At 38.8% G+C, this 72,089-nt stretch overlaps 1 protein-coding gene across 2 annotated transcripts; it reads left to right on the top strand.

The window, feature by feature from the left end:
* Positions 1 to 31,379: 31,379 nt before the first annotated feature.
* GRAMD2B (GRAM domain containing 2B) lies at positions 31,380 to 62,663 on the top strand. 2 transcript variants are annotated; one of them, XM_041398430.1, is made up of 14 exons: positions 31,380 to 31,512; positions 45,247 to 45,369; positions 47,347 to 47,428; positions 47,745 to 47,811; positions 48,739 to 48,842; positions 52,272 to 52,367; positions 53,074 to 53,145; positions 53,263 to 53,343; positions 53,962 to 54,073; positions 55,760 to 55,882; positions 56,072 to 56,159; positions 56,685 to 56,786; positions 58,292 to 58,385; positions 61,401 to 62,663. In XM_041398430.1, the coding sequence occupies exons 1-14, from the start codon at positions 31,421 to 31,423 to the stop codon at positions 61,434 to 61,436; spliced, it is 1,272 nt and encodes a 423-aa protein (XP_041254364.1). In that variant the 5' UTR covers positions 31,380 to 31,420; the 3' UTR covers positions 61,437 to 62,663. The 2 variants fall into 2 exon arrangements, with proteins under 2 accessions (XP_041254364.1, XP_041254362.1); XM_041398428.1 differs by having other exon boundaries at positions 61,395 to 62,663.
* Positions 62,664 to 72,089: the final 9,426 nt, after the last annotated feature.

Genomic DNA, 72,089 nt, shown 5'->3' with positions numbered 1-72,089 from the left:
AATGAAAGCATGGAAGCCAAAGTTAACATTATGATTAAAAATTTTTCAAGTCAGGACAATGTAATCTTTTCAAGTCTTTGGGACAAAATTTCCATTTACTAAAGTTTAATTGTGAAGTCTCAACATGGGATGCTCAGGGTTAGAAGTAACATGCAAATAATTAATTAGGGTTTTGGCTTAGGGCTCTGGTTTTTGGGCCATTCTGTTTGGTTTGTATGCAGGATTTTGAGTGACCCACAAAATTTCAGTAAGGCTTTGTGCAAAGAAAATTAAATTCTCAAGGACAAGTTTCATCTGTCTTAGTTTTAAGACCTTTCTTTTCTACATCAGTCATCAAATATTCCTGTCTACATATCATTCAGTCTCCACAAGCCTTTGAAATCTTTGATGTCCAAATGTTTATTAGAATTTTCTTGTTAACATCACTGCTGGTCAGTATACTGTGCAAGTGTACTGACTGTTCAAAATACAGTAGGAAAAGCACCCTCTGAGAGACTGTCCATTTACTTACACATGAAGATATGCTATATCTTGCTGGAAACTGCAGTATTCCCAAATTATCTTTTAAGAGTGCTTGGGAATAATTCACCTACACCCTTATGCTACTTTACAGCATAAGCCTCTATGTTGCATGTTAGAAACTATGAAATGAACAGTTCCCCTGCATTTGTCTCCCAGCCTCAAACTATTTCAAATGCATATATGAAAACAGACTAAATTCTTTAATTATACTCGAACACTTGAGGGCATGATCACAGTGAACAGCACTACTGTTGCCAGAGGAAAATATTTCAATGTGGCATGATTGCAAAGGACCCCAGACCTTGCAGATTCTATTCTTATGCTCAAGTCAAATTAAGTGTCACCTTTCAAGAATCCAGTTGTTTTTTAAACAAAACAACCTGCTTTGGAAAAAATGTTTTACAACAGAAATGTGTTGTGTGAGTGTTTCTGTCCTTTGTCCTCTACCCCTGTAGTTTATCTTGGAAGTTGAAAGACTTTTCCTAAATTAACAAAAAAATATTCATAATTAAGCTCTCTTCTCACAATTACTTCTCCTTTACAGGAAATGGAAACTGGACAAGTTTTATTCCACACATAATGAGGAGTCTGTGGCCTTCTCTCTTACTCTCGCAGTAATTTTTCTTGGACAATCCATTCCAGTTAACTGGGATTTTCTGCTGGTTTTTTGGGAGCTTGGTTTGGTTTGTGTTTTTGTTTTGTTTTGTTTTGTTTTGTTTTCTGTTTTGTTTTGTTTCGTTTTGTTTTTAAGAACTGAAGCCACCTAGCTTTTAGCTTTTCTACTTTGATTTCTTCTACTGCCTTGAGTTCTTCTTTACTACAGGCAGATGTTCTCAGGCTGTGTCTTACCAGTGTTCTCTGAAAGTTGTCAGGAACATTTACATATTTATCTAGTAACAGGTGTTATCTTGCCTAGGGTTTTTTCATGTAACATCTGTCCCAATTCCCTGCTTGATCATAAGAGTTAAGTCCTGCTTGCCTCACAGGATATAAAGTTGTTCTCTGGAAACAAATAAACTTTTCTTTTGTGTCAGTGGATTTCCATGGTATTCCTAAAACTGCTGTTCTGTCAGGACACTGGACAATGCACAGCTGATATTAAAACAAAACCCAACCAACTAAAACCCCAAACAAACAAACAAAAATGTTAAAAACTCAGTACACTACACACTACATTAAGCCTGAGGAATTCTTGTTACATTTAAGAATAACTTTATGACAATTGTATCAGAGTCCCTGATTTTTTTCCATACTAGGAAAACTCTGCTAAGGTTTGCAGATGTATGTACTGATGTAAACTTTTTCCACCCTATGGGTAAATGTGTGTCTCTCTTTGGCTTATTGTAAGGCCCAATAAATTTTTTTGCTGGACAAGAGCTTACATCTCCACAGATTTATACACTACAGTTTCATGGACTGTAGTATTCCACATCCTCAAATCATCTCTACAGTTTCAGGTACTATCTACCTTCAGAAATGGACCAAGCCCACTATCTGGTAAGTTGTAGCTGTTTTATGAAGCGTACATGGCTCTTCAGTGTTTTTATTCAGTATCTTTTCTTTTCTTGAATATATGTTGTGAATGATACCAGCTGCTTAAGTCTCACTGCAGCTCCGTCTGATCAGTAAAATCATATCCTCCAAGTTTAAGTTTTAAAAACAACGCCAAATTCTTCAAGTTCCTATGTTTACATATAAAGCTCACTCTACAGAGCAGATCCTTTCATGTAACTGAAAGCCACTGTAGAATACAAAGCCCCTCAGATATACCATGTCACTACAGCAAATGCTTCCTGAAAGCCTGCAGTACCACTTATTACATATATTTGCAGGGTCAAAATGAGTTAATTTTTCTAATAAATTATTATTATTGTTGTTGTTGTTGTTATTATTGTTATTATTACATGTCTACCGGATGTGGTATGCAGTAATTATTCAGAAATAAGATGGTTTGTGCAGTTCTGATTTCTGACACTTCTCAGGTACAAAAAGCAAGCTTTCACACATCAGTTGTCTATGATCTGCAGCTCTACTGGAGCAGCAGTCAAGGAATCAGCCTGCAAACACTCAAGAAGGAATACAAACTGCTCCTGAGGAGAGGACTGCCTCCCCAGAAAGCAAGACAGTGGAGGTACTACTATTCATGTCTTTCATTTTTCAGTAGCTTCTAATTGAGTTTTGTGCTACTCAATAAAGAGATACAACACATGCTGTGAACATGACAGGCCTTTTTCTGTCTCAGGTTTTATGTCACCTGCAGTTTAAAAGCACTTGAATATCATGATCAAGATTAATTCAACTGGTGCTTCATAAATGCAAGGGAACAACTCCTTCATATTTTTGCAACAAACTGTAGCTCTCCCATTTTGGAACCCAACTTTTCATCTTCACTTTCTTGTGATACCTTTAGACTCCATTCCAAAAGACTAGAATAAAAATTAAGTTTTAAAGTCACTTTCTTCAATGAAGAATCTGTTGTTACAGTACTAATTTGAAAATACTCCATAGCAAAACAGGCACTGCACAGAATAATGAAATAATATAATACAGACACAATATCATTGGCAGATCAGTTCAGAGCTACTGAGGCTTAATATGGTTATTAAAATTATATTATCATTATGAAGTAATAAGTTTTAATACAGCATTAGGACCTGTTCATAAAGTAGCAGCTGTCAGAAAAAAATTTCAAGATTATGGCAAAGAGTGTACAGGTGTGTTTCTGCATGTGTGAATAGTCCAAAATGATAACATTCACAAATTGAGTTCTCCTGTAGGGAGTGCTTAATTTAGAATGTTTATAAGACATAACAGATTTTGTCAACTTGCTTTCTGAATTTTAAATATAAAATGAAAGCATAGGATTGATCCCATGCAAAGAAATTGGAAGCAGACATTGCATTCCTCCCATTTGGATTGTTTGCAAAATGCACATAATGGTTTAATTCCACTTGCTCCTACAGAGCAGACATGGGGAAGCTGCTGAAATCTGGGAGCATCACAGGACTAAAGGAATGCTACTGAAATCTCAGAACTCTTGTAAGGCTCAAAGGAGAAGGAACTGGAGACATTGCACATCATAGCTGAATCTTCACAACTTTCTACGCCTGCAGTCAGGCACAGCAGCTCTGCATGCCTCTGGGGCTCTCCTGCCTCCCTTCAGGCACACATTGTTTGCCATGGTTGTCCATTCTGGCAGCAGCCCTGGCTCAGGCCATGCCAGGGACACTGCATGCCCAAATCTCAGATGCTCCTCCTAGCCTGACTTGCTCACACAGGATATATTCCCATGTCCAGGCTGAGTCACCCCACAGCTCCAGCAGGCTGGGCACTGGCTGAAGACCTGTCCATCACAACTCTGGCTCAGGAGGCTCTCAAGAAGGACCTTCAAAGCCACCACTTCAGCAAAAATGACAAGGACACTTCTGCAAGGGGAAAAGGTGCCCAACTGGCTAACTTTCACAGTGGGGCACTTGAGACCTAATGCTGCAGTCCTCCTTCTTCATCCCTGGCAGGCATCTCTAACAGACAACAGGATTCTGCACTGCCCTGATATGGCCTACAGCATTTCACAGAAGTTGGATTTACTGCTTGACTCCTCAGTCCAAACACCTGCAGCTCTGGAAATGAAAAGTGATAACTGCTATTTGTCATCTTCCCTCTTGCTGCTGCAGCATGCCAGGGCACAAGCTCCAGGCTGCAATGTCACCACCATGGAGCATCACAGTGACATTTGAGAACTTTCCCTTGGAATCTGCAGCCAGCCAGTGCCAGTTCCTTGGCATTTGCTGTCTGGCAGAACCAAGCCCAGCTGTCCAGGGAAATGCCTATGGCTAGGAATCACTCTGCTTTAACCCTGACAAGAGAGTTTGAACGGGAGCCATCTCCAGGAAAAACATAATCTGCTTCTGCCAAGGATGAGTCCCTTCAGCTGAAAGACTCAGCTTTTCCTGTCGCTCCAGAATGAGACAAGAAAGCAGCTTGCAAAGCTGGTCTAGCATCCCTCGAGGAAGAAGAGCATTTCCAAACATGCACTGATAACCAAAGTACCAACAGAATCCATCCCCTTTATTAAAGAGGACTGCTCTGGTGAAGCTGATGACTTTACTTTTCCAAACAGAGACATACACAGACCCCCACTTTCCAGATTTATATGCATACACGCATTTGTGGATTCCCCAGGAACTAGCACGGACCCTCTTATCTCACATACAGACTCACAGAATGTTCTGTGTTGAAAGGGACCTTGCAAGGATCATCAAGTCCAGCTCATAAGTAAATATACAGGGATTGCACCCACAAACCTTGATGTTATTAACACCATGTTCTGACCAAATGAGCTATCTCTCAATATCCCTTCATGGATGTCAGCCTTCTTTTAATCCTGCATCACCTGAGGTACAAGGTGAAGTGTCTGGAAGTTGCAGTATTGATGTTGCACAAGTGCAGTCCTGTAACTGGTGCCCAAGGTGGCCCAACCTCTTGCCCTCATACTTTCCCAAGAGTGCAGCAAGACATGGAGCCTAATAGACTTTTAGGATCTCAGCATCTTTTTGCAACAGTCATTTCCTCTGCATGTTTACAAGCACAGCCCCCACCCTGTGACCTTACCTAAAGCAACATGCTCAAAGTTACAGCACTTAGCCATCTGATTAGGTCAACCTGGACATTTTCAGATTGTTCCTGTGGATTAGGTGTGCAGCTATTTATGTGTTCTCTTTCTGTCTTCTTTTGTTTTGTTGAAATCATATCCTAGAAATATGAAGACAAAAGAATGAGAAGGTAGCTACTTTCCTAGCAAGCCTTTGCTGTTTGCACCCTTATTTCTAATAAAATTAAATCCCATTCCTGATCATCCAAGGTATAGAGCTATTTGATCGGGAAAATAAATGTATTTCAGTTACACAATCCATACATTTTGGTAGACTATTGAAAAACCTTCTTTCAAATTCTTTACCTTTTCTTTGTCAGTATTAGCTGTATTTTCAGATACAGAAACATTTTACAGGTGTATCCAGCCATTAGTTCAGTTTAGAATGGCATTTCTAACTCTATATGTGAAATTGAAGAGACCATTGCTCTGTTAGGTACAGCAAGAGCAAAGAACCAAAACAACCATACAGAGACTGAATGAGATATCGAGAAAAAAAGCTGAAGTAGTTTTGATACTGCATAGGCCAAAATCAAAAAGCAACACAGGACTCAGTGCAGCCTTTGCTGTGTATTCTCAGTATAAGCAACACAGGCCAGGACATCTTTGCTTTCTTCACTACATTCCTTGCACATTTCACCAACATACTCTTTAACCTTTTAAAGACTAGGTATTCTGGGCCCTGGAATAACAGCAAGGCATCATGAATTTCACATACCAGCCAAAGCTCCTCTGAGGATAAGTGAACACAGGCATGTTCAGCTAGCAGTTTTATCTAGCTTTATAACAGGCCTTGGAGATTACACATCATCATCTGCACATTTTGGATTTAATTTCCATGGTTTGGGATGAGCTGAAAGACCAATTTGTCAACAGCACACAATTGTCTGCATTTTGACTGACTGGCAGATGAGGGAAGAGTTTTGTATTTACTACAATGAAGTACATTTATTACAATAAGTAACATTGGTAGCATTACCAAAATTAATAGTTCCATCCTGCCAATGGTGTTCTTGCTGAAAGGAGTGTGCTGACACCCTTCTGCCTTCCTGCACACAAAAGCTTCATACAATAAAATCAAACATAATAGGAAATCAAAACACCTCCAAGTCCTTCTTAGCACACACTAGCTCATCCAGTTGTTACCATAACAACAACAACAAAAGATACAGTGGATGAGACTTTACTTTTAACACTGAAATAGCTGAAGAACTACTTTCCACAGGAAAAAATCAAGTGGATACTAGATATTCTCTTCCTCGGCGGCAAAAGGACTGCAACCTCTCACAAGCCAAAAAGCTGCTTGAAGAAGGAAACCTACAAAAATAATATACTAATATTCAGATTTGGAAAAATTGAAGCAAACTTTCTTCCAGCCTCAACACTAGTGTGTCAAAGTAAAAGGAACAGTGACAGAACACATAAAGTCCACTAAAAAGATACTTAGTCCTGCCTTTATTTAACTAAATCAGGAAATTTAGCATATGATGAAACAGAGCTTAAGCACACTCAATCCTTGTTTTAATTTCTGCAACACTGTTTATCAAGGCCACAAAGCTTGTTCATACAAGCAAAAGCACCAAATGTCTAGTTTAAATATGATGTAAATGTAGGCAATCAGCTATTCTAGCTACCCAGAACCCTGACTGTGGACCTTGTGATTATCTGAAGGGAAGAGGCACAACTACTCACTCTGTAGAGAAATTGGGCAGAAAAATTCAGTCTCCAGATTAGAAAATAAAGTCAAACACTGCAGAAGCCTTCAAAAGTCACGAGTTCAGAAACAGATAGATGTAGGTGAAAAGAGGGTAAAGTAGAACACATCAGCACATTTCATGGAAAAATTTATATTTCTATGTCTTCTACCTCTTTTATCCATCTCCTTCAAAAAAGTGTAATTTATAAATTTTTTTTCAGATTATTTTTGTCCTAAAGAATCTAAAAGTGAGTTTGGGGGTCTTTTTAGCCAAGGGGTGAGGAGTTCTTTTGAAAATGCAAAAGCCAAACAAGAAAATCACACAAACATTTTTTCCTCCCATAAAGAATTCTAATGAAGAGCTTGCGATAAATTTTCAGAATTTTTAGATATAGTCACGTCCACATATAATTTCAAATACCCAGTGAGTAGCACTTCTCTTTAATACCAACCAGCACTGTATGTACTTCTATGTCAGCTTTAGGACTGTGCTGTTTTCAGATGGGTTAATTTCCTTTCCTTCACAGTGGCTGGTGTGAGGCTGCGTTTTGAATTTGGTCTGAAAACAGGGTTGATGATACAGAAATATTTTTGTTATTGCTGAGCAGGGCTTACACAAAAAGCCAAGGCCTTTTCTCCTGTTTGTACTTCCACAGTGGAAGATGGGGGTGCATGGGAAGTTAGAAGGAGACACAGCTGGGGCAAGTGACCCTGTCTAAAGGAACCAAAGGGATTTCCAGGCCATGTGACATCATGCTCATTACATAAGGCTGGAGGGAAGAAACAGAAAAGGGGGAACATTTTTCTTCCCAAGCAAGTGTTACACATGAAAGGGCCCTGCTCTCCCAGAGACGGCTGAACACCTGCCTGCCATAGGAAGCAGTGAAATAACTTCTTTTTTTGCTTTGTTTTTGTACATGGATTTTGTTTTCTCTATTAAACCATTTTTATCTCAACTCACAAGTTTTCTCACCTTTGTCTTTCTGATTCTCTTTCTGCTGGTGGGGGATGAGCAAGTGCCAGGCTGGGGTGAAACTACAACACTCTGACACTTCTCTTTCTCCAGCTTCAAGTGAGGTTTCACTTAGTTATGCAGGCTCTCTGTTTCCAGCTGAATATTGCCACAAGATTTTTACGAAGGTTTACATCCAGAGGTTCAGTCTGTCAACATGTTCTTCCACTATCATACTCCTTCATCTTTAGTACTAAGGGGAGCTACAAAGGAAGAACGCAATATCAAAACTAAGTGCATCTGTGCATATGAAGAAACCTGAGACATTTAATGGGAAACAGGTTAAGAGCTTCACACTATTAAGTATATCATTCTTAAGTAAGAAATTCTTTACTATGAGGGTGGGGTGGCACTGGAACAGATTACCTAGAGAAATGTGAATGTCCCATCCCCAGAAGTGTTCAAGACCAGGTTGGAATGAGGCCCTGAGCAACCTGATCTAGTGGAAGATAGCCCCACCTGTGATGTTGGAAATAGATGGTCTTTAAGGGCCCTTCCAACTCTTCTATGATTCTGATTCTATGAATTCTTCATCTTAACTTTTATAACCTCCCTCATAAATAACAAATGACAAACATCCCAATCACAAAATAAGACACAGGTTATGTATCAGGATCTCACAAATACTCATAACTGGTGGACACATATTATCTGCTATCCAATAATCTCAAATGTAGAAAATGCAATATTGACACATAATGTAGACGATATTGAGTAAAAAGCCACACAATAAACATACATTTTATAGAGAAGAACAATTTATGAAACTTCTTTCTCTTTATATAAGTTTCTTGGTTTTGCAAACAAATGACACACAAAAAGTAAATTACTAAGCATCAGTTTTGACATCCGCCTGTTTTGGATATCAGCCTTCTTGTTTGTTTCATCATTCTTGGCTCAATCACTTAAAGTAGCTTTAACTTAAATTCTTGCTAAAATAATCTACATTTAAGGCACTTTATGAGAGTGAGAAGGGTGAATTACTCACAGTGGAAAAAGTTTTCTTTGAAAGAAAGACCATTGGTGAAGAGTCCTGTTAATATTTATAAATGAACTGCAATGATAATCAAGAGCATTCTCAAACGGGGAACATTTGAAAAGGATGTTTTTAACTGATATGTTATCAGAATAGTTTTTAGAAAAATTAAATTAATCAATGAATCCTTAAAGATCCTGAACTCACGCCAAGCTATAGAAAAGTCACGCACTAAATTTCTGCACAATGCTTTCCAAACGGACTGCGGGATCTGCAGCCTATCATTTGCATCAGGCCCCATCCCAGGCAAATGGGAACTGATAGCTGCAGCACCAGCCAGAGAGGTGCGCGTTTGGGTCCAGGACTGAAGTTCTGCGCCAAGAAAAACGCAAATGCCCCCTGGCCCAGGCCACCGGGGTGGCAGGACCCGCTAGATGGTGCTGTTCGCCCACACATTTAGTACTTTTGTCTTTGAAAAATAAAAATTTAAAAAAAAAAAAAATAGCAGGACAAGAAAATAACCACTGAAGGGCACAAGTTTTGTAAAAAAAAAAAAAAAAAAAAGCATAAAGTTTCAGAAAAAAATTTTTATCAGCTTTGTCCTCATCATTCATGTGAATGGTACTGGTCTACATCAAATCTCTTTCTCTAGGCAACATTATATCAGAAAGCTAAACTTTGGCCTAGTGGGTTTAGAGATATGTTCTCTCTTTTTTAACTGTTGTTGTCTAAAATAATCGAATTATCAAATTCTTAGGCTGCTCTAGTGATAATGTGTATTATTAATGTGTATTATTATATATTAAATTATAGCCTGGAAAAGACCTCTCATTTTATTAATTCAAAGAAATAGTCAAATTTGAAAATAATTTGTATTGTAGATAAAATAAAAAGCAAAACCTAGACTGCAGGAAACAGAACATGACCTTTTGTTTCCTGAACCTTTTCCAGTTTATTCACTGACAAATATCATAAGTTCACTGCACACAAAGTTTAGTTTTTCCAAATGGCTTATTCCACTTTGTCTACATTTCAAAATAACAGTCTATAACAGTCTAACAGTTCCTTGAGTGCATGCCAGGAACGGGGCAGGGGCGGATTATGTAATATCTTCAGGAAATGTTGGTGTAAAAATGGCAGCTAACACACAAAGGATGCTAATTTTCCTTTGGAAAAAGAAAGTTACACACACACACGCACAAATGTTAGACATGTAGGATTAGGAGGCAAAAATAACGGGTCAAGCCAAAAGGAAATTTTACTGAAGGGGGCAGGGACAAAGTATGAAAAGCACTAAGCCATTAATATACAGCACACTGTAAAAGTAGAATAAGAGTGATAACGGGAGACAGTTACAGAGAAGGTGTAATCAGTAGCAGATTTAATAGAATTTAGAAAATAGGTTGCTTATTGCTAGAGGCCTAAATAAAGTTCACAGAGAAGCATTCAAGGATCACATTACAATTTACTTTTCCTGTTTCTCATGAAAAGCTCAGAAACAAGGTTGAACCCAAAAGTTAGCTTCAACATCTTAGATAAATAACAAAAAAAAATCCAGTGCTTGCCTGAGTAACAATGCACAAGAAGCAAATATGCCAGTGAAAACTGCTTATATATGCGAAGTCACCATCATGCCTTTAGAACCTAATATAAAACAGTGACTTTTAGAGCATTTTTAAAGACAATGTTTTAGAGAAAAGACAGTAGGATGCAGCCCCAAGCTGCACCAGGGGAGGTTCAGGATGGACATCAGGAAGAAGTTTTTCACTGAAAGGGTTTTTAAGCATTGGAACGGACTGAGCAGGGAGGCAGTGGAATCACTGTCCCGGGAGGCGTTCAAGAAGAAACTGACATGGCACTCAGTGCCACGGTTTATTTGTCATGGTGATGTTCAGGCACAGGTTGGACCTGATGGCCTTGGAGGTCTTTTCCACTGTCACGATTCTATGATTCTATCACATAGGATTGACACAGCCTTAGAATGGTGGGCACAAAATTCAAACTTCTTAAACTACGCAACATTTGGTTTATAATTCTGATTATAAACCAAAATTGATTCAAAGTACGACTGCAGAGGTTTAATTTAGTCTTTCAGATATAAAGCTGACAATACTGTTAAAGGTTACCCAGAAAACTAGAAACTGAGAAAATAAAATATTTCTGATATTTTCTGTCTTTCATTAGCACAAATAACTTACTACCAGATTAGATTATTCAGTAATTTAATAGGCAATATTTATTATAATTTTTAATTGTTAGTAATTAAAAACAGCATCAGTGAAGTTAAAGATGTTAAAAGACTTGAAGCATTGTTTCCAGTTTTACTGGAACACTGGGCTATGTCTTCTGTTTAGACATAAACAGCCTTTGTTCACTGCTATACTACCAATAACAAATTGATAGCTAGGCATAGCAAACTGACCTACAAAACAGAGGTTTCAACATAAAAGATTTTTTTGCACAAATCAACTTCTTATGCTATTAGCTTATCAGGTAGCCTACCACATATCTTATTGTTCACTGTGGGATACAGTGAGTACAGAGAGTAATGAGCTGATGAAAATTTCAATTCCTCTAATTTTTAATAATAAATTATGTTAGCATTGAAAAGTAAAAGTGGATTGCTATATAATGATAGGTCTAGTAAAGATTTTAAAAGTGTTTCCTTATATTTTCAAACATGTATCTGGATATACTAATTACTGATAAAAATTTCTAGGTGTACTAATACTGACACAAAGTTGTCGACTTTGCTGCACTAATCTGTTTTGTTCACCCTCATTCAGGGGTTAGGAAAATTTGCTGTAATATTAAAACAGATTTGTAAAACAGGTTTCTAAAAACCTAAACCCAGTTACCATCGTCTGCGGAATGCATGCAGGCATGCATAGACTAAAATTACCATGGTTCAGCTCCTTTAAGTGATACTATCTACTGCAAACTGATCCAAAGCATAGCTTTATGTAATTCATCTAAAGTGGAATGGTTTTCAAGGACACAGTCCTGTATTGCTGATCAAATTGAAGAGCTGAAGTTTTGAAGGCTCTCCCTACCCCACTTATTTGAATGGCATGGGCTGCTTGAATAGGCTTTTTAAACACTCAGTATCAATTGGTAACAGCGACTAGATTGAAATCAGTCGAGTTCTTTTAACCTTTCCCAAATACCCTCACATCTTCAAGTTTCACTTAATGTAATTGTAAAAACAGGTCTACTGTTACTCAACTCTCAAGGGTGGCATTAACTTCATTAGGTGCTGTTTGTACAATGTGTTAAGTTCCTCATTAGAACATGCACAGAGGTATTTTAGACTAATGAGGCTCTATTGTTATAACCTATCCCTGCTTAACTGCAATTTCTTTATAAGTAGCTGATGTGGTGCAAACTCTCTTAAATGGCAAATACTGGTACAACAATCAGTTTTAATTGAAGTGTACATTAAAATAAATCTTTCCATTAGGCTGCAGGCTGTATGCCTATCAGCCTCAGAGAATAAAAAAAAATATTTTTTAAAGAGAAAAGAAAAGAAGAGGTGTTCCAACCATGGACCTCACCCATTTGCAGAAGGGTGCTGCAGACTCCTTCCTTCTCTACAGCCCTACACTGCACCACCAGACGGGCCCTACAGCTACCAGTGAGATAGAAACATGGAATCATTTAGACTGGAAAAGACCTCTAAGACCACTGAGGCCAGCACTGCCAAGTCCACCACTAAACCATGTTCTCAAATGCCACATCTATGACTCTTTTAAATACCTCCAGGAATGACAGATTTCAGCTCACCACATCTCTATTTTACAGCAGCAGCCTTCATCATCACCCTCAGTTCAGTTAATTCCCTGCCTTCTCTCACAGGATAGACATTCTCTCACAGGTCCTAAACTGTGGTATTGGAACTGTGCTTGTGGTGATAAAAGGGACAGATGAAATCACTCAGCTTGCAAATGCCTCAAAAAGTGCTCTACACAGGAGAAGTATATACAACAAATCACTTGGAATTGAATAAACTAAGCAATTCAAGGCAAAAACAAAAGCAATATGAAATAAAGCAATATGTAGGCTGCAAGTATGAGTTTTGTATCTGAACAATGTCAGTTCTGTGGTCTTCTGTGCTTTTCATGCAGGAAGGATGTTAGGCCTATGTAAATTTAAATCATGACAAATATAAAACCTCCAACGGAAAGAAATGTACCTAAGCTTTTTGCACTGGCAAGGCTCCTTCAAATTATAATTCCTAGGCAAAAAAGTCTTTTGATCTTAACACAGAGAAAGACAGTAGATAAAGCCATGTCTGTGTATACAGGGATAGAAATTAACCTCTGAAAAGACATTCAAAAGGAAAAAGTGTCTTTTAAAACAAAACATCTTTTTGTTTCACTTTCAGGAAGCACTCTACTGCATAATCACATAAGATTAACCTTGCATCTCTAACCCTTCCTCCTATTGTTTGTGTTAAATAAAAATATATGGTAAGAGGTAGGAAGGGGCCATACAAACAAGTGAGGACAAATTCTCCTTGGGACTACATGAAGGCAGTAAACAGCTTTGAAGTGCTTAAATTTCATGGATCTCTTTACTTTCCTCCTGGTCTAGTCTAATCGCTTCCTGAGAAAATCAAAGCAACCAAATTCATGAGCTGTTCAGATTGTCTTTATGATTACTGTAGGCAAGTTTCTATCCAGTGAGAGTTTTCCATGCTTCCTACCTGCAAATTAAGTTTAGTGTTGCAGCACAGGGTTGTCTGACAGTGATTGGATCAGAATTCTGATGAAGATTCCATTCACCTAGGTGGCGTTTTGCATAATATCTATAACCATGTTGTTGTTGCTTTGCTGACAGCTGTATTACCAGGTGCTATCTCTTTAATGTTGTTATAGTCTTATGCATCTTCTTGGTGCTGCACCTCTATCAGAACATTACTGGAATTTCCTATTTTATTCACTAATGTCTTTGCCCATGCACCACTTGAGAGGGGGTGTCCCTATACAGTCAGCAATGATATTTTACATGGTACATACCAATACCTCATTTACCAAATGAAATGTTTAATAAAGCAAAAGTCTAGCCAGGAGGCAGCTAGCTCACCACAAAGACGACAATAATACGGATAAGCAGAAATTTCCAACACTTCACAATGGTATTCACCAAACTGATTTCTTCCTTTGATGTCAGTGGACACCAGCTTAGTAAAATAGTTACTTCTCACTCCTAGAAACATTTTACTCTAGGTCTGTCAGTAATCTTCAACATTATTACAGAAAATTTGAAAACATGACCTGGACAAACTCATCAGATTCAGCTGTGTAAATAAAGATATTAAAATTAGTATTACAGTACTGAAGAGAATAGATAAATTCACTTTTTTTTAGTGGACTGATAACACAGCAAGAGTCTAGATATCATTTAGAGAATGGAAAACACAGCCATTTACAAAGCTGAATCTATTTAACTTTTTAAAGCATATCCTACAAACAGCCAGTCTTTATTAATAGCAATGGTATTTCAGTTAATCAGATTAAGTGTTTTTTTTCCTTCTTAATAACAAACCCAAGTCTCTCACACAGGGCAACCAACTCAGGATTTTTGTCTCAGACACTTCTTGTCTTACTTTTCTTTATCAGCCTCAAGAATTAAGGCTTGAATTTTTAGACTTCAGTGTTTCCTTTTGTTAAAAGAAAATATTGCAAAGTCACATGTTCTAAGGTAAAGTTGCCTTAGATAACCCCATCAGACATCAGACTGTCTCCTCCACCCCAGTGGCTTTCTCCCAGATTGATTGGGTGAGGGTTTGTTTCTTTAAAAAGCTTTTGCTGTGTGGAAGTAGAGGCTTCCAAACACAAATATGGACCTCCAAAAGTTGAGCATATGGGAGTTCCAGGATGAGGAAGGGAACTGGCTGTTCATACAGTGGAGTAACTGAAACAGCATCTCCTAAGGTGACCACCAAGAGAGGGACCAGAAAACACATATAGTTTAAAGAGCATGTTCTAACAACAAGATTACTGAAGAGTAAAAACAGTCACTGGCTTCCACAAATATGGACACCACACCATTGATTTAACTCCTGTGTACTTCTAGGAGTAATTATTCTACGCTACATGTTCATCTATCACTCTCACTCCTCCTAACCAGTTTTCTGTCCTCTTGCTCCACAAACTTGTCTGTGATTCTACCCATGAGTTCTGGTCCCATGCAGCATTCAGAGCAGCACAGGAGGAGGCACAGCAATTCTACATATCTGCCTGTAGCATCCCACATACTCAACACAGCATTTGTGTAAGTCCAAGCAGGAACAGGCACAACTGAAAACGCACTACATACAAACTGAGTGTATCTCACTATTACAAATAAAGCCCAGATTAGAACAGATTAAACCCTCCAGTTCAAGAGGGAAACCTTGAAGAAAGAAGAAAAAGAAAGAAGAAGAAATCTAAGATCAAGATTTCTGATCTTAGAAATCTAAGATCAGAAAAAGGAATGGAATGTTGGAAACTAGATATAAAACTTACCTGAAAATGTCCAAACTGATTTTAGAGTAACCAACGTGGGACCCATATTTCTTTCTGGAATTATTTGTGGAAAGGTGCACTTTTCACATGTCCAGTTAAGAGGAAAAAAAATATTAATTTTTGAATAGATGTGGTCCAAGCAGGGAAAAGAAATGAGACAATCCTAACCATGAAAGACAATGTTGGCTCCAAATCAGAGCAGCTGCTTCTGTATGCATCCCAGAAAAAAAAAATTACGAGAGCTAAACCCATAAAGCAAGAACTCAACTCCCCATTATTCTAGGGATCATAACAGACTAATTATGCAGTCCAATTTAAGGGCCAGTAAATTCTGAGACTCAGAACAAACTGATAAAATGATCACTCATTGATTCCTCTACTCCTTACGAAAAAATCTATAAGCTCTTATAGAGCTCTTATAGAGCTTATACGTCAGCCAAGACGTAAGCTCTTATATGATCGCACATAATAACGTTCACTACCAACTCAAGTCACTAGTATGACCTTCAGCCACAAGTTCAGCAGCTGGTTTGTTGCTCATTTGTTTCATTCCTGATGGTAATAAAATTGAATGTTTTTTTAGAAACATACTTCCTGACATCTCCTTACAAACTCTGTCTAACAGCATCTCCCTGTATGATCACTTCAACTTGCAATATTTAGGCAGTCTCTTAGCAGTCACCTATCACGAGGCACAAAGTCCTTCCTAGCATAAATGAAATCTCTCACTCTGAATACCCAGATTTCACCACTTTCTTCGTCCTATCCCATAACAGAAGATTAAAGACAAAAGGACTTAAAATGTGTGTAACACAATTGGAAATGTTAATATATTTCTGAATATCTCTGTCTTGAGAAGAAATACTCCAGGTACTGAGAAAGCAAGAATAATCTAACATTTCTTTTCCTGAAGTAATTCACTTTATTTTGATGAAAAAAAAAATAGGAAAAAAAAAAGTGCACATTTTTCCAGACAATTTCTAACCTTTTAGTGAAAACTGCTGCAGACTGAAAATAAAATTGTATGAGGTTCAAGGACACCAGCCACATTTTTTCCCTCTCTGCCTGCCTATCAGAAATAATTGCAACAGTCCTAGACTCCACAAGATATAGTCTAGCAGATAAGCGACAAGAGAGTGTCAGTGACAAAGGTCAGAATTAAAGGGCATTGTTTGATAATTGAGAAAAATAGGGATACACTTGGCCAAATATGAATATGGACTTCAAGAAAAGTAGATCAAAGGAAGAGGAACTCAAGAAATAAAGGGGAAAAGTTGTTTTCATTGTATGACACAGAAGGAGATAGAGCAAAAAAAATTTACTCAGGCTTACAAGCTACTGAGCTACCAGTTTCTTCAGAACATGAAGAACAATTCTCTGGGGAGAAGTCCATGTACAGCAGATAGCCACACCATCAGGAGTATCAACTTCTTCCCACACCTGATCCATCGCATCAGAAAGAGAAAAGATACTGATGTCTATTAACTACTGCTAAGAGATCTGAAGTGAGCAGCTACAAAAAAGTAAGTTCTGTATCTGCCCCACATCTCTATCAGTGACATTTCTGTAGGTATCTAGACCTCCCCGAAAATATTTATGAATATCAGAAAGACATGGAGTGATCAACTGCTTTTAAATTTTCCTAGTGGTTATAAACTACACGGTTTTCATATCTTTGCATCAAAATAAGACAATCCCAAAGATTATAATACAGTGTAGATCCATATGGAATAAAAATTGCATTAATCCAAGTCTTATCATTTATACAGACACCATCAGGTCAGCCCTTCTGGCCTCCTAACTACAACCAACCATGTATTATTTTTCAGCCCTAAAACAATCTCCAAAACAGCTCAAGATTACAGTTGTGCAACACACTAGAAATCAATAGTAAACTCAGTTTGTGTGGGCCTGATAATAAGGAGAGAAAATAATCTCTTGAGCATATGGTGACAGCAGTACCACCACTGTACCTTTCTGTTCCTACTAAAAATTCATCTCATAGGCCTGCTCCTTTTCTTTTCATCAATCCAGGGAGTTACTGCTGCAATATGCAAGGCAGAAGACCTCTCAAGAAGCAAGAGCCATGAGAGCGTCAGGGCACTGTCACACAAACCTGTTTTTCTTCACATGTGCGTACATAACACTGATTGTCACTGCAACAAAGCTCCTGAGGTGGAATTGGCAGTGTTAGGCTTATGGATGGACGTGATTTACATGATTCTGTGATTCTGTGTAGTCAGGCTTATCTGACCTAAACTAGCTCAGTAACACCAGCAGTGTAGGCAGGAGCATTTAACTCCCCAGCCTAGTCCTTGACCTGGTTAGCATTGCACTAGCATGCCAAACCTAGAAGCCCTTCAGCACAGGCATATGCAAGTAGGCATATAATTGCAGGCTGGAAAACTTACCACTTACTACTGTGGTATAGGAAGGAAACCAGTAGTTTAGAAGCAGGCACGGTACCCTGTATGAAACTGCAAAACTTGACTGTTTTGTAGAACAGCAAAGATGCATAAAATTGGAGGAAGGAATCATGTCATAGTTTTTCCTTGCTAAGAATGGTCCTGCAATTACTCATTTAGTGAAAAACTCAACTGCCCTCTCACTGTACTTGCTCTTTAACATAAAGAACGAACACAGTTGCCATTCTGACTCTTAATGAAGGGGTTTCATTACATTTTACTGTACAAATAGATTGCTTTCAAAGATAAATATGTCATATTAATGATTTACAAGCTTACTATGTCACTTAAGTTTTCTAAGCAGTTTTAAGAAAGTTTCTTTCTTTGAAAAAAATAAAGGGAATTGATATCCTAAGTAAATAGATATGAACAACACAACAGAGCCAAAGCAAATTCTTCTTGTGATTAGAGAAGGAAAAAGCTGTTGTATTTGTTGAAGGTTATATCACTTGTTTTATGGAAGAGTAATAAAGCACAGAGACTTTGCCTAGTTAGGCAGCCCTGTGTTTGTAGCCTATGATCACACAGGATCAAGTACAGGTCTAGATACCAGGATCAAGGCCTAGATAGCAGGAAACCAAACATGTACAGCATAGTGACCCAAGGAGGCATTAATTCAGAATCCAAGTAGCCTAAATACAGCTCCTTAAGTACAGGTTTCATGGGGAATACTTAAAGATGATGAAAAGCATATTTTTTTTCTTTTCTGCTTTTTTTTGTTAAAAGTCTTCTCACATTTATTTGGAATTTTTGCTTCCAAGGAAGTAGCTGTTTCATCTTTCCCTTTCTTAGCTATTATGCTAATCCTGTATTTAAATAGTTACTGTTTCACAGATTTATAGATTTCATTACAATTTGCTTAATACTGATCACAAGCAAATTTTATATTAAAAAAAAAAAAAGTCTAGGTATTTAGTTATGCAAAGAACCCAGAAACAAAAGAAATTTAAAAAGAGAAAAAGATGTCAGTTTACTTAGATGTCTTTGCATTTACAAATAAAACCTGTGAATAGTCCAAATGGATTTGTATTGTTCCACAAGCTGTTTATAAATGCTGAAAACAGAAAGAGTGTATTACATTAAACATCTTTGGTCAGTCTCATAGATAAATCTTCATTACCACGCAGGTCCAAGATGAAGTTTAACATAATTTCTAAATGCTTTGGATGTTAAATCAGTACCATAAAAGGATCTGCAACATAAAGACAGATTTGTGATTATTTCACTCACTAACCTAATCATTATAGTAATCTTCAACAAACAGAAAACCATCTAAGTTTGTAGTTAATGTTTGCCAATTTATGGAAAACTGGTTAGACAAACTGGTTTTGTCCAGTTGGATTCCTGTGCATTGAGAATGAAATGACTACCTGTATTTAAATTGAACTGCAAAGATTTGACATTTATAGCAGCTACATGCACACATGTGGACCAACTTGTCACTGGAGAAGTGCAATATAGTAATTTTGGCATGTTCACAACAGGTGGATGTAGTCACTTCTTAAACATATACAAATTTGTTATTCAAACTTGGACACTTAGAGATAGGTAGATAGATCACAAAGCAGAATTTATGACAGAACATGTTTCAGTTTTAGGTTCGAACCTGAAAACAAAACATAATTTGAAACGGGTTCATGTTTTACAATCCCCAATTCATCCAAATAAGTTATTTTTATCTATAATGAAATTTCAAAGACACAGTTCACCTAGATTTGATTTTGCTCTCAAGTAAACTTCTGAAGTGCTGCAAATAAAAAAGAAAACTCCCCTATGATGTCACAGGACTACGTTACTCATTAACTGATTTTTAAACCTAGCTTGAGCTGGAGTCACACCAAGACAGCACTTCCTACAGCAGAGAAAGGCTGTGTGTTTCACAGATCAGTCTAGAATTGAACTTACCTAAGTCTGCAGTTAGCTCCATTAAAATGCTGAAAAAAGGAAGCTCCTTGGAGGACTCAGTTTTTCTTCCTGAAAGTCAGAACAGCTTCCGAAAATCAAGTAATGACACCCCGGCCAGTCCTACGGAGAGTGTTGGATCAGTATTTATAAGGTAAGTCCCAATATATTGGAGTGTTTTGCCTGTGCTCAGTGAGGGGGGAACAGGGCAGCAACACAGGAGGGCACTGGGACAAGTGCACTAACAAAAATATCTAGATAAGGAAGCCTAATATGAAAAGGAAATGCACACAGAGATGGTAATTTCATGTATGCTACTGATTGCACTGGGAAGGGAAGCACTACTGTAAAGGAGAATCTTGTGACAGAAGGGTATTTTTTTCTCCTTCCTTATCTATTGACACTGAAATAGGGCTATGAATGTGTATAACACTATATACTAATAGAACTCAAGACTTAAAGTGATCTCTATAGGGTCACCCAAATATCTGTAATATGTGATCTCTGTACAAAACAAATGTAAACTTTGTTAGATCAGGGAGTTTAAAAATATTTTCATGTGTGCTTTGGCCTAAAGGAATCTCATAATATTTATTAAACTAATTTTCACATGCCACCTTATTCACAAAAAATATTCAAGGAAGAAAAAACTTGCTAAATGAATACTGGTAAAGTGTTTCCTGATAGAATATTGTAAAAAAAATTAGGAGAACATCTGTTTTCTTACTTTGGAAGGGTGAACTTGTTGAATTGCAAATTCCCTCTATGGTAGAATTCATTGCAATGCAGAGTTCTGGATAAATCATGCACATTTTAGACAGCACAAAAAAATGAGAGAAGGCAATGTCAGAGGGCTACTGGCACTTAGTGCTTATCCTTCCTCATCTACTTCAGGAGCAAGACAAGTAAATACCCACGGTACTTATGTCAACCCATCATGAATAAAATAGCTTAAAAAGCTATTCAAAATACCATTAGACATTTATTGGTTCTTAATCTGCTTGAAAATTCTTTGCCAAGGGCTGGTCCTTAATTGTTGCATGGTGCCAAACAACCCTGAAGAGTGATTTGGAACCTCTACATAGTCTTTGTGTGGCTGAATTACATTTCTTTGTGGCCGTGCACAAATTCTTTATATGGAGTGATAGATCTTACCACTAATTAGGTCACTACTATAAAAGAGTCTGTTGGCCTAATTTTTCTCTTTTGAAATATTATTAGGGCTTTTCAATATTATATCTGTATATCATCCTTTCTTCCAACTCAAATGTCAGAGTTAATGTCCAACAGTTTGAACAGATAATAATCAGAAATTTTAATTAGAGATTTCAAAGCCTTATCCAGAACTAATCACTTTGAGCTTGTTTGTTTAAAAAAAATTCACATGACTTTTCATATGCCTCTCAATCTCATTTTGCAATTAGGCATGGGACAGAAGTAACATACAGAGGTATTCAGAGGGTGACAACACAAATTGGTGATTTTCACCCACTTCCTAATTTGGACAATATAAATTTTGTCCTCCTTTGTGTGTCCTGTTCAGAACACAGGTCAGACAGATCTACGTACTTTTTTATTTACCACTAAATAACAAGTACACAAAAAGCTGCCATATATGCTCTGGCAGCAATGTGACCAGGCCTTACAAAGAACAAGTCCTTTACCCCAGATTTCGCAATAATCAACCTGCCTGCCAAGTACTGAGTGGTAGGAGCAGGCCTTCTAGAAAACCAGTTTACTCAGTTGCTGGTTCAGTAGGGATAATATGATTAGAAAACCCTGCTGTGAAACCATACCTCTATGAATAGCAAAGATGGAGTAGCAGGCTGCAAATACAGACAATCTTATAAGGAGGATGCACAATAGCATGCAATGAGCTAGATGAAACGAGCTCTCACCAAACTTGCTTTTCATGTGTTTGTCACAGTCATGAAAAATTATTGAAAATGAGCCACATGGAAAATGCTTTTGGAAAAAGTAAATGCAGGCTCTGCATTTTTAGGTACTATTTTCATACAGTCTTATTTATTTGGAGCATATTTTCTATATATGAAGATTCACCCACAGAGAAAATTTACTATATTAATGATCCTTCTTGTTCATTCTAATTATTCATGCCTGAGGAGAAAAACTGACTATACGCCTAAGTTTTTATATACATCTGTTTTCACCTCACTGTAACTGGCATATGGATGAGCAGGAATTTGGCAGAAACTAGGAGTTATTAACATTTCATAAAGGGGAGCACACAGTTTCTCGCCATGGCAGCATGTTGTTCCTGACATAGAGCAAAACTGATTTCAGAAGGAAATTATGACTCTGGAGCTAAAGCTGAGGTGTCAGCCACACATTATCGATCAGAAATTTGTATTGATAAAAGTAGTGGCCATATGTCTTTGCAGCATTTTATCAGCATGAATGTATAGAGTTGTTCTGACATCAGAACAAAATACAGGCTAAAAAAGCAGGGATCTCAAGCTCCCATTTGAGCCCATCCCTATAATATGAGTCAATGCCCTGTATCCGGTTCTCCTAAAATTTAGGAAAATCTTAAGGCTTTTGGTTTCGAATAATCAAAAAGTGACTGAGTGACTCTAGGAGGAAAAAAAAAAAAAAAATTGAACAAAAGTAAATTAGTTTTTTCAGCAATTTAGACCACCAGTTATGTGACTATCATAATGCTATATTATGCCAATCTTAGCAACAATCACATTGCAGGTTATATAATAAATGCTTTAAAAAAAATTCAGCATTTTTCAGTAAAATTGATATTAGGTGAGAATTATAAACAATTTTTTTAAATTACAGAACAATGTTTTTAAAATTACAGAACATGGAGAGGTTAGTTTTCTAAACATCTCATCAAAATGGAAATCAAAAGGGTTCTCGACTCCAGTACTGACCCGGCAGCTTATTAGGTGCACTATAATACACAAATACAGTAAATACAGCACTCACTTTGCATCTGGGATCTAGCCTTAATATTTACCTACCTTTTGCTTACAACAAAATAACAGAAAAACCCTGTAACAACCAATAACATAAACTTTAAAAATGGTTCTGTTATAGACAGGTTTTTGTTTGGAACAAACAAAAAGGAACCCAACATCCAGATTTCCTCCATGAAGATTTTCTGACAGAAAGCTTTTTTAAAGGAAATTCTGCATTGAAATTACACCCCTCATAATCTTACAGTGTACCACTGTAAGACTGAGGCTTAGCTTAGACTAATTTAAGAAGTCATGTTAAAAACATAGGCACACAACACCTTCTAAAAGTTGTGTTGTTTATATAGCTCAGTTATGAGCACCTGAAACACTGGCAACCGCCTTACAGCTCAATAGCATGCATCTGGGCTTTGGCATTCACCCTTACTGGCCTGAATATGAAGACATACTTACACTTGTTTTGGTTTCTTTTCCTCTCAGAGTAATATAACTCCTAGTTCCAAATGAGACAGAACAGTAACTGTATAAGCACAGTCAAACAGCTTGTTATTCACAACCCCATCTGATGTAACGACTGTGAGAAAGCTGATAGTATAATTAATTCTTTCACATTATTTTGTGTTCTTCACTTTAACCTTCCTCTTCTAAAGGTAAGAACAAACCATTCCTAAGCTTCTGTAAAGTCTGGGCACTTTATTTTCCTGTGGAAGATTCAATTTATTCTCAAACAAGACAGTTTTCATTTTTTTACATATTTAATGTACCATACTGCTGCACTTCAGAGACTGCCAGACAACTAAAGGTTGTTTTCAACAAAATGATCACCATATTTACACATATCATGAATGTTTGCATTCACTCGGGCATATGCAGTTCCAAAAAGGACCCACATGTATTCATTTATGATACACAGATTGAGTAATTATATACATGCACCTTTTTCATTAGAAACATCATCAGTGTGTATGTTATTAATAATAACATACAGCTGTAGCTGGATTGAAATTTTTATCCAAGTCATCCGTATACAGAGATGTCACACTTGGATATTGTCCGGGATTTACTTGGACATTTATAATCAGAGGATGACAAACCAAGCTAATGTGACCCACCAGAGCAGAACAAGCAATACTTACATTTCTCTTTTTTAGCACAACTGGACACCTCTTTTATTAAAGATAGAAATATCTTTTTTAAATTATAAATTGAGAAAGCAGATTTTGCTGCCACGAGATTTCATACAATAGTTTTAAATTACAAAATCTAGGAATCACAGTATTCTAATATGTTAGGATTGACATTCATGAGGCATCCAGGCCAATATACTGCATGAAAATATGCCATAACTCCTCCTTTTTTTTTTTTATCGTGAGCTAAGAGGAGACAGTGACGTGTGTTTTTCAGCAAAATGCCAACTGGCTGAGTGCTTTCTCACAGCTGGCAGAACTGTTAACATGTCACAAGGCTGCGTTTTTCCAGCATGTAAGAGAGTTGTCATGAACAATTTGGAGTGAGATGAACATTCCTTTATTTCAACGGTTGTACTGTGTTTTTCCATTAACCCTCCATCCCATACTGTTCTTGTGATCACCACGGCACAGTAAGACACAACGATGAGGCTCACAGCATGTAGTGTGTCTTCTGTGACTCTACATGGGTCATTTTAAAGGTCATTCATCCTAAAATGTCAGTAAATGTGCTGACAAGTACCTGTGCAATGTGTTACATGCTCACAGAGAGGTGGGCTGACATATTACTGATACCTCAGAAGTTTTGGGGGCAGTCTCTCTCCTTTGTCCTGCTGGGTGTTACAAGACGAGTGTTGCATGGTCTCCTTCACCCAGCTGTTTCAGCATGGAGCCACAAGGAACAGCCCCGGCATGCTCCACCATTTATGATAAGCTCTCCAACTAGCTTTCAGCCCAGCTTACTTCATTTGCCTCATGCACTGCCCTGTCCAAAGCGGGGCTCAACCAATACAGTAATCCAGGCCACTTTAAAAAAAAAAAAAACTAGGAAGAGCTAGTCAGATAGTCAGATAAGACTTCCAGTAAACAGCTCGGAAGAAAAATATTATCTGATAAGGGTATCTATGAAGTAATCTCAAACTTCTAAAAGCAAATAAATTATTAATTCTTCATCCAGGCAAGGAACAAGACTCAACTGGCCAAAACTGCTTTTCACTCGTTACAAAATTGCACCATTCACAGTGTTCTGGCCCCAGTTATCTTCCACAGACTATTTTGGACCTTTTGAGCATAATTCTGGTATGCTGAGTAACTTGAACGCTGTTTTTAAACATTCCTGCTTGAGTCAGGAGTCATCATCAACACCAGCTAAGATCAGGTATGGCTTTGTCGAGCTGGGTCTTGTACCCTCCGAAGACAGAGTCTGTAGCCTTTCTGGGAAACTTCTTCCAATGCTGCACCACCTTTTTAGTCCAGTTCTTTTGCACTTTTTTGTAGTGTGCGTCTCACAAGCTGGCTTCACTCTGATTTGTGGATGACTTGTGCATATTCTAGAAATTAGAATTTTTTCCCTGTTTCAGTATCTTTCCAAATGTCTATTCTTTTGTGTCTCACACTACCAGAGCTCCTTTTTCTATAGTACCTAACATAAGACTGCTTTACTATCACATTTCAACTATAAGGACTTAGCAGATCTTTCATCACTTAATGGCTTCCAAGACATTTGCATAGCTTTCACAGAATCCTACCAAAGCAGAATATCATAAAGAAAACTGAAGACAAGACATATGCAATGACCTATTAGGCAAACGTACTTGTATTCAAGCACTGTTGAGGCTGTAGTTCTTAATACATTTTCACACCTGCAAAGACATACAGAAGAACTTTCTACTGAAAAGAAATGTACTCAAAGCACACAGAATGCTTGTAACCACCTTACTCATTTTCTGCTTTGTTTCTTTCCAAGGAAGTTTCCTCATATTCAGGCATGCTGATACTTGCCAGATAAACTGAAAAATACTTTATGAACAGCCAGAACAACTGCACTGAAATAAACCTTGTTGATTAAGACAACCTCTAACGCTGTCTATTTCCAGCTAGATTGTCTTTTTCATCATGCAACAGCAATGGCCTAAGCATGAATCTCTAAGCATGGGTAGCAGTTCCACTGCTTTTTATACTGACTTCTCCAGTGCGTCTCATTAGGATCTTTTTACTGTTTCTTGCTTCATTTCCTTCAAGATATGATTCATAACTATTCTGAGAAATTTAGAAAACAGATTGGAAAGAAAAACAAAAGAGCAAAATGCACAGCAGATATGTAGATGGTCATACTTAATCAAGTTTTACAATTTTCTGCTGATTTACTAGAGGACAGAATCTCAGCTGACATTTACAAAAGCTTCATTAGGCCATAGTGCTTGAATACTAAACCTGAGCCAGCCTCACCTGTTGTGAAACACAAACACTTTACCACAAAATATGAACAGTGTGTATAGGAAAGATGAAGTAATCTTTTAAACTCCTCTTTGCACAACTTTCATAAAACTATTGGTGTTGAGTCTGGGGAATCAGGCTTCAGAAAATATGTAAACCTACAAGAGGCAGTTCATAGAAAAAAAAAAAAAGAAGTCTTAATCCACAATTTATATGTTTTATCTGAGACTAAAGATAAAATAAAAATGAAGAGAAACAAGAGGCAGGTTTTCACTGTTCTTCATATTTAATAAATTAAGAAGTAATGGCTTTAGATTTCAGCAACAAGGATTCAAGACCGTATTTTGGATTGAGGACATCCCCTGGATGATAGCAAACACTGGAATTGATGGCCTGGAAACACTGATGACTTTTAAGAACAACTTAGACAGGAGTCTTGCCAGGAGTGACAAAAGAATAGCAGGTCTTAACTCAGGACAGGAAAATAATAACTCAGTGAGTCTATCCTCGTTCTGCTTTTCTGTGATTTCACATGTGTCTTAAATCTTTTTATTTTGCAATGAAAGTTCTTACTACTGTTCCATCCCTAATTTTTTATCCTTTGTTGTGTTACACATAATGCTGAAGGTACTAATTACTGAAAGCCCTGAATCCTCTCTAAGGTTTAATATACTCTTCAGAGCAGGAACATGTGAATTTTAGTTTATACAGCATCACCAGTACTGCAGGCATTAAAAAGTAATCAGTAACTTTATAGTACACTACTTTCTCTTTCTCTCCCCAATCTGCCCTTCAGCAGTTAGAGAAAAACACAGCCCAGATTTTCTCATAAGTCTGTTGGTAACAGCTTGATCTTCAAATACTTGCTTTACTGTATCTGTATATATGAGCAATTATCACATTACACTAAAAGGACCTTTGTGCTTTTTTTTTTTTTTTTTAATGTAAGACTTGATCATAATAAAAACATATGGTTTTGAAGTATATTCCACTCACATGAGCAGTAGCACATTTGCTTGTTTAATATAAGACACTCCTCCCTGAATACTCCTGAGAATCCTGGTATTCAGAGCTTTTATCACTCAGAAGAGTCCCCTCTCACTCTGCAGTTGCTGCACCATGTACAGTTTGACAGAGCTTGGTCACAGAGTTTCTTTTTCAAATCCTTAAAAAAAACCCCACAAGCTATAGTCCTGGTTCATTGCTTATTACTTCCACACTCATTATCAGCTAAGAGCAAACTGGACTAAAGACATGTGTATCGCCAATCTGCCAGAACCAAGTCTCTGACAAGAGTTAAGACATCATGATATGGAAGAAATAACTAAGCAAGGATTCCTTTTTTAGTGTCGAGGCTTTAGGCATCAATTTATTTGAATGTAAGTTTCTTCTGCACTAAATGACTAGACAGATGGATTTAAATCAGAGAGCTGTGCACACCTTGAGAACGGAGCCAGATGAAATTAAAAGAGACTGAGCTCCAGGACCAAGAAACTCCTTTCTAGTTCTTGCACCATTGAGGTGAAGACAGGAACCTCTGGCAATGAATGAACAGAACAGTCAGTGGCAGTGTTCATCTCCTAAAGAGGTGGTTACACCTGACAGACAGAAAATCTAAGCACTCAAAAGAAAACAAATTTTAACTATCCAAATATCTAGAAGTCACATTCTCACCTACTAAAACCAGCACTTCTGCTGAGCTGCATATAGTTACACAGGAATTATTCAACCACAAGTCTGCCTCAAAAATAGGACTAAATTATCAAATACATTTTTAGTGCAATGAAAAGCCTCCAAAAACAAGATGAGGGGTAGGCAGTCACTTTTCCTACTGATTCCAATCCTTCTGTGCATGCCTTGTTAGTGCACACTTACACAAGAACAATCTCCAGGGTACCTAAAACCTCACACAGGTTTCTGCACCCAAAAAAAGGGCCTGAACAGACACACGATGCCTTGCCCAGCCCTTTCAGTTCCAGCTCTAGTCATAGTCTATTCTTCTATGGTTGGATAAACAAGATGCTGTTATACTGCCACAGGTTGTGTCTGATGTTAGGAGGTGGGAGAAGCTCCACAAAGCAGTGCCAAGTGCACTCAGGGGCTCCACAAGGAGCTCCACCAGCAGCAATCAGTGTTTCACAGGAACAGGGCCTAACAGGCTGAATAATCTCCCTTGTAAATTAGATCTCATTTCTTTTCCACATGTGCCTTGACATTTATGTTAAATACTACATGAATATTAGTTAATGGTGTCTCCCATTTTAAATGTCTTCTGTTCTATGCATCTTAGCACATACTCTTTAAATTTTCCTGTACTGGAGCAAATTAAACCCACACAGTCTAGCAAAAATCATACAGCAATCTCACATTTTTTGTAGGATCTGTGTGCTCAAGCACCTATGGCAGTCTTGAGGTATTTCACCATGAAGACCTCTTTATTATCACTGGTTTCCTGAAAGTATTGCAACAATACCTAAAACTTATTTGTTGCATCTCCTAAAGAATAAATATTCAAAGGTGATTAATTTGCTTCATACGCTTTTCAATCTGAAATGCACATTACTGTCTATCTCCTACAGAGAAATTCACTAAAAGAAACAACTCTACCATACAAATTCTCCCTTTAGCTCATGTGAATACTCAGCTGTTAGGAAGTTATTCTATTAATAATTTTATTAATACATGAAAATAGACTTTGCCTAGACATGTTATTTGAATTCTCATCCCAAGATTTTCTCTCCTTTGATTGTGTACTTACAACCACAGAGTCCATTTAAGCTTTATTAAAACATAATTTCACCTAACTGGGGTATTAACCAAGTAGTAAAAACATTTTTCATGTGTATGTTCAGAGTTAGTGCCTGCCATGCAAGACGTAAGATGACTTGTGCCAAGTGCTGCCTTAAATCTAACCTTCCTGAGGGCACTCAACTTACCCCACAGCTCTACCAGCACAGGTCCAAGGAAGGCCAGGGTAAGCCAGCTTGCCGGTTTTTACACTGTATTCGATCATTTTGTCAGAGTTAGTAGAAATGAGACAAGGGCAAGGCCCACCTGGAATTAAATTTGGACACAGATGTCAAAAACAAGAAGAAGAATGTCTTTAAATACATCAGTAACAAAAGGAAAAGTAAGAAGATGCAGAGAAGGCAAAGCTACTGAACACCATCTTTCCATTGGTCTTCACTGGCAAGACCAGCCCTCAGGAATCTCTAACTCAGGAGACCAGGCTAAAGGAATGCTGGAACCAAGACTTCTCCTTGGTCAGGAAGGACTGGGTTAGAGAATACCTAGGCAAATTCAACACACACAAGTCCTTGGGTTTGACGTACCCAAAAGTGCTGAGAGAGCTGATGGACATCATAGCTATGGTCCTTATGTTCATCTTTGAAAGGTCGTGGAGGTCAGGACTAGTACCTGAGGACTGAAGAAAGCAAATGTCACTCCAGTTTTCAAACAGGGCAAGAAGGAGGATGCAGGGAACAATCAGCCAGTCAGCCTCACCTCATGGTGATGGAGCACCTCATTCTGGAGGCCACCTCTATCCACAGGGAGGACAAGAAGGTGATCAGTAGTCAGCATGGATTCATTAAAGGCCAGTCATGCTTGGCCAACCTGATTGCCTTTCATGATGAAACAACTACCTGGATGGATGAGGGGAGAGCAGCAGATTTGGTCTACCTCAACTTCAAGGCTTTTGGCACTGTCTCTAACAGGCAAACTCAGGAAGAGTGGACTGAATAGGAGGACAGGGAGGTGGATTGAGAACTGGCTGAACAGATCCTAGAGTCTTAATCAGTGTCACAGGCTCTAGTTGGAGGCCTGTCTGTGGTGGTGTCTCCCAAGGTTCAATATCGGGCCCAATCTTGTTTCAATCAATGACTTGGATGAAGGGTCAGGGGCCTCCTCAGCAATTTCAGTGACAACACAAAGCTGGGAGGAGTGGCCGATAGCCCAGAGGGCTGAGCAGCCCTTCAGAAGGACCTCAGCAGCCTGGAGAGATGGGCACAGAGGAACCTTCTGAAATTCGGCAAAGGCAAGTGCAGGATCCTGCACCTGGGGAAAAATAATCCAGTGCAGCAGCAGAGGCTGGAGGATGACCTGCTGGAAAGTAGCTCTGAGATGAAGGATCTGGGAGTCCTTGTGGACAGCAAGCTCTTCAGAGCCAGTAGTGAGTCCTTGCAGCCAAGCAGGTTGATGGTATCTTGGGCTGCATTAAAAGGAGCAGTGCCAGCAGGCTGGAGGATGTGATCCTCCTCCTCCATTTGGCCCTGGTGAGGCATCACCTGGAGTGCTCTGTCCAGTAAAGGCCTCCTCAACGCAAGACTAGGAACTCCTGAAGATGCCCAGGAGGAAGGACTAAATTGATCAAAAGTCTGGAGCATGTCTCGTCTGAGGTAAGGCTGAGGAAGCTAGGCACCTTCAGCCTCAAGAAGGGACAACTGAGTGAGGACCTCATCAATGCCAAGGGGACAGGAGCTAGGCTCTTTTCAGTGGTGCTCAGCAACAACAAAGGTTCCACCTGAGAAAGAATTTTTTCACTCTGCAGGTGACCACACACTGGAACAGGCTGTCCAAAGAGGTTGTGGAATCTTCCTTGCTGGAAATATTCAAGAACCATCTAGACACAATCCTGTGCCATAAACTCTCGGATAGTCCTGCCTGAGCCAGAATGCTGGACCCACTGGTCCCTTCCAACATTACCTATTCTGTGGTTTTGTGATTTTTCTGTGAAAGCAGCACGGGGTACTGCTGTTGAGAAAGGAAGCATAACCGCCTGTCTGCTCAAGATGTAAAGCCGCAGATGGAAATATCAGCTAATCATTTCAGAATTTCACCTTAGTAGAGCAGTCCTGAGGCCAGTATCAGTATTTGGACTACTGCCTGCTTCCACGAGTCACCAGGAAAGCGCACTGACAGAAAGCAGGGCCCCGGCCACCGTCACCTTCCCCCCGGGACTGCGTCTGTGTCGAACCGCCTATCTCCTGTACCCCCGTATAAAACATTAAGGATGGCTTTTGTTAGAGCCGGCGGGAGCCGGCGTCTCACGCGACAGCGTCCCGACTGAATAATTTAAAGCTCGTAAGGGATCGGCCTCACGGGGAGCGAGGCGCCGTATCCCTCACAAGTTCCGCGGCGCGGGCGGCGCCGAGCCCGGCCGGGCGGGCTCAACCGGTTTGTGGCGGCTCCGGCTCCTGCCGGCCCGAACGGCGGCGGCGGCGGCGGGTCCGCCCCGGGGCGGGGCTGCGAGGGCGGAGCGGACGGCACGGCCCGGCCCGGCCCGCCGGCGGAGGAGTGCCTTGCGGCGGCGGGGTGAGTCGTGCTGCTCGTGCCGATGGTGCTCATGACGGAGCCGCGGTGCGATGCGGAGGAGCCGAGGGCAGCGCGGGCCGCCGGCCGGCGGGAGAACAGGGGCGCTCCGCGGCTGTGAGTAGTGCCGCGCCGGGAGAGGGGCTGTGCCCGGGCCGCCCGCCGGGCAGCGCCGGGCCGCGGGGAGCTGCGGGCGGGGGAGCCCCGAGCGCCGGGGCCGCGCTGTTGGGGTCGTCGGCCTGGAAGTTCCCGGAGAAGAGTCACCGAGGGGGCTCCGCCTCCAGGCTTAAATCGAGCGCGAACACCCCCGCTCGAGTTCAGTGTTGAACTCCCAAGTTACAGTTTTAGGAACAAGGCGTATAAATACTGCTTCTAGTAGTTTCACCCAACGGCCTGAAAATCATTCTGAGCCGTGGCACTTAAATGTAGTAATTGTGCTTTATCGCTTGTGTTAAAGTGCACGGGCTCCTATGGGAAACTGTGATCCTTTCCTCTGGGTGCCAGGAAAACCCAGAACTTTGTCGAAAGTTCACAAAGTCTTCAAGAGGCATTAAAGTGGGAGTTCATTCTGATGTCCCAGAAAGCGGAGAATGTCCCTTCTCAGGAGAAGGATGGTGGTCACTTGCCGGTCCTGGCATGGTTCCCCACTGGGCGAACCCAGCGTGGCCATACCCGTGCTACACTTCTCCTTTTTTAACCTGAGAAGTGTCGTAAAAATTGAGCAGGTGAGGAGGTCGGAAATATTCTTCATGGGGAAGAGGAGGCCCTGCTGGCTGGTAGAGGCTGTCTACTTGGACTAACTGATGGAAGGTAGGAAAGTCAGAGTGCTCAGAAGGGTGGGAGAACTCCCCTGAGGCTGCTGACCTTCCCAGCCTCGGATCATGACTGGGAACGTCCAGAGTTAAAGGTTCACTCCTGCATTGGTCTCTTGCTTCTGCAGAGATCTCAGGTTGTTTAGGTGCTTGTGAGCCATGGCAATGACCATCATGTGAAAACATTGCTGAAATCAAACAGCTGTCTGTTTCCATATCAGGCTCCCAATTCACATGGATCTTGGCAGTCCCAAGGACAGTTTTTGAGAAGTGAAGCATCTGTGAAACAAGAAACTAAAACATGTGGGGTTTTCTTCTCAAAAGAAATTAAGAAGAGTTAACTTTCTCCTAAACTGGGATGATTCCTCTTCCCAAAGAACTTTTTTTCACAAATATTTAATCTTAAACAGCTTTGAGGAGAAAGGGGAATAAGTTACTGTTATAAATGAAAATTGCGAGTCAGCCAATTTTAATTTTATTTTTAATATGAAAAATAAAATTTATTTTGCGACCGTAATAACAGTCCGATAGCCACCACCAAAAACGGACAGCGTATCACCCCCGGTGGATGATACGGGTGAACGAGAGGAAAGCACCCCCTCACTGGTGCCTTGACCTCCCCGTCCACACCAACTGCTTCGAGGTAGCAGTTCTTATACAGTTTATTTCGCCCGCGGCAGAAAGTCTTTGTTTCTTTCGGAGTTCTTCATATTCATGTTGGTATCTTTCTCTGGCTTGGGCTGCACAAAGTCTTCGTCTGGGAATAGAACGATGCACTTCCCTGGTTCCCGGAATCTGGCATTCGGATTCAGGGTGATGATGATCCTGCCCCCCCCCTCAGATAGGAATCTCGTCTGGGCCATCAGCACCTGGCGTCTTTGGGCGTAGGTGCTGTTGAATGCTCATCTTTGGTGCAGCTGGAGTCCTCTTTGGATGCAAATGCCGCGATATCCATCTGCCGTGGGTCATCTGGCCAAGAATTCCCAACCTGAAGGAAAAAGGGATTCTTCCCCCCCTTCCACAGTTTATTTTATACACTTATATTTTGTACAGCGTTTATTTCCACGAATTACTAATTACATTCCTAACAGTTACCAGCAGCTAACTCTTTCTCTTGAAAAAAATTCTGAGAAAGTCTGTGTTGGATTGTGGGTTTTTCCCACAGCTGTTGCATGCATGATGTCTAAGCAGGTGTATTCCTAAGGTATGTATCGCAGTGAAATCTGTTACCAGAAATAACTTGCTTGTTAGAGAGCACTGGGAATCAAAGTGTCTTCTAAGTGTCCTTTATCCTGTATGGTGTAATCACATCAGCGACTTCACACTACAAATGAAACATAATTCCCAGACCTTCTCTGGAGTCTTCTGACTTCAAGCCTTGGATCCTGATCCCTGCACAGAATTATGCCAGTGAACCTAATGAAATTATTCAGGTATGCAAGGTCGGTATCAGATTTTTCTCTTGAAAGCAGAAATAGGAGTCCAAGATAGTATATGGAGGCATTGAACATGCCCAGGTAACTGACCATCTGTTTTGCCCCCAGGTGTTTAGTCTTTCAGTCCTTCGTCAGTTAACAGTTTTAGAAGCAAGGTCAGTCTTAACCAATGTGATAAACAGAGAAGTTTACTCACTATGACTCTCTAGCTTTTTTTAGCTATCAATTTTTGCTGTTCAGTAGGTGTCATGCAGGGAAGAGCTAGGCGGTCTGTTACACTTTAAGATACAGTGTTCAGAAATAGTAGCCTGACAGCAGGAGGGTGAAAAGACTGGGAGAGGGAAAAAAAAAAACAACTTGAAAAAGTTTGTCTTAAACTAGAAAGTTGTTGAAGCATTTGCTCTTTGAAAACAAATTTGGAATTTCTTTTCCAGCCCCATTTTACCGAGAAACTTGTCTGAGAAGTTCTTGTGTTCATTTGTTTGGAACCTCACAAGCCACGTATCTTTGGTTGACTAACATGAAGTTACAGGGGAGATTGTTCAGCTCAAGAACAGAAGCATGGCTTTAATTCAGCTAGAAATGAGATTATTAGAAGTTGAATTGTTGAAGATTTGGTGTTAGAAGATGTTGTACATAAGTGTGGAGTTTCATTGCCCTCATGCACTTCCAGGGAACAACATGCAATTAACAAAGCTCATGATGACCTCTATTTGAAAAAAAATATTAGCAGGGTCATAGAGGTTTATGGAACCTTTAGTGTTTTCCAAAGCTCAGCGGGGAGAGAGATTCATGTATGTAAAGAGATTTATGTGTATACCGTAACCTGTACTTCCTGGAGGTATGCTTACAATGTTGTTCAGTTTAGAGATGAACTTCATGGCTTAATATGCTGCTAGTTCCATAAAGGCTCCCTGGGGGATAGGTGCATCTGAAGGACTGTAAAGGTATTTTGGGTTGTTTTGGGGTTTTCTTAAGTGTTTCAAGATGAGAGACTTCTAAGTTCCTATTTATCCAACAGTGATTCAGAAGAGTTAAGTACTTTCATACTGAAAATAGGCTCCTCTGGCATGTTTAGTGATACTTATATATTTGCAAAGTTTCCAGTAGAGCTCTGTGAGTTGTAACCCCAGAGATAACACTTTATGGAAGATGGGTGCTGCTATTATACAGACCCAAAATAGCGATGTGCCAAAAGTTTGTCATTATGTGGAGCTCTTTCCAAGCAAATAAAAAATTTGTGACAGAAAAAACCTTCCAAGTGGAGCTCTCTAACTATTACCTCCTGATGTGGCCTTGGACCAAAAAGGAGTTAACCCTTGCACTGTATTTAGAGAATATTTATTTTTTTGACTGGGAAGTGGGATGTGGTTTATTTGTGGTGGCACTGGACCTCTCCTAGAAGCAGTCAGCCTTACTTCAGGGACAGCAGGTGGAACAGATAGTTGAAAATTGAACATTGAAAATAAGAGTGTGGCACATTAAGGAGAAATGGCAGAGGAGTAATATAATAGCAAGTAGTTCACATGCTTTGTCATGCATCCTTCTGCTTTTACCCATGCTTACTTCTGATGAAGTCTATGTAGCACTTTCTGGTGCCACTGGTAATATTTTTTCAAAAAAATTTGCATGATTCAATCTGTCTGTATAAGTGTAATGTGATGGGTTACAGTATGGCAAGATTCTGCTAACATTAAGTGGCACGTTCTGGCCCCTTACGGTTTACAGAATCAGGTAATGTCCAATTACCGAGTATAACTTAAAGAAATGAAGGGACTGGGACTTAAAAATCTGAAATATGTAGAAGGTTTTAAATATTTATCTTTTTTTTTTTTTTTTTAGCAAAAATGCATTGCAGGTATTGGGGAAAATATGCTACTACAAGCAGTGGAAAATGCTTGCAAGCAAATTGGGTACTTCTGGGCAGGGAGAATGTGATTTTTATGGTTTGTTTGTCTGCATATTATTCTGCCGTAACAGATGTTTCTTAATAACTGTTTATCAGTTGATAAATTAAAACAGAATTAATCGAGTGACTTGTGCTTCATCAAAATTCACAATTTTTTTAAAAGTCTCTTACTTGAGAAAAACACAAAAGTGCTGAGAAAAAAGGGGAAGTCATTTATTACCAACTTAAAGTTTTATTTCAACTGTGATCTAGAATAACTCCTTTCCAGCAGCCAAACTTCTACTGTGTTTTTTGGTGGTGTTTTTTGGTTTTTTTGGTTTTGTTTTTTTTTTTTTTTTTTTTTTTTTTTTTTTTTTTTTGGGTTTTTTTTTAAGAGAAAAAGTATAAGTATGTACTTTCAGGGGATGCAAATACTAACGCATACAAAGTATCATATTTTTTAATTCTTCCCTGGTAGTACTTCCTTACTTTTGTAGCAAAAGTTGTAACACATGATCACCAAAGAAGGAGAGGCTTGCAAATGAAGCATTTAAAGTTATGTGTGTGACAAGAGTTTTCCAGTTCAGTTTTGAACCTTCATTTGTTCATTATGATGTTTTTTGATCACTTCTGTTTTTTCCATTTTTTGTCCCTGCCATTCCTATTGTATTCACTTTATGTGCATGCTTAAGTTATAAAAGCAGCTTTTAAAAAATTATTTTTCCATGTGTAAATGCATGGTGTGGATCTGAAGAGTTTTTTCTTTCTACCCAGGTGCCTCATATGACTAATGTATTTACTAGTTAGATGCAATCTGCAAGAAATGCTAGTTAGACAACATAATAACTACAGCTTTGGGCAGCAGGATTTGTTGCTGGTATTTGACAGGTAATGCATAGACATCCCATCACAACATTGTCTTCTTATTTCCATCTCCATAACTGTTGCATTCATGTGGTTAGAAATTATGTGCTTATCTAATGAGGCCACTGCTGAGACTAATGATCTGTATGCTCTGTACATAGCTGTTTCCAAGTCCTTTCCAATTAATCTTTTCAGACCTGTGTTACTTTAACTAAACTTCTACTTGGCACTGACTGTCTTTGCCTCTGTCCTTGAAAAATAGCACACTAAGGTTAGGGAGATTAATAAGCTCCAGAAAGAGTGGCAGGAAATAATGTGTCGGCTGCAGATAGGCAGCAGACAATTTCAGCGGAACAGAGAACTTAGAGGCAGACTGAAGCCTTCACCCTCTATGGACAGAAGAGGGAAACCTAGTTATCTGACTATGAAACAGCAGTTCTGTACCTCCCCCATAAAACCAGCCATGCCCTGGCATGTCCTGCACGTGCCTCAGTTCAGCCCTTTGGCTGTAGTTTCAGTCTGTTTGTGAAAGACAGACCACCTAGGCGAAGGACTCTTGATGAACCTTTGTAGCTGCCATCTATGCTGTGCTAGTTCAAGAAGAGCTATTTAGATTTGCTCAGCCTTTTTCTCAACAAGAAGGAAGTTTATCTTACAAAAGTCCAGTAAATAACAGGATTGTAGATATTCCTATTTGGTTGTGAGAAATTTTAATACATGTAAACATGCTATGGCCAGCGTAAGAGTGAGTGTGTTTTGCCGTGGAGGACAGCTTGTGGCCAGTGGAGAGGCTCAGACTGGAGAAGCAGGCTTTGAGAGCATTCAGATGCAGTGTCGTTGTGACATAGAAAAGTAGAAAAAAAAATGGTAAAAATAGAAAATCCAGTTGTCCTTAGCAGGTGTCTGGCTACCATGTGTCACATCTGATCCTAATAAGACTACCTTTTTCCAGGACTCTGGAAGGAAAATGGTTCCTTATATTCGGTGTCACAGTTAAAAGCACTGTTGTGACTGGTGTTGGTTAGACCCATTGTTGGGAGCTAGTATTTCCTAGTGTGAAATAGTAGCTTTTGTATTCAGTTATCCACATTGTTCTGGTCTTTTCCATGAACACAGGAGCAGGTCTGTAAGAGTAGTCATAGGTTGAAAAGATAATAATGGGAAATTCAACATTGTCAGATCCTTGGTGAATGGTTCACTTCTGTCCTTGGTGAAATGCATGATGAAACATCAAAAATGTACTCGGGTTCCTTGAAACATCTAATTTTGTCTCCTTGATTAGTTGTGTTTTTAACTAGGAAAGCGTGATAAAGCACAGTAGATGGAAGCAATGGGAAGTTCGTTTTCATCTCATTGTTTTTCATTTGGCTTTGTTGTGCACTATTCTTGCTGGGGATCCTCACAGAAAATGTAAATAAGATATTTAGGAGCAGAATCTAACACACTTTAAAGAGGAAAATTTTATCAATGATTTTGGATTATCTTTTATCAATGCCAGTTTTAAAGACCCTGCTTTATGAGAAAATCCAACTCTTCTCTTTGTATGTAACCTGTCAGAAGAATTTTTTATTTTCTCATGTACATTGATTAAAACACTTTTTATGCAGCAAAGTGAGCCATTATTTCTAAGCCTACCGTAGAACAGAAGCAGCTGGTCAAGGGTTTCATGGCAGCTTCACTTTTTAACAGCAGAGAATGGAATAAAAGTGTTGATAAGATTGTTCCCAGACCTCTGTTTTCTAACTTCATTCTTAATAACGGTTGTTAATATTATTGCAGATTTGTTAGGTTTTTTTTGGGGTTTTTTTGCATTGTGGTTTTTGTGGTTTTTTTAGCAGTTTTTGGGTGTTTGGTTTTGTTTTTGAAGTATTTGAGTCTGATGTAACTACTTAGTTTTTTCAAAAGCACAATTAATGCTGAAAAGCTGGCATCCAAGTCTTGCAGTGTGCTGGGGTATGTTTCTCTGGAGCTCTTCCAGAAACCAGAGGTGCAGCTTCATGCAATGAGGCCAAATCTTTATGATTATTCTATGGTGATAAGGCCTTATTTGTAAAGATGCTTTTATTTTTTCAGATAAGTACATATTGTTTCTGCCTTCATTAAGGAAAAGCTCTGATTGATAGATGTTTATATGGTGGTATTGAACATAGAAATTGTATATAGATGCAGTATTTATCTTTCTAATTGAATTTGGTATTGAACAATTGGTAGACCTGGCACTTAAGTGCCTTTTTTCTCTTTTTTGCACCCTGAACAAGTCATAACTCAGTAATTTTTTCTTTTCCCTTTCTCCTGCCACCTCTGAAAGCTAAAGATAAAAATGTGAGTTAAGACCATACCCTGCCTTTTCAGTATGAATTGTGATTCTGTTTTTGTCTTGCTTTGGGTTAGAAGATTAGGTGGGCTAGAACTAAGGAGATATGAAAACATTTTCTCCTAAAGGATGCAAGCAGGTTGAAGAATGAGAAAACACATGCTCCTGACCAAAGTAGAGGTAAATTAGTGTATTTTGCTTAATTTTCTTTTTTTTTTCTCCCCCAGAAATATATCTGTCAAAGATTTCTGTTGGGTGCTAGATTTGACTATGCTTATGTTCAGATAAATAGTTGTTGGTCATCCTACTGAAACTCCCATGGAAGCTGCATGATGGGAATCTTGTGGAGTTGAGTGAAGATACATATGAAAGGGCTTTTGCTTTTTGAAGTAGATATATGAAATGGAAACTCTTGAGAAGACAAGAGAGCTAAATGGCTTGTGTTCCTGTTCTAGTGTTAACTTAGTAAAATATCTTGTTATAGTGTCTCTAGTTTCAGAGCACAGGGAATTCTTCTGTGTTTTTTTTTTTTTCCTATGGAACTTGATAGCAGTCTGGTTTTGATTAGACAGGGAATACAGACAGTTAATAATAGATGGTATTTAGAGCTGAGAATTTACATACTTGCTAATGACATCTGCGGTGTCACAGTGATCTTGCTGATGTCCAAGTGGTAAGGCAGTGTGAAACTTGATCTAGTTATTATATGAAATGTCTGTTCAGTTGAGGAGAAAAACCTGGCTTTCTCTGTCCTTAACAGTGTTGGAGGGTTTTCTGTTCAGTACTAACTCCAAAATTTCATTTGTGTTTTTAATACAGACATTGCAACACAGACATATGAAACTATTCACAGGTTGCTAACTGTTTTCTAAGAGATATATGTGGTACAGAACACAGTAAGCATTTCTGCAATTAATTAGCTTGATATATAAAATTACTTTCAGATTTTGAGGAAGTCCTAAACAACTGGTTTCATTTCTTTTTTGGTGCCATCTGACATCAAGATTCCAGCTGTGCCTACAGGTGTGTTTCATCCTAGGAATGCCTAGAGGAGCATGTGGTGTATGTGCAAGTGTGCCCATCCATGTGCGTGTTTTACACAGTTAATGTACAGCTGTGTAACTCTGCCTCCATTATGCCATATTTGACTCTGATCTCATGAAAAGGGAATTAGCCTGCTCCTTGAACAACCTGAGGAGGTTAAATCTCAGTCTGGTTCATACCTATTCATATTGGCAAACTGACCTTCTCAGTCATGCAGGGTTTCACTTGTCCAGATCATCGTTAATGCCTTGCTTCTCTCTGTATTTGGTATAAATACACCTGCTGGCTGTAGATTAACTATACAAAACACGTACAAAATCGTGCACTTCACAGTCGGCTGCTTTCTTACCTTCAGATTTCAGCCTTAAGTACAAGCTGTGTACTAAGTATATGGGATTATACAAATACTAAATGGATACATTATGTCAATCTAACATCTATTATAGCAGCTGTTAAGCAGCTTTCTGCCCCTTTGTGATTAGAGTAGCTATGGCTCGTTTTCTGCCTGTTTTGATAGTTTGGGAGTCTTAGTCAATGTTTGGCTGTCCATTTGCATTGTAAGAATGATATGTGATCTTCAAAGTAGATTAAATCACAACATTTTGAGAAGTTGTTTCTGGGAGATGTGTTATCCCACATAAACAGTGCTGTGTGTGCCACGTAACGCAAGCATGGCTGTAGAGCTAGAGGAGGCATTTTGCTTCTGAGTGACCAGAGTGTACAGGCAACACCTAAATCCTCAATTTGAGCACTACTGCTAGTTTTTTCCAGTATGGAAAGGACAGCAGGAGAATTTACAGTGGGTAGGTATTTGCTTCACTCCAGGTGTGAAGTAATTGAACTGTATACAGTATGAATGCAAGCTCATCAGATAAAGCACTCCAGAATCTGATTACACATGCAAAAAAAGCTTGTTCAGACTGGTGTACAATAGAAAAAATATGTAGTAGAATGATGGAACATCCCTTCTGGAAGAAAACTTCAAGACTTTCGTCCTAATAAAAGGTAGTTGCAGATGATTGCTTCACTAGCCCATGACAGGTCAAGAAAACTAAGTGCTTAGGAGGAGACCTATGACCTGGAGCATGCTGAACAATGTCCTTCCAAGCATTGGTACATTCCATCTTACCCTCTTGTAGTCATCTCTGGTTGAAGCATGTCTTTTGGATAATGCCTAGATAAATCTTTTCATCCTGCTCCATATTCTCTGCTTTTAAAAACCTGCTAAAGTCTGTCATCTTTGTTTGGGATCCTTAAACATTTGGAGTCTCTCCCTTTGACTTTAAGTTTCTGTAAAAGCGACACAGTCCTTTACCTGCACAGACTCATGTGAGGGAGTAAGAATAGCTTGAATAACACTATCTCTTAGCATTAGGACTGTTCACACTACTTTGATTCCTTTGTCAAATCCTGTCAGTCTGCCCAATTAATCAAACAAAAAGATACAGAATGCCATTGTATTTATGATGGATATTTTCTCATGGGTTGGACCAAGCATGGTTTTGAACATTTGGGGTGAAATTATTCCCCAGCTTCTTGGGTTGATCATTTGCAGTAACACAGCAGTCTAACTGCTGACACAAAATCAATCCTTTTTGTATAACACAAGTGAACTGGACCAACAGGGCTTCTAAGGTAACGTGGTGGTCTAATATGTATGCTCCATCCCCCGGAGGAGCGTTGCACCAATGCTGAGTCACATTAAACCCTTGGGAAATATGCTTTGACTCCAGTTTTGCAAACAAATTAAGACATACCTAACATCTCTGATTATTCAACAGGTCTTTTTTCTTCCTACATAACTGATCTGCAATTTGTGGACTGGCAGACTGGTTTGTCACAACTTATTGTGGTTTCTGAACTTCTAGAGCAGTTATCAGGGAGACCAAGTAGCGTGAGTGGGAGGAAGCTTTGTAGAAGGATTCATGTGGTTGCAGGGAATTGAAGACAGTAACAGTTCTGGAATTTTGGCCTTCTTTGTGTATGCCTGAGAAGTGTATGTTTCTGGTTCAGTACTGAGGTTGTCAAAGACAGCAGTTGTTCCTTGAGGTTAACTTTCCAAACTCTGGCCTATTACCACTTCTCTCTCATTGTTTTTGTTCAATGCTTCTTACTCAAACAATATTTGAAGGGAACAGAGGAAAAGTTGCTATTTTAGATTAATGTGTTTGATCGTTTTTCTCTTGAAAAATTCCTATTAATGTGGTACAGTAATGTGGTAATTTACACAGGGAGTCTGAGTTTTTCAGGTTCTGGTGAAGGTTAATGGCAAACAAGAAACTTTGAAGTTCAGTGAATCTTATGCAATGTAAGGAACTTGACATGTCTGCCACAAAGTTTTGTTTTCCCAGGAACTGTTCAGATCAGAAGAGGTGAAGTTCCTCTAGCTTTTAAAATTTATTGATGAATAATGTGTTTCTGAACTACATTAGAATGGGACTTGGCCCACTGCCTTGGTTTATGTATTTCATAGCACTTTCCCTTAAACACAACTAATGTTTACATTAACTAGCTTAGATGCAATGTATGATTCCTCTGTAAGTGTAGGACTTGGCTTTGAAAATACTCACTATGACAACTGTTGTTTATTTGGAAAGTAGAGACAACTTATTTTCTTTTAGCAATTATTTTAATAGGCTTGATGAGTACCAAATATCTGAGGTTTGGATTTGGATTTTTTTTTTCATTTCAATGGTTGCAGTGTCGCAAAGTTCTTTTGCTTTGCCCTGGCATTTGCAAATCCAGGGTTTTTTTGTTTTTTTTCTAATGTGCATCTACTCCCAACAGTTGTAGTGAGAATCTCTACAGAGATTTTAAGTGTTCTTAATCTAATTTGTTCTTCTTGTTCTTCTTGTCCTCTTTTTACAAAGCATTTATGAGTACTGACTCATGAGGATGTGAGGAGTGCTTTAGTTTACCTGTGATGAAGGAAAGGGGAAGGAAGGGAAGGGAAGAAGAAAGGAAAGGAAAGGAAAATCTTCTGATACTCAGAAAATGCCTGCTGTGCAGATCTGTAATTATCAGAAATCTAAGGACAAACACAGCATTTTTTCATTATGTGAAGGAGGCATAAGGACATTTGGTGAAGGACAGACGTGTTGAAACTGTATCAGGTAGCAGGAATACACCCTTTTGCTGCTGTCAATGTCATGTGTTACATGGGTGCACCTCCTCGCAGCTGTGCTGCTGATCTCAGGAGGCATCCTGGCGAGGTGAGCAGGCTGGCACAAGTTAGCTCAGCATTCCCACACACAGCTGTCAGCAGGATTAGCATATTGGGATGCCTGAGCTCTCTGCCACCTGAAAGCAGCTGGATGGAATGGGTTCAGGCACTAGAGATTCAGGACTAGTAGAAGTTAGTAGGGAAGACAGAAAGAATGGATGAGGGAAAGGGAGTATGACTTATAAGTAAAAAAAGTAGCAGCAAAGCATCTAACCATGCTGACAGATGTAAGTGAGCGGTAGAACCTGTGTTATAGATTTTTTTTTAAAGATATTTGTACTGTAGAGACATGAGACAGGTTTCCTTGATCAGTTGGTAGCATTGCCGTGTGAGAATAGCAGGCTGACCAAGGCAGTGATGGACACCAGTCAGGCTTCAGGCTCAAGCAACTAATCTTAAAAACAATGCTATGTTACATAGTTCTGTTCACTTGGGAGTTTCCATGCTAAGCTGCTTTTTTTGAACCTGGCAATTTTGTCTCACCCTGTTCCTTATTCCACTCGTTTTTTGGTATTCTCTGGCCACTCTTGGAGTCCGAGAATTTGGGTAATAGAAATATATAGCAAGACTGTGAATAGGATGTTTGCAGGATTTGCAGACTTTGGGAATGCAAACTCCCTTGTGCTTGCAGGGAGCACTTTGAGTAGGTGGTCTATTTGTCTGTCTAAAATCTCAAACAGCATAAAGCTGTTTATTTGAGTTTTTAAGGCACATTGGGTTCCACTTGAATCTCATTAATTTCCTATTTAGTTGTCATTGATGTTGACTGAAAATAAAAGCTCATGATATGTGGTTAAGGCAGAGCTGCTCCAAAAGTGAAGTTATGGGGAAATAATAGGGTTTTTTCCTTATTTGCTTTTTGTATAATTGAAAGGATTGAAAGTCACAGTAATAATGTGTGACTTAGGGAGTAGGAATTCAGTGTCCCTGTGATGGGGAGTGCTAAGGGTGCTGAGGAAGGCTTAGATGTAATATTTGGAAATAACTTCTCTATGTGAATATAAGATGTTTTGAGAATCCTGTAGCATAAGTTCTAGTTTGGCTGTGAGGTCAGACACCTCATTAGACTTCAATTGAGGTGAGGCATGTCTTCTGGTATTTTATTCATCAGAGTGTAATAAAAGCAAAATATCTTTTTGTGCCCTTCGTAAAAGAAGATTAAATAGTTTAAATTAGTTTGAGAACCTCTGTTAATAAAATTTTGCCTTAGTAAGAAAAAAAAAACGGTTCATAGTAAAGACAATGTCACGTGATGGCTGTAATCTTGCTGTAAAATAGCAGAAATTATTATTATTATTATTATTAATATTATAATGGAAAACTTCTGTAAATGTAGTCATTCAGGCCAGGCATTAAATTAGTGGGTGGCATGGTTTGGCTTTCCTCTTTAATCCTAAGAGCATCCTATAGTTTTTGTGAAGCTTCAGGTTTCTGCAGGCAAGTGTGTGTAGGTATTTGTCATATCATTTTAAAGTGTCATCTTTCTTCACACCCTGTTATTAATAACTGCTCTTTTTCTCCAAGTTTTCTGGGTTGTCATTTTGTTGGAAAGTTATGGAAAGGGAAGCCAGGGGGATTCCCTTTGGAAGGTATATTGCTCTAATGGTACATTGTTTAGCCCTCAGACTCTGGGTCCACAACACACATTTCTGAAGCAGTGGCTGTGACAAGACAATGCACTGTGGTGTGCTTTTTAAAATAAAATCAATGCTTTTTGTTCTTGGAGAGAGGCCTTTATTGTGAAGATACTGCATGTGGACTCGCACAGAAGATGAGAAGTGAGAGGCAAAATATGGCCCATCTTCGGCTTTCAGTATTAGACACAAATAATCTGCTAAGCACCAAGTGCTGTCATGCAAAATGTTTTTCTTGCGACTTGCCAATCAAATTCATTTCCATTAGTCATCTGAGTCTGAGTACTGAACATGGAATGCATTTTTCCTAAACGAGACGTTCTCTTCAGAACGGAAGCTAGAGCTACAAATTTTATGAGTGCTGAAATACCCATGGCAGTCTTTCAATTTTCCGCTTTTCATTGCTGAAATTCCAGTACTAGAGCTCAGATGTATAGTACTGTCGAGTCAGTAGACACAGATTTTTTTTCAGGATCTCAAAATAAATATAAGTTACAATTTTGTTCTTTTATATATGCTGTATTGTCAACATGTTGCAGTGGCATTCGACGTTACTGTGACTCCTGTAATACACACTTCTGTTTCTTTGGTTCTTTGTTTGTTTGTTTATTTATTTATTTATTTTTCCCCCTGCAGTTCAGATGGAGAAAATGGAACTGATGAAAAAAGAAAGGCTGGAAAATCACCCACTGTGTCGCTTCAGACCCCTACCAGTGAAATGGAGTATTTTGATGACCGGAAAAAACTTGATGTTGACAGGTAACGTCAGAAATACTGTCAGTTTTCTTCTAGTAAGATAATTAAAATGTCTGCAACCCACTTCAAAAGCTAGACTGAGTAGCAATATTTATCAGATAACCTAGGGTTAGCTTGCACACTATGAAAGTGAATTGGAATCCAGGTGCCTTCCTTAGTTGCCGTGTTACCCATTGCTAGCAGTGACAATAGAATTTAGACTCTGGCTTAGTTCCCCTGTTCTAGGAAAAAATATATTGCAGTGTTTGGTGCCACTGCTAGTTACATTCCTTTCATAATCAATTTGACGGGCAGTCAAACAGAGCTGCAGTTTTAGTCCTGGCCTGTTTCCAGAACACTTTCATGCTGGAATATTGATTGTCCATGGTAAAACTATGACACAAGTTTCAGTTTTGGACTCTGTGCTGTATATTGCATCAGATTTGTCTAATGTCCCCACAAAGATACTCATTCTTCTTTTGTTGGAGAACTGAAATGTGCTTAAGTGCTTCTAAAAGCTAAAATCCCATGGGGATAGCTTGAACCTTTGCATTCCTTTCGCTTTGTCAACTGAACAAAGTGAAAGGGGTCAGCCTGGCACTGTTGTTTTGGTCACAAGGCAAATATTTAAAAAAAAACATAATTTAATTTAATGAGGCATCTTTGAGGAAAAGGTATTTGAAGGAATATGTTATCACTTTTTTTTCCCCCAAACATTGCAGTCTTACATCTTATATGCTGTAATTGGCTACTTTTGGTGAAGGCTAAATATAATATTTTTGTCAGGCTCACAGTTTGTTTCAGTTTGACCTGTACTTTACATAAGAACACAAATACATGTACTCACATATTTTAGAGTTTTCTTCTATGAGGGCCTGAGATATGCAGCCAGTTTCTCTGCTTCTAAGTCAGTGTATAAGTGAGATTGCTATAAAATCTCTTTCCTGCTGTGTCTCCATAACACTCAGGGTTTTTCTTCCTCACACTCATATGGTGCAGTAATGGAAACTTTTGTAGCACCTTTATTTCCATACTGTATCATTAGCACAACATATTTTTCGGGTGATTCAGTATAAGTCATGTGATGTGTTTTTTTCTTCTGCTGTTCAGTTTGCGTCTGAGGACCTCTGAAAAAGAGCTACTGGATTTTTATAGTATGTCAATATGTATTTATTCTGTGTCACATAGATTTCAGAGGGAGTGCTCTCCTCTTTCTGATTTATGAAACAGTTGTCCCACTTCTCTGTTTTTCTGAAGAATACCTGCCATTAATTCCTCCTGTATAAAACAGCAAAATTTATTTTCCCAGCCACAGAGAATTTGATCTATACTTGTTTTTTTTTTAAAGTTGTTTGAGGTTTTGTCTGGATTCCCAGTATAAATGACAGGAGCTGTACAAGTACAGCTACCTATACAGCTGGCTCTCAGAATTCCATTTCATTTCCTGTAGGGCTGCTGGTTGTCTTAATGATTTCATTACACTACACTACACAGTTCAGAGCCATCCTCTGACTTTTGCACTTGTTCTTTGTTGCACTTTTCAAATAAGCTCGCAGCTTGGGTTACAAGTTGGTAGCTTTCTATACACTGCCTTCTGCCTCAACTACTAAGCTTTATATCATTTTAACTTGAATTAGTAAGGAATGTGCCTGCTTAGTATTAGTATTTCACATGTTGCCCAGAAACGAAGATGAAGCTAAGCAATGTGATAATTCATTAAGCTTGAAAAATGTTTTGAACTTTTTGTATTTCCTTACCAACTAGTCGGTTATTTAGAATACCCCTTCTAAATTGAAAGGAGACCTTCATCAGACTGTCATAGTCAGCAGACTAATGTAGTTTAAGAAAAGATACACTCCTCTTTATCTCTGCATAATTCTTGATGATTTAGATAAGTTATCTAAAGGATTATTATGTTCCATGGAAAAGCACATGCTGTTGGTAACTTACCAAGACCAATGAACTGGGGCCAGGCTTACATCAAATGCTTTAAATCTTCAGGACCAAGAGCAGCACAGATAGTCCAGTCCTGACGATCAAGAGTGACTCCAAGATTGAAAGGAAAAAACGTGCCTCAAATCAGGTAAGGCAGAGACTCTACTTGTTTGCTTACATAAAGTAAAAGTAAACACATAACTACCATGACAGGGGTTTTGTTTAGCAACACTGTAGTTCATGGTTGTATAAGGACACAGCTTCCTTTGTCATCAGTGTATTAGAATCTGGGTAAAGCACAATATAGCATTAATAGCCGCATAGAAAAACAAATAGGATTTCTTGTAAAACAGGTGGGCAGAATGGGAAGGTGTGTGGAGGACAGGAAGTGAAGCAGGTCATTTGGTTGTCAGACCGTCTAATAAAGTGTGTGTGGTTTTGTTGTCGGGCTTTTTGTTTTTTAGCTGAAGGCAAACGCACACTTTCATAAGCTGTTTCTAGATGTTCCCATTGATGAGCCACTGAAACAAAGTAAGTATTACCCCCGTGTTGTTGTTGGCTGTGGATCCTAGATAATGTTGTTACCCAACAAATGTGATGATGTACAAGAGGAGCTACCTAAATTATAAAAACTTTTAACTCCAGTTACTTAGAGCTGCAGGGACTTGATCCACGTGCAATTGGCATTTTATTGTAATCTTAGAAAATTTAAATCCCTGCATGTTTGGTATATTTGGAAATTTTAGCCCACTTTGCCATTTCTGGAGAGTAGCCTAATCTAATGCATTGTTTTTTGGTACTGAATCTTCCTTAACAAAGACAGTACTTGAGACAGCATTGGTCAAGTGAGTAGCTTGAGTTTTTGCTGTTGATGATGTTTTAATGATATAGTATATTTATAAGAAGGGAATTGTACACAGACATGTATAGCAAATGTTTCTTGAAAGGAATGCAGGGAAGGTGGTTCATGAATGAGAAATGGTTTTCTCAATGTCTGTGAAGTAAAAGCAGTATTACTTTACATGTGTTGTATCTCTATTGGACATCTATTTTAGACAATGGCTGTAGAGCTGGAAGTTTAAAGACAAAGCTTTTCATTAAATTATTCACATTTAAGTAATACAGTTACCTAGAAGTTAGTAAAAAGTTTATAGGAAGGTAGGTCATATTCTCTCAGAAAGGATTTTTGACCTTTGTAGGCCAGTTGCATGTCGCTATTCATTTTATTCATTTCAGTTGTTGTCCTTCAAATACTTCGAGTCTAAACTTAGGCCTGTGACATGTTCTGAGCTTGTCAGTGTTAGTTAAACTTAGTGAAAATTTCGAGGTTTGATGATGTTAATCAAAAGGTGTAAACCTAAACATGTCATAGCTTCGTAAAAAGAACAAAACAGAAGCAAATTGGCTTGGCTTGGGTTGTGATTACATTCAAGATTATAGAATTTCCATTTGTTTCAGGCTTTACCTGTGCTCTGCAGAAAGAAATTCTGTACCAAGGAAAGCTATTCCTTTCTGAAAACTGGATTTGCTTCCATTCCAAGGTTTTTGGTAAAGACACCAAGGTTAGTAAAATGTTTGTATATAAAATGGTAATGCTATTCTTAACAATTTGTTTATCACCAGAAGTTCAAATTATTGTGGAAGGCTAGAATAGTAATACTTCCAAGTTTTACTGAATACAATCACTATTTATAAGTGATGTTTGAAATACAGTCTAGAACTGAACACTATTATTATTAGAGATTGAATCTTTTGTTTAAGGATTTCATGTCTGAAAGAAACAGATGAGAGGAAAGGGTCTGACAAGCAGCAGTGAGGGCATTGTCAAACCCTTGTAACACAAATTGCAAAAATGTTTCTCTTGGGATAAGTACATGGAAGAGGAGGAGGAGAAAGAGCTGGAGGAATGAAGGCTGAAAAATATTAAGGGCTTCAAGACTATAGCTGGGTCACTGGAGAGAAGGATCAAGCATACTAAGGCATTTAGAAAGGAAGAACTAAAACTGGCTTCTGACTTGAGTAGCAAAACTCTTTGAAGGATTCTTCTAGCAATCCTGTTTTGCATAAACAAAGAACAGGAGAAAAGAAAAACAAGTTGGCAAGGTGTTTACTTGTGAGCATGGTGTGCAGATCAGAACTGAGATGTGAACTGTTGGGAAGATCATAAATTAGTCTTTCTTGATGATCCACCTAAAGCTTAGTACCCCTGAGGTGAATTATATGCATACAGAAAAAACAAAGACTTGGATCTGTTGATTTGGAACTTTTGGAGTGCACTTTGTTTACATAAACTGCTTTGGTTTTGACCGCTTCTGGGTAAACAGATCAAAATGCTTCAAGGATTTCTTTGGCTTCTTTCTTTCAGGTGCACCCTTGAACAAAGATCCTGGTTAGATCCAGTGGTCTAGGGGTTGATTAGGGGTTGAGATTATATAATTTCTCTGGGGTCAACTGTTTTGATGGTATGCCATCTGTTGTTAAAGGGCTTTTTATAAAATGTAGTAGGTTTAAAGAATGTTTAGTATTCTTGACAGCACATTGTCCATAGCGACCTTATCGGTTATTGTGTTCCGCCACTTGGCCCAGGACTAGTGTTGATTTCTATTTAATGGATTCTACTCGTCATAGACAGTACGTTAATGTGGATGGTGTGTATGTTGGTGAAAGCTGTATGACACAAAGTGAAAAACAACTGGTTGACTACTGTCATTCAATATTAGTAACAGCTATCTTTGCAATTTATTAAAATTTAAGTTGCTGTACTAGCAATCTTTGGTTCACCATGAACAATTGGAACTCCTTCAAACTGTGGAACAGCTTTCTAATGTCAACTAAGCTAAAGGTATACAAGAATATGGTAGAACTTTACTGAGTAGAAAAACTGAGAAAAAAATGTGCAGAATGATGATGATGTAGTACTAGAAAATCATTTCTCAACAAGGTTTTAAATTCAGGGATATATACATACTTACATGTATGCTGAAAAGTGAAAACATTTTACAAGATAGTGTAAACACTGGATATGTAATTATAACAATACTGGAAATTACTCAGTTCTGGGTCTTATTTTCAGAAAATGTTGTGAGGAAAATTAAGAGTGAAGGAGATAGTCCTTATCATTTATTTACAGCTTCATTCTGCTTTTAGGAATTCCATCAAGAAAAAAGTTTGAAAATGAGGGATACAATGAAAAATGATGTCGTGGGAAAGGAAGGAGGAAATCAAGCTGGACAGGAAGAGGAACATTCTTAGCAGTCAGATACACTGACAGAGTTTTCAGGACACAAAGCTTCTGTCAATATCAGCTTAGGGATAAAGTGTTTTATTGTGAGAAACAGCAGATCTACACATTCCAGTTAATTTTTGATAGTTCTACCTGCAGGGTTTGTGGTTTTTTTTAACTGAAAGCTTTCATGCAGGGAACAGCTATGCAATTCAGGAGTTTGGAGTATGCAGTAAAGACACTGTGTATATTCAAAAATAAAAGATTTCTTCTGCCAGATTGAATGGGCATGAAAAACATATTTTCCAGGTAGCACTCATTTGGCTATATATATTGACCTTGAGTCTTTCTTGGATTTAAACATTGTTTTATCTTTTAAATTACTTTCTATGTTGCCTGCAGGTTTAAAACTTTTATTCTGAAATAATTATTGTTCCAGATAAAAGTATTTGTGATCAAACAGTGATTCCACCCTTCCAATCTAATGCTGTGGGAACAGTGCAGTAAGCAAGTGCTGAATGGAGACATTAGTTTTGATTACAGTAACGTTGTCCATCTAAACTACACACAGTAGAATGTCGTTTACATCTCTTGATTTAAAGTTCTTTAAGGTGAATTGTGAACTGAACCAACTAGAAAATTGTAAGCTGCTTTCTTGTAGCTTGTAGCAGGATATCTGTTCAAGCAGTATTTGGCAATCTTGCAACCAAACTGTTATCCACAAAGATTTTTTTTTTTTACCTGGTACAATTTTTCATTTCATCATTTTGTGTTACTGTTCTGAACAAAAGTTAACAAGAAACTGCACAGAGTAACTTCGTTCTCCTCCAATGGCATATTTTAATTCAGTGCTTATATTGCTAACTGAACAAATTATGGACACTTTTAACCTTGCTTCCAAATTTCTCAGGTAGTTCTGAGAGCCTGTGCCAAAGATCTTTTTAACAGTATCTATTTGTTAATCATGGTTGTTATTATCCATGATTATTATATTATGTACATATCCAGGATTATTATATTTGCCTAACTCACTGAATCTCTGGGCTTTTCAACTCACTGTCTCCAACCAGGTTTTTTTACCTTTGTAAATTGGGATTTACAGGAAGAATATTCCCATGCAGAATATTTGAAGTGAAATACTCTGAAACTTAGCAGATGTTACGCTAATGGTGTTGGATGTAAACGTAAAGAAGGAAGGAAAATTGAGAACTTTTCAATGTACATGTAGACTGCCTCCTTGGCACACACAGGAATCAGTTGAAGTCAGCGGGTGTGTCAGTATGGGGTCTTTCAACCTTGCTGAAGGACATGCTGTTTACTCACCTGCTTGTTGCAGTAAGTGGTAAGAAGACTTTTATGCTCATTATTCAACAAGCTTTTCTTGTCTGATGTGTTCTGAAATATTTGGTTTCTAAACAAGGAAATTTTGGTTTCTAAACATAGCTTTAAGATTGGTTCATTTTGCTGATCTGCAGTGCACGAAGCCCCTAGGCTTGTGAGAACCAGAAAGGATCAGGAAAGGAAGGCACAAACAAATGCCTGGCTTAGCATTTTATAAAAGCAGAAGTAAAAGTAGTTAGGTGTGGTTTCAGATTATTACCGTTTCTTATTTTACATTAAATAATACTAATCAGAGGGGCAGGGGAGACATCTTTGAATGGTGAGTGTTGAAGGTCTGGCTTATCCCAGTAGCTGGGCTGGCCCCTTGGGAGAGAGTGTGATGCAGATTTGTATGCGGGATTCCAATGCTACTTTGATCTTGTTTCAGATTAGTATACCTGTGTTGTCAGTGACACTTCTGAAGAAAACCAAAACTGCCCTTCTTGTGCCAAATGCTCTGATCATAGCGACAGTGACAGATAGGGTAAGTACTGGTAGAGGACAAGGTATTTCAGTGGGAAAATAAAGAATAGAATCTCTGTTTGCCACGTGCTCTCTGTAATCATTCATTCCCTGTTTTCCAAGAATTCTTAGCACCAGAGGAAATGAAAAAGCTGAGTCAGGAGGTGCATGCACAGAGGATTACCTTCTTTGTTAGCAGCTAGTCAGTGTCCTTCCATTTACTTGTATCTCTTACCTAACCAGTCATACCTTAGACACAAAAAACTGTTGCTGACAGTGATATTCAGGAATTGTAATTAATTGCATCAATCAGTAGAAAATGTGATTATCCTATGAGCAGCTTCAGAAACAACGGATTTTCATTGCACAAATATTTTGTGGGTGCAGGAGACAGTACATAAAAGCAAGTTTGGGGTTTTGTTTGTTTGGACTTTTTTTAAGGGGTAGGTAAAACACAGCATGAAAAGTGTTTTTAAAAGAAAGAACAGATCTGGATTATGCTCTTATTCCTGTAGCAGAACATGGTAACTTTTATGTGTCTGTTCTGTGTTCATGTAATAAACACCAAGTCATAGGCTTAGAAGGACCGCAGGCTTTTCCTGCCATACTAAGGTTCTTGAAAATTGTTACTTGATCAGAAAAATCACCTGTCAAGTTTTATTTAGATAGGAGAAAGTCTGTATGTCTTTCTGTCTTTTGCAAACAGTCATGGAACTTTTATTTTGCAGTACATGTTTGTATCACTACTTTCCAGAGATACCACGTACAAGCTATTAAAATCTATCTGCACACATCTTGACGTAAGTACTAGTGGCAATGAAAATGGTATGTAGCTTTGTCTTCATTATTACTGCTATCTTGCTGTGAAATGGTACTGTCTGCTTGTGTTCCTTGTTGACAGTGCTGCTTTTTTTCAGGATACAAGCATGGGCAACAGTCCAAATCCCTCTTCTGCAGAAAACAGCTTCAGGGCTGATCGCCCTAGAACTCTGCCCCTGGTAAATGGCTTAGAAGTTTGTTCTTTTGTTGCACGGCATCTTTCATTGCAAGTACTATTTATAATGCCTGAAGAAAATCATGACATCTGTATCTAAAATTTACATGAGTCTTTAACACTGGAAAACAGTCAGAATAATTAGCATAATTATCCGTGATATGCAGTTTATATACATGCCTACACTTTGGATTTATTCAAGTCTGTATGTTCTCCATATCTCTGTCTAGCAATCAGATTTCACTGTACTGGCATAAAGTCTGCCATGGACAGTTTTTGCAGTGTTTCTAGTAGCAAACCTTCCTCTGGAAAACAGTTCACTCATCTGAAAGAGCTGTGAAGCCACATGTGATGACCAGAGTCTAAGTCTGTGGACTTATCCTGGACTTCACAACCTGTCTAACTTAACAGTCTTTCTTACAGACAAAGAAGGAGATGAAGCTTGAATTCTGGTGATTTTATGGAGCTTATTTTTTAGTTTGATCTCAACATGTTGATATCAGAGATTGTTCCTGGTTAAACAGTTCTAAAGCTTGGATCTTTGGTTCAGATTCTAGAGGGAATTAGATTGTTTTGATTTAGAACAGGGCTGAGCCTTTGTCTGATTCATTCTCCCCATCAGGATTTCAACGAAGATTATTCTGATCTGGATGGAATAGTGCAGCAGCGAAGACAAGAAATGGAAGAGTCCAGCAGCACAGGCTCACAGACACCAGAGCTGGAGTGCTTCCAAGGTGAGTGGGATCATGGAGCCCCAAGAGAAGAAGAATGGACTAGCTCTCAGTTTTGCGTCTGTATCCCCTTCTGATGTGGAATCTAGATTCTCCATGGTCCTGGAGAATTATGTGGATTTTGAGATCTTCCTCAAGGCCCCAGTATCTACATTTCTGTTACTATGGACCTCTGCAATCCAGCCTCAGACAATAACTTGGTCATCAGCAGACCTAAATTGTCCCTACTGGTTCCAGTTGCTTAGCCATGTGAAGAGAAATAGAATGTAGGAGCCATTCATGCTTTAAAACATGAAGGAAAAACAAACAATCAAAACCCATTCTAAAGTAGTTCAAGTCACAGTACAACTTCTGATCTATACAAATAGCACTTTTGTACCATGATGGCTTTTGGTCATCAAGGTTATTTTTATGTGTTTTTTGGGGTGTTTTTTAAACACTCATTTTATTCTTTGCAGCTATTAAGATATTTGAAGATACCAGCCAAAGTTGTTCTTTCTTTACCACACTCTTTGTAATCTCTTTTCTCAAGTTCTTCACCTAACTAGCAGCTGTTCTGATCGAAATTCACTTCATAATTCATACTTCATGACTTCATAAGTACAGCAGTACTTGTTTTGTGTAGCTCATGCTGAATGTTGTTATGAAAACGTAGAGCATTCTCTTGTACAATTAATATATATTAAGATATTAATTTGTTAATGCTGTTAGTACTCTGGGTTCCATCTTGACTATAATTTCTATAAGAAACTGTTGAAAGACGCTGTCATTTTTTATAGCAGTTCTCTGTCATGTTATTTTTTATTTACTCTCCTTTTTGCTCTGTGTCATTTGTTCAGCAGAATGAATTGGAGTCATTTGCTTTCATTGGTATTTTATATTTACTGTGCATCTGTCTTTAATTTTGTGGTGCTGTTCATTAAATTGTGATGTCATCACATGCCACAGAAGTGCTTCTAAATAATGTTCTAACTTGCTGTCTTACTTCCTGATGGCCAGTAACTACTTCAAACCATTTCTTTTTCCACAAATGAATACCAATATCCAGGCAAAGAACCGTCCTAGGAAAAGGAATTGAAAGTGGAGGTGAAAGGTAGCATGTCTGTTACTTATGGTTGTTTTTTGTGCATAATTAGAGCAAGTTCAGGGTAAACAGGTAGAGCACAAAACTTAGTGTGATTAGATTTTTCTGTTCCATTTATTTCAAGATACCACTGGCATTTTTAAAGACAGTCAGGAAAGGGAATTTTAATGTCCTTTTTAAAGTAACAATGCACTATCCCATTTGGTGTTGCTATTAAAGTAATTTGGAATCATTACTCTAGCAAATTCTGGCTTTTTGAGAGATTACTTTTGTGACTATAATCTTCTGCCTGTAAATTCAGTAGTAGCTTTCAAGATTTTCATGGGTTGCCATATTTTAAAAGATCTGGAATATAAATGCAACACGTATAATCTTCTTTCAATCTAGGTGCTTCTTTTTATTTTGCATTGATGTGGAATTAGTATATAAACTGTTTCAAGGATACTAAATCAACTTCTGCTTTTTACCCAAAAGTACAGAAATACAGCTTTTAAAATTCTCCTCTTCCTCTATTTCTTGACCTATAAGCTATCCTTGACAAATAAGCTATCAACAATTTCCTTTGACTTCTGTTTCTCCTCTGTTAAAATTCTTCCTTTTGACAGATTATCACGTTGTTGAAACAGAGACTCATTTGAAAGTTTCCAAGCCTGAGGCCAAGTCTGTTCGTTCAGATGCACATAGTAAACGTGGGCCTGATGGAAAAGCCCGGAACAGTCCTCAAAATGGTAAGAAATCAAGGACAGATCTTCAGCTGGAATAACTTGAGATAAGTCTGCATAAGTGTGTCAGTTCACATTACATGGAAGATCTCTTTCTTGTTTCTCCCTCTACATTATCTGTTGCATTCTTCAAAACACTGTTTATATTCCGTCATCTGCTCTGCTCAAAGTAAGACTTAGTTCTTTCCCTTGCAGGCCATTCTGAAGCCTTCAAGTTCCTCCACAGAGTGAAGTCCCAGAATCTCTTATCTCTGAACCATGTACTTGTATTTTATGCAATTCTGTAAGTTAGCAGTTAGAAGATTGTTAAAAACTAGGATTTTCTTATGTTTACATGATTGATACAATGTAAGCATGACTGATATAATCTAACCTTTACTTAAGAAAAGGAAATTACTGGGAATTGTGGCCTTTACACTTCCCAGAAATAAATACATAGATATATACATAAATATATACATATATAGATATATGTATATACATATATCTATTTAAGCCTGCTGCGACGAGCTTATACTCAACTGGCCATTTACTTTTAAAAGCAAAGTGTCTTTTGATATAGAAAATGTTAAAAGTGTTTAAGTACTTGCAGAGGTTCCTTTTGCATGTCACTTAGCAAACACAGACTCAGGTTTGAGATTTTCATAACTGTCTGAATGCCATTGGTGCTATTCCTGAAATGTTGCTGAGAACAGTACCTTTATTATTGAGCACATCCAAGTAACAATTTCAATGGTTTTTAACAACGAATTTGTCAGGTACTGCTAAAGTTTCCTTAATTGATATGCTTTATTTTTCTCTCTTACAGTGTTTGTATTTTAATACTTTCTACCTTCTACATGAGATATAAAATCAGTGTCCTGGAGGAGCACCTTATGTCCATGACAGCCTTTGATTCTCATATTAAGGAGTAAGATAAACTCTGGAAAAGTATTGGGGATTTAAAATATTTATCCAGAGCAATGATTCCATGAAAAAGGTGTAACTTCTGTCTTGAGTCTTAGTGTAATTTGATTAGTATGTTAGAAACATGCTTCATTCTCTTTGAGCTAATACATCTCTTTTGCTTGTATAAAGCTTTGTGTTGTCTGTATACCATTTAGAAACCGATATCCTGTTTTTCTGAAATAAAAAACGCCACACCACAAAGGCAAACCAAAGCAAAATCCAAACACACCAAGGGACAGGTGTCTGTGTATTTGAAGAGAAAATAGGGAAAGGAGCCATAGTTACATAAATAATTCCTTTCTGTAGCTGGAGTCACAGCTGTCATCTGCCCCTGCAGTTAGTTTTTTTGGATTTTTTTTTGTCTCCACGTTGCATAGATAGAAAATATGCAAACATTAAATGGAGACGCAGTGCACAGGCATGTGGGGTTTTTTCCACTGTAGTTTGCCTCTATAAGTTGTATCAGCTCCCTGTTCTTGTCTTAGGAAGTTAAACTGGATACTTCTGAGGATACTAATCAGTTTATTGAGCATTAGATTCTGCATTAACTCTTCTCCCCTTCTTGCAACAGATTTTTTTCCCTGAGCTGCTCTGAAAAATATGGCTTCAAAAGTCATTTGTAAACTCAGTGCAAAACCTACAGCCACATGCAGCATGAGTGGAAATGATGACAGCTGGAGAAGCACCACATTAAAAAGAGAAGGGAAAAATAAAATTCAAGACAGAGCTGATTCAGGCATGGTAGAACTGTTTGCAAAGTGGTTCAAATTTAGCAAGCTCTTACATAAGTGTGCTTTTAAATTCAGCTTTCTTTAATTACCCATCCATGGCAAAACAGGTCACTCTGACATTGCACTCATGGTCATATCAAACAATGACTGTGCTGTTTATGATCCAACTGGTCTCCGCTGTCATCTGTGGAAAGCAGTAGGACTTTTATGCATGTATAGGAAGGAAATGGTGCTCTATCTATGCAGCCCTGCATTTATATTTTACCATTTTATACTGGAAGAAGTGGGGTAAACTTGTCCCACATAGTAAGCAACGTCAAAAGCCTTTTTTCTCACTTCTGGCCTATATTTTTTAGCAGGATACTGTGTCCTTCAGAAACACTAACATAAGAAAGTCCTGTTTCTGTTGCTCTGATCCCAAAGAGTACAAGATACAGGAAGGAAGATCTAATGTGCACTTCAGCAATGTCAAGGGCTTGGGCTTTCTGATTTCCTCCAAGTCGCACGATATGGAACTTATGGAACTTTTCTGGGGAAATAGCTGTGAAGTGTTCTATCCAAACTTCTGGAGAATGAGATCACATATAAAATGTAGTCAAGAAGTGACAGCACTTTTTTCTTTCTGTAAACTACTACAGTTTGCAATTTCGGCACTGTTGCCATCTCCATGTGTATCCAGTTCTGTTTTCCTCATTTTTTGATTCTGTCATACTTACTTTTTCATTCTATTTGACAGACATCAAGTGCACCAAGATTTGGGATCTCACCTGCAAATTAATGCTGATGCCCTTTGTGATGAGTTAACTGCTAATCTTAGAAAATTGGAAAAGGTAATATAGTATGATATCATGCAAATGCTTATAGACCAATTAGATTCTTGTTGTGTTTCTATGATCTTTTATCATGAAAAGTGTTGAGTTACCCCCAGATTCGATACAAAAAGGTGGCATGTTTTTCTAGACAAAGGACCTGCTTTCGGACTATAACCCTAGTATAAACATTGGTATGTGTAAAAGCTTTACCTTGAGCTGAAGCTTATAACCAGGCCAAGTGTCCCTGAGGCAGACACTTCAATGGTTATTATTGCATTATGTAGTGATACCAACTCTTTTTTTTTCTTTTTTTTTTAATCTACCAGAGCTAAGGATTTTGAACTCAGCCTTTATTGGTATTTGATTAATCTTTCTGTTTGGGGCTTTTGTTGGAGTTTTGGGGTTTTGATTAAGAAAAATGGTGCTTGCTTACATATGTAGTCAGGTTGTTCACAGAGAGTGGCTGAGATCTGCTTGTTTTACTTCAGTAACACAAATGCTGCTGCACCAGTTGTGCAATTCCCTATACCTGACCCTTGCTTTTTACTGTTCTCTAGTTGGAAAGCTAAACATATTTGGTGACTTAAATTGAAAGCCTGTGAGAAACAAGTAGGTGTGCAGACCTTATTTCCTTATTTGGTGTTTTTCCACTTTCTAAAACACTTTTATCAGAGACTCCACGGCTCTCATGGCTGTGCCCTGTGGTGGGTCTGCTGGATGCTGCTGGAATGGCTGTGCTCAGCACAGGGCAGCCCCTGGCCCTGGCACACACCTGCCCCCAAACCTTGTCAAATGCACCCAGCACAGGTGGGTGAAATGCTATATGTTGGGTACATATACACAGGCTGAGCATGACAAAAGCACTAATGGAACAAAACCAAAAGTTACTTGAATTCCTTTGTGCTTAAGTCACATGGGGATATTTTTGCCTCTGTTTCTAAAACTGAGTCTGTGCCAAGGTCTTTCAACACCTTTTTTCCCCAGACCAAATTTCTCAAAGAGCATAAAGCTAAGACTATATAATATCACTGTTTACATGTGTGGCATAGGTTTTAGAAATACTGCCAAAAAGGGGTACATCTTCACCCTCTTGGCTCACAAAAAACAAAATCCAGAGTTTGCTGGCTTAACCCCTTTGTATTTTCTGGACAATAACAGTATGAATACAAAGGGAAAATGCTTACCAGATAGGTACCAGATAAAGTCTTCAGCCAAATTAGGTCATTTAGGAGGTTACTGCTTTCTGGCTGTCTGGGACAGGCTGACAAGGTGGTTCACAGGAGACCTCATTTCAGTGGGAAGCCAGCCAGCCAGCCCTTTGCAGCAGGGCTAGGCACTGTCCCACTCCCTTATATAGTCTCTTCTTGGAGACAGTAATGGACAGCTGGATGGTTAGGTCATTCATCCGTTCCCAGAGAAGTGACCTTCTGTCCTGAATTAGAGTCTTATGTGGTGTACCTTTTTTTGTTTAGTGTCTTGCTTTCTTTGTTTAGTGTCTACAGGATTGGAGCCTTAAAGACTTACCTTTATCTGTCAGATATTCAGGGCGATGAAGCTCTGCATACAAGCTAAATCAGAATTGCCTGTAGCTGCATATTGCCACATCCTGTTCTAATCTAGATGAGCAGTGGTTAGAAATCTAATAGCTTTTTTATTCTCTGAGTGAAGTTACTGGAGTTGTTTAACAGTTTCATATGCCTTAGTGAAAAGTGCTGGTAACTGGCTGCAGCAGCAAAAGGTAGCATACCTGTCTAGTATAACTTGTCATGTCTCCCCTTACTTTCCCTGTGACCGCAGCACTGTAAACTGGAGCACTGAGATTATCTAGATGAAAAACTAAAAATTACTCTGCAGTTAAAAACTGGTTAGAGCACAAATATGTTGTAATAACTTTTTCAGTATGACCTTGTGATTTTTCCAAGTTCTCCTTCATACTTGGAGTTGAGGAACTACCATTGTTTAGCAAAATTCTGCTCACTTGGCTTTTAATTGTATTTAGCAGTTTGTTAAAATGCACTGTGTCTATCAAAGGATAAAGCATTAAATTGTGGGAAGGAAAATGTGGCCTAATATTACTCTTTCCTTTACACTAGCTTACCAAGCTAAAAGGAAATTCCTGTTTACGTGTTAAGCAACTCTCATAAAATTAGGTGCTTGTACTATTTCCCTTTCCTCAAAATATCCTTCTTGTAAAGGTGTGTATCTGGGATAGAAATCATGACATAGGACTGAAAAGTGGTATCTTTGAGCAGGAAGTAGAGTGGCTCCTTAAATTAAAGCCTGAAAACAGCTGTGACTAAATCTGTAACCAGTGACGGCAAGTTACTAAGATACTGAGATATTGAGAACATGTGTGTCTGGGGATGTGACCCACTCTGTCCCCTCCTCTCTGCTTTTAAGGACAAGGAGATGAAAAGTGGATAAATAGGCTGTGTAAAAATAGATCTGTTCAAATTATTCTTGAGGATGCAACTGGCTGACATTGCTTTCATTGCAGCTAAAGGAAGATAGCCCACAATCAAATTCACTAAATCTGGTAAATGGGACATGTCTGCTAATGGTTAGAAGACTCTACTTTGCTGTGCACATATCATGGCTAAAGCTGTTACAAAACTATTTGAATTATCCATTTAGCCATAGAGCTGTGACTTGGAAGTTTGAGGCTTTTACTAGATTTTAATCAAGGTGAAAATAATTCCGTTTCTTGTCCCATTGCTTCTAGCTCTGATTTTTAGTTCTGTCTTATTTTCTTATGACTAATGAAGGAGACAATCTATAGGAGAAAATTTCAGGGGATATTCATTATATGAAATTTGCTAGTTGATTGTCTAGGTGTTCCATTTGATGCACTTCTATTACACTTATAATAAGGGAAGCATTTAACAGGAATACCATAGGTGTTAAAAGGTGTGACAGAATTAACATGCAGACAGAGTATATTGAAGAATATGTCTTGATTTTATTTTTTTATTGAAAATGCAGTGTAACACTTCTTGCCTCACAACTCTTTCCCTCTCTTTTTCTAAGATACAGAACAATTTACAAAAACTGCTTGAAGATGGTGAATGAAACATCAATGTTCTTGGACTCTTTGGACCTCATTCTTCTGTCTTGACAAACCGTTCCAAAGGAGCTCTGCTGGCCAGAGTTCAAGCTTCTTTATTTTCAGTCCAAGCCAAGCTTAAACTACTGTAAAGCTCATGTCATAATGCAAAAAAGTCAGTTGATTCTTCAGCATGTATCTATATATTTTGCAAACATATATGGTTTGGTCTACATGTATCTATGTTTTAAAAATGTGGGGATTTTTCTTTCTCTGAGTGTGAATTAATGGATTTTATAGCTTGCTTGATTTTAGAGTTGCTTTCACCAGTGCAAACCTGGTGCATATCATTTTACCTCAACATTTACTTTATGCCTATTGTCATACAAGTATATACGTGAAGAATGTCAGTCATGATTCATGTACTGAAGTGTTGTGTGAATGAGCAGGTATCTGTTTTAGCTATGAATATGGATTGGTGCTGTGCTCTTCATTTTTATTTACTTCTCTGCACCCTGACATCCCAAAGATCAGAAAACAGATGCCTCTGTGTTTGGGTATGCAAAGTGATGAATGTTTGAGGCCTGCTCAGTTCTCCAGAGCTGTAAAAAGGCTCAATTCCACTTTCTGTAACACTGTATCACCACTGAGGGTAAGGTCTGTTTCTGCTGGGCGTTCAGGTTCCATCAAAAGTCAAACCTGAAATGTGTATGGATTTGCCAATTTGCAATCAATTTGCTTATGAATAGCAATATGGGTGTGACACACCTGCACAACTTAGAAGAACTTCTTGTTTTCTGTCTACTCATATGGTCTCTGTCGTTTTAAGTTAATCAGCATGAAGATCCTCACTCAGCTTTCCTTGGAGTTGCCTGGGGTTTTGGTTGGCTGAGCAAGTGCAATTTGTAGTCCAGTAAAGGGAAATCTAGTCTTGGTATGTGACTCCAGGGACTGGATATTTCCACATAACATGAACTGGCAAATTAATGGTGCAGCAATACAAACAATCAGTAGAGTGAATGAAAAAGTGGACACCTGCTTTGTTATATCACATCCTATTTTTTTTCCCCAGAGTGCCTAAGGGGATTTCAGCTTTTTGATTCACCAAGCAGGCTCATTAGTTTTTAAAAAGCAATATTTAGAATAATAACTACTATCTGTGAAGTAACAGTATTGTTTATAATATGCTATGCATTTTATAACCATTTCTGTGAAATGTACCTACCTTGTTTAAATAAACTTTTTTAAAACCAGTGACTCAATACTATAATTTCAATGAACACAAGTCCATCCATTAGTTTTAGTCAAGTGTGATATTCATGAGGCTTATATCTCATGGTACAGTTTGTGCAAAACCCAGAAAGCAACACAAGGGGTTAGGAACTGCTTCCTGCCGCAGTCCTTCCTCTGACTGTTGTGTGTGACTTCTTTCTGGATCTCAGTGACAACAGTAAGAACAAACTTGGCCCCCAGAGTTTTGGGGACATGTTAATAGTTTTCTCAAGTTCCTCAGGTTTCTCAGTATCCTTGGAGGATATTGGATGGGTATCGGAATGCTGAGGCAGCTTAGAGGGCTCTGAGGACTCTAACATGCCTGCCTGGCTCAAGATTCCACATGAGCACAGTATGTAAGAAATCTGTGAGATTTGACTGTTCTCCCTATTGAAGTCTCTGCCTTTGCTTCCTCAGCTATTGTGATTTTATTGGAAAATTCAGCTTCACAAAAAAACTGTTGAAATAAGTTATTTTTTATTTTTTCCATTTTCCCCCCTACTTTCCTCTACAGTTGCACAGCTTATGTAATGTTTTGGACTCTCTCTTCATCCTCTACCTTTCTCTTCTTCCTTGCCTTTAATTCTGTATCAGAAGTCTCTAGCTCTGTGGTTGAAAAATTGATGCCATGAGTCACTTTTATCAAAGCAACTACAAGAAGACTTGGTTATATCCAGCAGTTGAACTGTGTTAGTCTTTTACTTACCTTACATTGTCGAGTCTCTGCTTTTCTACAGGAGAACAGGGAGAGAGATAATATTTGATAGGTGCCTTAAGTAAATCAGGCAGGCTAAGGCCTTATCATTAGCCATACGGAACAAAATAATTACTGTATGTAATGAGCAATCAGGTGGATGTGTGCCCTTTAGCCGGCTGCAGCAGCATGCCAGGGCAGGCGAGTCTGGACAAAGCTCTACCTGTGTTCTTGTAACACAGGAAGGTGAACTACGCTCCAGAGAAAGCGTTGGCTTGTGACACAGCAGCCATGGGAGCGCCCTGGCGCAGTCCAGTGTGACCTCTACCCTGCCCCTCAGGTGCTACCCTCACTCCCCCTTTTCCTGGAGGGAGGAGGAGGATGTCTCACTCCTCGGGCATCAGGGCACAGGTGGGCAGTGTGCTGTATTGAGGAGCTCCAGGGAGCGCTGCGAGGCCCCACGTGGGGAAAGCTTAGAGTGGAGAAGGCTTAGAAGGGAGCCGAGTGATTTAAGAGTGATTTAAATCGTGTGATTCAGGCTCGCAACTGGGGTGGAGGGGGTTTGCCCCAGTGTTTGGAAGGAAACTACTAACAGCAGAGATAAGCAAGGAAAAGCTGCTTCCCCCAAGGCTGACAGCCTGTTAAAGAGCACGGAGACTTATTCCCGTATCTGTGGCAGGTAGTGTATACAAAGGCTATGAGGAGGGTTTGTTGGGTTTTTTTTTTTTGGCAAAAGCACAAGTTTGCAGCAGTAGGTGGGAAAGATGTGTGACTTTAGGGAAGTCAGAACTGCACACAAAATTCTTAGCACACACTCTTAGTAACAATTGTTCATAATTTGCTGCATAGGCTGCATAGAAATCTGCTTTAAAAAGACAGTTTTAAAATTTCTTGTGTGTTTGTGTTTCCAGTTTTGTCCACTTGTCCTTGACAGCACAGAGGCCAGAAAAACAGCTGAGTTCCACCAGCCACACAGGACTAGTAGTAGTGCCAGGTTCTGGGAAGATGCTTTGAGTTTGAAGGTGGAAGGCAAGAGGGGCCCATCACATGTGTTTTCTCTAGTTGTAGTTAGTGAAAGAAGTAGTGAGGATTTGTAATGGCTGTTTGGATTGAGGAGTTGTTGAATTCATTTTCTGTCAAGTTATCAAGGTATGAAGTTTATGGTGCTGTTGTTGTGAAGGATGCAGCTAGCACTCCAAGCAGGAAGTATTATCAGCTGAAAGCCTCCCTCTCAACAGAACATCAAAGGTAGTAGGTCCCATTAGTATGTGCAGGAAAGACAAACACTTTTGTATGTGTTTTTGTCTGAGTATATCTGAATTTAATATTATTAACTGCTTGCACATGAACCTTTGTACAGGTGTGTGGTAATGCTTTCTGCTTCCTGCTAGACTGCACTTTCATTTCCATGTTGCCACCTCATAATCAGTTCAAAAAATGCTAAAGAAATCTCCAGGTTGGTGATATCCAGGCCTTTGCAGGCTATTGCTCAGCTGGTTCAGCTGCAACTGCTAGTAAGGTGTTATTCCCAAATAAGTGGGAGATTTTGCATTTACAGAGCAGGTGTGATGTGCAGTAATTATCAGAAAAAGCTGCTATTTAGACAGAAAACTGAGCAAACAGTTACACTGAGCAAACAGTTCTTTTTGTGTTCAGTGCCTGTGTGTATGCTTCTATAAACAACAGAGGAATAATGTCATTTGAAAGGATTTTACCAGCACCTGCTTTTCAGTTTCCCTGGTGAGACTGAGTCTGACAGGCAAATTTGCTCAAGAGGAAAAATTGACTCATCTCATTTGACACTTCTAGCTTTATGGTTTGAACCCAGTGGACCGTTCTGCTAAACACGATTACATGTAATGAGACTTTACAAAAGAGATGGGTTTTTTGCCTTCTCAGGTTTTAAAATTGGTGTATTTATTAATGTAGAGCCTCATAATATCCTGTTGTTCACTGAACAGCCACAAAAATGTATGACAGTAAATTTCATTTAAATATGTATAAAGCTGCTCCCTGTTTATTACAAGCCATCCTGGATTTTAACAAAAAATCAGTCAAATGCAAACAATAAAACAATGTACAATCTACAGTAAATCCACAATACTTGTGAGAGTTTATTCCCTGAGCTTCACGGAATGTTGTGATGCCTATCACTCCTCCTATCCAAAATATAGGCATTTCACTTATACTGTTGTTGTTTCAAACCTTCTGGTCTCTTTCCTGGTGGTACCTACTTACCCTCAAGTTTCCATGTAGTCAAACTGGCCAGCGAGACTATGCCTACTCATCTTGCATTAAATCTCATATTATTTGGGTGACAAGGCCTAGATCTAGTGTTTGTAAGAATGTGATTACACCTGCTATTGGTAGCACCCTCAAAAGGGATGATCCCAAGCAGGAACTGATTAGAAGTCTGCTATGAGAGGATACAAGCAGGGTCAGTATGATAATCAGAAGCAGGTTTTTTTCTCCTGTACCTAGTTTCTTATCTAATTATAATTTACAAAAAAAGCGTCAGGGTGCAGCACCTTAGCAAGCAGACTTTGAGCAGGAATTCAAGGCATGTCAGTAAAGCCTTTCCCAAGACTGTGTTTCATGTACGAAATGGACAAGAATATTCCAGTTTTTCCCTAATGAAGTGACAAATGCTTTGCTTGAATCACTTTATCTATTTTCCCCACAATGGGCAGTATTTGTGCCAAAAACTCCACCCTGAGTTGGACGTCTGTTCACTAAGTAAACACCTGTGCTAAAAACCTTGAAAATTAGTTCAAGTTTTTGAAGAGAGTTGTTGTAGAAAATATTGCCCTGCCAGCCTTCATGACTTCATTCTGGATAGCTCTTCCCCCTGATTGTTTTCTTTTTAATTTGTCCACTGTGGGTAGAGCTTCTGCTGATGTATTTTACTGTCTATGTGACTTTCTTATTTTCCAGTTTCTGTACTAAGTTCATTTGGAAACTGCTTAAGTGTTCATTATGTTCTTAAATTTGAAAAGATACCTTTCCCCAGCTTTACATAAAGAGCAAACTCATTTCATGATGATGTGGTAGCTACATCATATTCTGGAGCTACATCATATTCTGGACATCCTACATTAAACTTCATAACAAGGATTTTATAGTCTTTGGCAATGCAGGTACTTTGGACTGTACAATAAAGGCTCCTTCAACTCCTGTTCTCACTTAATGGTATTGATAAGGTAATTTTCCACTGACTAGGCATTTTAGCAGTGCTTAGCAGGAGATTAAAGGAAAATCATTCCGATGTGCTGTCAAGTACTAAATTAGAAATCAGCTCTTCACACTATCTACAGGTAGATGGATAAAGGCTCCCTCCAAGAAGAAGAGGTAATGAGTAACTTAATTATAACCTTACATGCTGGATCTGGCATGCTGGGTAAAAAAACAGCTCTGAATTCTTCCTGCACTTAGAACTTGCTATGGTGGCAGTGTGCACACATGGGCTCATTCCAGAGCAGGGGCAAGGTGGGAAGAAAGTGAGCTTGTACTAACCGCTGTTTCCACAACACCTATAAAGAACGACAGACCTCTCACAAATAGATCATGAAACATAAATGCCTCAGCACTGACTTATGATACTCGCATGAAGATATGTCCTTCTGTTTTTCCCAAAAAGTGTTTAAACAATGCCACTGACAGCCCACATGAAGAAAACAATATAATCTACATTAGCTGACTTGAAAATGGTCACACTTCTAAAGACTCTGATCAATAGTAATGGCTGTAAGGAAGAATGCTGTGTGAAAGACCAAGTTTGTCATTGTATGAACATATCTTCCACACTTCTCTTCCAAGTCTCTTCATGGATTTCTGATTCTGCAATCTCTCTTTGACCATCACAATAAATGCTACCACAAAAACAGTTTGTGAGTTGGGGTGTAATTGAACTAAGAAAGTATAAGATTTTTGCTAGGTTTAGGACTAAGGATATGAGTCTGCTGGTAGATAAATATTGAGAGTTCTAGTATTTAGCTACTCCCTTCTTCTGCTTGTAGAAAGCATCTTCTGCCTCCATTTCCCATGTTGTTTTACCAGATGTAGCCTGGATCCAAAAGCTGATCTTCTTAATATTAACCCATGCAAAACCAGTCTGTAAAAGAGCCCAGTATCAAATGCAGGCATGTTGAGCAATGCCTAAAATAATGCTTTAGGAGCTTTGTTGACATTGCAACTTTTTTCCTCAGTTGTTTCTCTAATTGTATCTCATGTAATGTGAAGCAACAACGGAAGCTGCAAGAATACTCTGAGGCCAGTTCTCTGCTCACCTGTCCTGTACCTCTGTGCTTCCCCAGGTAGCCACGGCCACAGGCAATGGACCAGATCTGTCAGGAGCAGTAAGTAACTTCTACACAACTCGGGCGTCTTTCCTGACATGAAAAATTGATGTAAAGAAATCAGCACTGCCTGACCCTTAAAGTTTTGGTCATTCATCTGCCTGAATTACTTCAGATTCTTGTACATGTCCATCCCCTCTGCCATTAAGCACTTAAGTGAAGCCAGTTGTGACTGGTGTCCAGCCTGCCAGCAGCTGCTTTCCTTACAAACTAGTATTACTGTCACCCTACCATCGCTACCTTCCTGGTCATATGCTGCTGCTTGCATCCCTGCTAGTACACCTGTGGTGCAGTATCCCTTATTTTCTTCCAGGAAAATCAGCTGGAGTTATTTTGTACAAAGTCCACATTGCGAAGGTATGTTGCATCACTTTTGCTGCATCAGCTTTGCTAAACAAATTAGAGCATCTGAGTAATCAGCTTGGTGCAGGAAGGTGGAATTGGAAAATATGGAGTCTGAGGTAAGAATACATTCATATCTTATGGGTACATGTGGAAGATGCTGTTTTAGGTGTCTATTTCCCTTTTAGCAGCGCTTTCCTATGCTTAGGTCAAGGCTGGGTAGGATCACTATACATATCCCCAGAAAAAAAAAAAAAAACAAAACAGCTGCAGCTAGATTTTGTTATATTCTCTGTCCTAACTCAGAGAAAACTTACCAAATCAGGCTGACAAATGCTTCAGAACAGCAACAGATGCAGACTTTTTGGTGGGCCACAGAGAGAACAGCATTGTTTCAGAGGGGAGCGCATGCCCTGTGTGGGAAAGAGCAGGATGAGGCAACAGTGTAACCAAGATCCCGATCAGCCTCCAATGCGCAAGCCAAAATCTTACTTTGCAACGCTGTGACCACATCTGTGTAAAAGAACTCTCTTCATATTGAAATCTGTCTCTGCACTGTGTGGCTGTGGAGCAATAGTAATTCCTCTGGAAATCTTGTAGGCAGGAGCAGACCCCGCTCAGCCCAAGGTGTCCCTGGATTGCTCTCGCCCGGCAGCCAGGATATGCTGCAGTCAAACCATCACATCTGTGGCTCATGCAGTGTGAGGCCTTTTTTGGGAACTCTGATCCCTGACAGTCAGCCCAGCTGATGAGAAACTGGCAGGGAACCCCAGCCGGGTGGATGTAGGTTTCCACAGTGAAAGGCAGCAGGAAAGCACAGACAGCTTTTTTCTTGGATGAGTAGGACAGCTGAAAAGCATATTGGAGAAAAATACAGCTTTTTGCAGTCACTCTCCTGGGAAAGAGCTGCAAAGGAAATGTTCAGAACAGATTGGGAAGAACCAGATTTTTGTGTGTTGGCTGCACTCACTGTATTCATCTTGCCCAGGTGGAAGGGAGCAAAAATGAGTATGCTGAGTTTTAGTTAAATGGCCTGGTAGATCCAGATTCTCTATCCCCAGCAAATACAAATCTAGAGTAATTAGACAGAATTATGCAAACAGAAACAGTACAAATTCAGAAAAAGAAAGAGCACAAATATTTTCAGCTCTGCTCTCATGATTTACTGAACCATAACAAAAGTTAAGTAATCCCTCAGTGCCAAGGATTGAGAAGCTACAGAATGACTAAACTGATAAAAAAAAAAAAAAATTAAATAGCAAGTTCATGGAGATCCTATAGAGACTATTATGTCAATCTACAGGTATTAAGGGGAAAAATTAACTGTTTTTGCTTGGATAATATCTGCTATATTTCTACACGAGAACTTGGTCCCGTTTCCAGCAGGCAAATGGTGAAAGACCATGGTTTCCATGTTTTAACCTACATTGCAGAAGAAGTTTTCTTAGCAGCTTAAATATAGAATTCAAAATATGTTTTATGAGTAGCTGAAAGGCATTGAAAACCAAGAAAATAATTCATCTTTTGCATATTCAGCAGGCTCCAAAATACCAATGTATCGGTGTTTTCCAGTCCCAGTTGCAAAAAAAATCCCAAAGAAACAAGCTAAGACTCTGAGGAATTACAATCTTCTCACTTAATTAGGAAATTTGTGGTGTGAAGAACTCAAAAAAATTGTGCAAAGTATTCTTCAAATTTACTGTTTCCCACAGGAATAAGACAGCACAGAATAACACAGGCTAAGTACAAGGAAGAGTTGCCCTTTCTGTGAACTTTCAGTATTTGTTCATAAAGAAGAAGACAGTGAACAGCCGGAAGAGAAAATGATATGATCAGCATGCAAGCCAGAGTACTTAGACAAACAATGGCTGACATAAATCTCACAGAGATTTGAAATGCAGGGTTTGCAACATCAGAGATGATTTTTGAAAACACGGAACAAAGAGACTGATGTGGTCTTTTGGCTTGGATTTTTTTTGTTCACAAAGCTTGCTTCATGACAATGGGACAATTTTTACAGCAAAAAACACATTAAGAGGAACACAACCATCAAAATAATGTTTCTTCTGTTCTGAGATGGCTTCCTTTGTCTTCTTGGTGGGTTTCTCCCTTAATTGCAATAAATAGTTTTGACAGCCTGTTAGATTCATGCTTCAATCAATGAATTCTGAACAGATTTGGAGGTTTGGAGTGATGCTGAACCTTAGTGAATATGTCTATCTATGTCTCATCTGCCATATGTGTTAGCTTAAACTACATCTGGCTCCTTTCCCTGCATTTTCCTCACACAGTAATCCTCTTATCCATTTATATATTCAAAACCACACTCTTTCAATTTATCCTATTTTGTTCACTCTGCGCCACCTCCCACTTGAAATAGTCTGATCTTTCCCAGCATTCCAAATGTATTATCCAGCAGTTAAAATCCTGGTACTGGGTCTTATCTGCCTACAATCCTGCTTGTGCCTTTCACATTGGCTTCCCCATCATCAGCATCTCATAATCTTTTCTGGTGATTTTGAATTCCTCATCCTCACTTTCAAGGCCCCTTCATTTTCTGCAGCCAACAATGGGTTGGTGTCTTCCAACATGTTCTCCAGCAAAACTAAGATGCTTTTCAGAATTTTCAGGGACTCACTCCAACATTTCATTGGCAGGGGGAAAAATAAATAAATCAGTAATACAGCTAACCAAAAAATATGTGAAGAAAATAAGCAGGCAAAACAGAGTCACAGCAGTCAGGGTTGGTTAAGCCAAACTAAAGTCCTCATACTGGATTTTTAACCTACAAGGACTCAGTACGACAGCAAATCTTCAAAGCATAATTTGACTTACACTGTTTCATGAAACTTCACCATAGCTTTATTCTGCTGTTTGTTCTGCTGTAAACCAACACCATAAATCAACTGTTGTCTAGGTCAAACGGAGAAGAGGAATGTGACAAACAGATAGCCCCCATCTCTCCCACACATAATCACGAGCACATATAGTTGTAAGTGAATACAGTCAAATAGGAGCTACAAAGAGGTTTATAATCTCAGATTCTGCAGGAATCCTGAACACTTCTTGTGGTACAAGTGTTAATAAAAGTATCAGCAGTAAAAAATGTAGTTAGACAAACTACAAATCAAGGAGAGGTATATGCTACACTTTTTAGACATGTTTCTAGTACAGTTGCCACATTGGACTGAGCCATTTGTATTATAGGTCAGGTTAATCAGGCCAGTGACTGAGTAGCCTTATAAAATCCACAGAAGACAGGAAGCAATATCACTTAGTAACAGTTTGTGGAATAACTAAAAATCCTTAGAAGCAAGAGAGCTTATATTTATCCTGTTCCTCCTGAATCTTCCATTTTTAAACTCACACGCTGCCATTTCATTACCTCTGTAACACTCTGCTCAGTAAGCGAGCAGGCGATGTTAGCTTCACTATCACAGCTAAGGAGGTTTGGGACACCTGTAAGGAGGATGTCAGGAAAGCACGAAACACAATTGCCACACACTGCCAGCTTTTCAGACTTTAACATAATGAAAAGATGTGCCTTCCTCTGAAATTCAGACATCTAACTTGAGCTGTTTGTCCCTTGTAAGTCCACCTTGAAAGCAGGCTGCAGGAAAAGAGCTATAATGCTGGTGGAGAACACCAGCATACTGGGTGAAGTAAGTATTAAACCATTTGTTCTTCCTGGCTGAAACACTATTATTTTTAACCTTTGGCTTTTGGAGTTAATGTTTTATACAACAATTGCACTAATCAACTGAGGCTTTTGCAGAATAGAGTGTATTTAATTACTAGCTCAGAGGCAGCAGTCCCAGATGTACTGGAACATAAAAAGCATTCAGACAAAGAGGTCTGTGTTCTACGCAGCTGGCTAGCAAATGCAAAGGCTGCCCTTGGGCAGGCTTTAGCCTGACCAACAGCGACACCGAGAGGAACACAATGGTTTTTGAAAAGGCTCTGCTAAGCAAGTCCCTGTCCAAAATGAACATGCATTTTCCTATTATTTGGAGGAA

This window comes from Onychostruthus taczanowskii, unplaced genomic scaffold (assembly GCF_017590055.1).
Source record: "Onychostruthus taczanowskii isolate IOZ18803 unplaced genomic scaffold, ASM1759005v1 scaffold148, whole genome shotgun sequence".
Lineage (NCBI taxonomy): Eukaryota > Metazoa > Chordata > Aves > Passeriformes > Passeridae > Onychostruthus > Onychostruthus taczanowskii.
The sequence above is the reverse complement of the archived record's forward strand: the minus strand, read 5'-3'. Positions and strand labels throughout refer to the sequence as shown.

Bases quoted from the DNA above. Each gene is read 5' to 3' on its own strand.
- GRAMD2B (XM_041398428.1), top strand. From the start codon at position 31,421: ATGGTGCTCATGACGGAGCCGCGGTGCGATGCGGAGGAGCCGAGGGCA. The intron at 47,429-47,744 runs GTAAGGCAGAGA...TTTGTTTTTTAG, and splicing joins AAAAACGTGCCTCAAATCAG to CTGAAGGCAAACGCACACTT. The intron at 47,812-48,738 runs GTAAGTATTACC...CATTTGTTTCAG, and splicing joins TGATGAGCCACTGAAACAAA to GCTTTACCTGTGCTCTGCAG.